At 42.3% G+C, this 72,089-nt stretch overlaps 1 protein-coding gene and 1 pseudogene across 1 annotated transcript; one reads left to right on the top strand and one right to left on the bottom strand.

Annotated features, from left to right (window-relative positions):
* Positions 1–1,891: 1,891 nt before the first annotated feature.
* On the top strand, positions 1,892–42,890 carry KL (klotho). The gene is made up of 5 exons (XM_032880031.1): positions 1,892–2,720; positions 33,964–34,474; positions 35,434–35,702; positions 40,857–41,958; positions 42,499–42,890. Exons 1-5 carry the CDS (start codon positions 1,899–1,901, stop codon positions 42,834–42,836), a joined length of 3,042 nt encoding a protein of 1,013 aa, XP_032735922.1. The 5' UTR covers positions 1,892–1,898; the 3' UTR covers positions 42,837–42,890.
* A 21,708-nt stretch (positions 42,891–64,598) lies between these two features.
* LOC116880674 lies at positions 64,599–67,037 on the bottom strand (annotated as a pseudogene).
* Between the last annotated feature and the right edge of the window lie 5,052 nt (positions 67,038–72,089).

Below are 72,089 nucleotides of genomic sequence, written 5' to 3' on the forward strand. Positions count from 1 at the left end.
TTACAACTTTCTTGCTTTTACATTTGTAAGAAACAGCACAAGAATGATCATTTGACAAGAATGGATGTACCTCAGTGAAGATCTTAGTCATTGAGCACAGGTGCAGATGTGCCCAGAGTAAGGACTGGAGAGGGAGGGAAGAATATTAGCAGGATCTTACGTTTGTCTGTGTTTTCCATGACTGAGTCATCTGTGTATACATTTTCACATTTGCATTTCACAGCCCTCTAAGGAGACAGGGCAGATGTGCATTTTGCTTTTACTTTTTATTATATATATATATATATGTATATATATATATACATATATATATATATATATTTTAAGAGAAAGCAAAAGAAGGAACACAAGAAGAGGTAGTGGGAGAGGGAGAAGGAGGCTTCCTGCTAGACAGGGAACCCCATGTTGAGCTCTATCCCAGGACCCTGGGATCATGAACAGAGCCAAAGGCAGACATCTAAGGACTAAGCCACCCAGGCGCCCCAAAACCTGTATTTTACAGATGAGTTTCCTAAGGCTTGGAGAAAAGGCTGTTCCACCCAGGATTACAAAGGTGAGGTCCAGGCTGCCCACGCCCCCTGCCCCCAAATGGACATCAGTTACTCATAGACCGTCTATATACACCTTCAAATGGAGATCGTGCCTCCACAGCTTCTCTCAAAAGGTTCCCTGGCAACTGGAAAAACCTTTCGTTGTAGTGGGTGCGAGTGGCTGCTTGGTTAAACTCCTCCAGCCCTTTCCCTTCCAGGCTCAAGTGGCATTTGTGGGACCCAGGGACGTCCGCCTCCAGCACAGCTGTGGGCACAACTTGCCACAGAGAAGTTGCTTGCTAAGTTCAGAGCTGAAAGCTACCACATGATTATTCATAAAACAGATGCAAAAGGATGAAAAAAAGTGAACAACAGTTATTCAGAGTCGAAACCTTGGTACTTTGTTTTTTGTTTCTTTTTTTTCCCCCCTTTTTAATAAGAACGATCAGAACTGTCATGACACGAACAGGCCACTTTCTCCTTCCTCTGGGCGCCACCTTCCATCCTCTGGGAAGAATTATTCTTCCAAGTAATTCTGCAGGATCTAACTTAATAACAAGTACTGGCTTGAAATGGTTAAAAGGTAACTCTATGAGGGACAGTAAAGCAAAGTGTCAAGGTGACCCAAGCATCTCCTTTGTCTTCCCTGAGGGGTTTCTAGACTGGGGCCTGGGGAGTGACCATCCATCCCTGCGCTACTGGGGCGGCTCTCCAGGAGAGCATCTTACCTAAAAACTCTAAGGGAAAGTCTGCCACGAGTCGTTCTCTCACAGCATTCGAAGTTCCCACCTGGCTTTCCCTACCTTGCCCTCGCCGTAAGATTTCAGCCAATTCCTAATCGGTTCTAGCAATGTGAGTCTGAAACTGTTTTCGGCCTCCCAGCGGGAGCAAGGAGAAAGCAGGTGCTTCTCCGCTGGCGGACTCCGAGAGAGCCCGAAAAGAACCCGCGCAAACTCGGGGAAAGTTGGTGGGCCGCCTTCCCTCCTCGAGGAACACCGGCTCGATGGCTTCTCCCAGGGGTGCGTGCGGAGGGGAACGAGAAGGCGGCGCGGACAGAACGTGGGTCCCCTGACATCCACCGCGCCTCCGGGGAGCAGCGAGGAACAGGTGCCTCTTCTCCGACGTCAGAGAGTGGCGCCCGCTGCACCTTGCGGGCTTGCCGCGCCCCTTCGCCGGCACTCGCTAGCCCTTTGCGCCCCCGCCCACCCCCACTCCAGGGCTGGGGGAGGCGCCGCCTCGCAGGTAATTATTGCCAGCGGGGCCTGAGGGGAAGCGGGGGTGGGCGCGCCGGCGGGGGCGGGCGGCGCGGCGGGGCGCGCGCATAAAGGGGGTGCGGTGCGGCGCCCCAGCGCCCTGCTCCCTCGCAGCATGCCCGCCCGCGCCCCACCGCGCCGCCTGCGGCCGCCGCCGCCACCGTTGCTGCCGCTGCTGCTGCTGCTGTTGGCCCTGGGAGGCTGCCGCCTGTACGCCGACCCGGGCGACGGGGCGCAGACCTGGGCCCGCTTCGCGCAGCCTCCAGCCCCCGAGGCTGCCGGCCTCCTCCACGACACCTTCCCCGACGGCTTCCGCTGGGCCGTGGGCAGCGCCGCCTACCAGACAGAGGGCGGCTGGCGGCAGCACGGCAAGGGCGCATCCATCTGGGACACGTTCACCCACCAGCCCCCGGCCCCCGCGGGAGACCCCCCGGTAGCCGGCCTGCCGTCGGGCGCCCGGCCTCCGTCCCCGCCCGCTACCGGGGACGTGGCCAGCGACGGCTACAACAACGTCTTCCGCGACACCGAGGGGCTGCGTGAGCTCGGGGTCACCCACTACCGATTCTCCATCTCGTGGGCGCGGGTGCTCCCCAATGGCAGCGCGGGCGCCCCCAACCGCGAGGGGCTGCGCTACTATCGGCGCCTGCTAGAGCGGCTGCGGGAGCTGGGCGTGCAGCCTGTGGTCACCCTGTACCACTGGGACCTGCCCCAGCGCCTGCAGGACGCTTACGGCGGCTGGGCCAACCGCGCCCTGGCCGACCACTTCAGGGATTACGCCGAGCTCTGCTTCCGCCACTTCGGCGGCCAGGTCAAGTACTGGATCACCATCGACAACCCCTACGTGGTGGCCTGGCACGGCTATGCCACCGGGCGCCTGGCCCCTGGCGTCCGGGGCAGCCCGCGGCTTGGGTACCTGGTGGCGCACAACCTCCTCCTGGTGAGTTCGAGGGGCCAGCCAGAGGGCTATGCGGGGAGACGGCCTCTGGAGACGCCAGGGGCGAGTGGGCGTCCTGAGCTTCCAGCCTAGAGCCCTTTGAACTCATTGAGGAGGTCTCCTAGGATTCGCATTCCGGGGGTGAGCTGAGTATCTGGGGCTTCCCTGGGAAGCCAAGCAGTTGGGAATGGGGAGAGAGAAAGGGGAGCTCCTTTCTCTGGGGGGCAGAGGAATCCCTAAAGGTAAGGAGGGGACGCTTTCCTCATAGCACCTACCCGGAGAGTGAGGAGGGTGGCTGAAAGAAACAGGCTTGTTAGGGAGCCTTGCAGATAGCATTACTCTCTGCTGCAGTCTGTGGAGATGTCATGAGTTCAGTGTGAATCCAATAAGATCTGTCCCGTGTGTGTGGCCCATGTACACACTGCAGCAAACGGGAAGGTGTCAAAATCACATCTCCTGGTGAGCCAGCCTTCAACTCTTTGGAAGTTCTTTCTGTGGCGGGTAGAACGGCATCCATCAACCATACTAACCATCAGGGGTGTGAAGACCCCTTATACAATCTTAAACAGAGCCAACCATAAAAATACAGAGTCAGCTACAGAATGCTATAGATTGTGTCCTACACCTGTATTTCCATGATCCTTTCTCCGGTTCCAGGGATTCCTTGGGGATGAGATTATTACCCTGACACAATTGATTCTGATACCCTTGTGCAAAGGCTTAATACCTTTTGATAGCTGGATTATTGATATGCCGCAATAAAGGCGTCTCTCAAATCATAATTCCTCCTGTTTCTCCTTCACTTAGTGCTCAAGATTGGGTCCCATGGATTTGAAGTTTCCTTTATAATGATGTCAGTTGTTGGTACATTTTGTACAGAGTTTCATATCATGAGAGAAAGCATTTTTTATGTGCAAACATTTTCATAAAAGTGTTGAAATGTCGAACTTCTGGTTGTGAGCCTACTGAAGACGTAGTTGAAATTGAGAATTAGGCCACATATTTTGAGCAAATTCAAGATGAAAACCACTTCTATACACTTTTAATGGAAGCCATAGATAATCAGGCAGAACAGCACCGGGTTATTGAGGTGACTCAGTGCTTGAGCCGCCCCTAGTGTTGTGATAATGGCTAAATTAGGCTGTATGTCAGCTCCTGTTTGCTACCACAGATCAGAGAAGAATGCTGGCTTTGTTGGGCCAGAAAATGCTGATTTCAGAGGGGTATATATTTTTCATTAAGATACCTTAGAGCCATAGTGGGAATCTTTTTCAGTATGTCATTTTTTTTAAGGGCTCAAAAACCTTAAACATCACCTGTTCATGGTTGGTGATAGAAAAGTTATGGGAAGAACCGGCCCCTCTTCTGAAGAAATCATAAGCAAATTTTAGTGCTTACCAGAAACAAATAAGAGATTTGTGGGCCAGCTGGAGGACCTAATAAAACATTCCTGCAAAATCACTCTTTAAGATTTAAATCACACAAGTTCTGTTTTTAGAGTGTGTGATAAACTCTGTGTGTATATAAAAGTCATTAATTTTTATTATAGTGACTTACATGAGCATTGCATTTATAAGATCAGGAATTGGGACTGTAGGAGCTTTCTGGTACTCTGATATTTGAAATAGTCAACATGCTTTTGACTCTTGTTCCCACTTTTGGCCCTCTGATGAGATTTTCAGTTATATTTTTGTATCTTCACACAAAAAACTTGACAAACACTAACCATCCTTCCCAGAAGCACGGTGGACTTTGCATCCATAAGAAATTAGTAACAGGTGGCCCCTTGGTTTTGCCAATGCTGCAAACAAAATGCTAGTTGCTGTAAAATATTAATTTCGCTGTCAAATTTCTTTGGTTTGGAATTCAATCATTCTTGTATGCTATGAAGAGGGAACTCGTCATCATCAAGGACAGTATCTTAAGTTTTTCATATGAGATATTTTCATTCTGTTTTCAAGGCTCTTTCTTGGTGGATGTGTTAGGGAGAGGGAGGTAGGGAAGTTTTTATCTTATTTGAAAAGATAAAACATATGCTGCAGACTTTGGTAATAGAACATTTCAGCCAGGGCTTAGATATTGCTGTCAAGGCCACTAAGCCCCTTAATATATAATTATATAAAAATATTTATATAAATATGAATTTACATAAATATGAATATGTATATTTGTATTTATTTATTTTTGCATTTGAAGATCTGATGCTGGTGAAGGATGAAGCTAGCCAGCACCTCTTCCCTGCCCTATTCTGTGCCACTAATTTACAGGTGGACTAAGGAGACCCCCTAAGGAGACTGAGAATTTGAACCAAGCTTCCTCCCCCTGTTACATCCCCCCATTCAATAATCAGTGTCTGACGGCCTGGACAGCAGGAGGCAGGCCAAACAAACTGCAGAATGAATAATGGTGGCAGTGGGCTCTGCTCTAATTGGAGGTCTCCCAGTTCTTTTGGGGTCCTGGTTCTGAGGTAAACCTTGAAAAGCAGTCCAAGTGTGTGTGTGTGTGTGTGTGTGTGTGTGTGTGTGTGTGTGTGTGTGTATGTAAAAGAGATAAAGAGGGATAGAGACAGAAGGAGAAACAGAACTAAAAGAAGGGTTTCCCCACAGAGCTCTAGGAGCCCAGGTTGTTTTGCTCATCTGAGCAAAACCCAGAAAAAGGACACAGGTTTCCTCTGTGTCTTGAAGAGAGACTGCTATGCCTTCACAGCTTTGAAGATGGTTCTTGATGTCCCCCAAAATACTCACACTGAGGCCTATAGTTGGGACTCCAGCCCCAGCAGTGCCTCTGAGTTTTTGTTCTGCCCATTGGTTTCTGAGAGGACCAGGACTCAGTTGAAGATACATGTGGCCTCCCAAGCGGGAGTCTAGCAAATGTTTGTACTGAGAACCTGTGGAAAAAGACACCATCTTTCATTTGAGGTGGGATGAGGAGAGAATACTTTGGACACTGATGGTGTCCATTACAGACAAGGTTGGCATTGAGCAGGCTATGCATTAAAATCAAGGCTCCTGGCTTAGCAGATCTGTCTGCAGCATAGGTCTAGACACTATTCTCTTTTCTTGACACACTTCCTCAGCATGGCTCTCTTGCTTCCCCTCTCAGCTCACTGGTGATTCCTGTGTCCTCCATACCTCACCTCTAGATATTGGAGGGCCCAGGGCTCCTTTGGGGGTCCTCTTCTCTAGATTGACTCCAGGTGAACTCTTTGAATACTCTAGATCCTAATGACTCCAAGTTTTGATTCTCCAACCAGAACTTGTGCTCTGAGCTCCAGGCTTGGATGGACAACCACCTTCTCCACTTAGATGCCCAATGGGCACGCCACATTGAACACATCCAGAAGCAAACTCTCTTCTTCCCATCTCCACTATGGCAACTCTGTTCTTTCAGTTGGTTGAGCCCCACATCTTAACTCCTCCCTTTGTCTCACATCTTACTTTCAATCCATCAACAAATCCTACAGCCCTACCTACTTTCCAAATATATCCAGAATCCAACCACTTCTCCCTTTTCCTCCAGCCCACAGATCCACGCCCCTGTCAGATTCTGCCTAGGTAATTGGAATAACTTCCTTGCTGGTGTCCTTGCTTCTGCCCTTGCACCCTGCAGGGTGCCACAATGGACATTCTCAAGGATACCATCATGTGCGAACAAGACAAAGTCCCTTGTTTATTAAAATCCCACCTTTTCTTCAAGAACCATCTCACACATTCCATTTGGCTCCACACCTGAATGCCATCTCTCTCTTCTCTGGAGTCCCTCTGTGCTTCATTTCTGATGCCTCCTTCATATAACCATTAGCTTTCTTCTACTCTTCCACTAGCTGGGTGATTCCTTAAGTAAGGAAACTATGTTCGCTTCATCTATCCTAAAGTGCCATCTTGTCCTAGGTAGGTGGTCAGTACGCACTCAGTATGTGGCTCCTGGCCATTTAACAGTCTGATTTTTTCATTTCCCAAGTAAGAGTGAAGGCAATTTATCTGCCAGATACATGCTCCAATTATATATACCACATGCTTTTGGGAAGCGCTTTACCAACTTTCCCCTCATTAAAATATATTTGATACATAGAAGGAGGAATCCACTGGGTTGAAAGTTAGTTATTTTGTAGAACAGACTGAATTCCTGAGTGTGTTTCATCAGAAATAGAGTATCTTCCAAAGGGCTTGACACTCCTCTTTGAATATCTGATTGAACATAGTGTTTTTTAAAGGTTACAGTTAAGTCCAAGAAACGTTTTAAGAATAGGAAGAGAACTAATTTCAAAATCATAGCAATATTTAACAATGTCAATAGAAAAGAGGTAAAATACAAACTACTCACCATTCAAATAATGTCAATGTGCACTTCTTAAGTACAAAATGAATGAATGCACAACTGTGTATCTGACTACATAGTTAGTCATGCCTTTGGCGTATAGAATACTTCTGAGTTTTTTTTTCAAACAACATGATTGTTCTAAGCCAGAATTTTATTAAAATTAATTTGTACAAAATGTGCCTCTCTTTCAATGAATGTCATCTTTTTAAGGCATGAAGGAAAGTTTGGGTGTAGGAGGAGAATAGAATACATGCCTATCGGGAAGACAAGAAATAAAGAGTGGGTGAGTAAAAATACATGATTACTGTCTTCCAGGATTCACATCTTCTCAGGAAACTGCTAAATTATGCTTGTAATCCATACTTAAACAGATAAATATACTTACAAGAGAAGTAAGATATCTGTTTAGCTTATAAAATACTTAAACAGATAATCTACTTTTTATATATTCTACTTTATGTATTCTGGGTACGAAGTTAATCTGAAGGATCACTATATCTCTTTGCCTCTCTATCTTGGGGTAAACTGTTACTTAGCCTTGAAAGACTCAACCCAAATATTCCCATCATGCAATAACAAGCAGTATGAATCAGTCACTCATTTGTGACTCCTTGAAGTCACAGACTCTAGTATCATATTTATTTTTATATGTTTAGTGCTTCTCTCAGTCCTTGGCACAGAGGAATATAACTGATGTAATTTCTAATGAAGGAATAAATGCAGATGTAAAATAATCTCTATTTCAGCATGTCTTTTTCCCCCCTTTATTTATTAAGTAGGCTCCACACCTGGCATGGAGCCCAATGTGGGGCTTGAGTTCACAACCCTGAGTCTCAGTCAAGAGCTGGAGGCTTAACGGACTGAGGCACTCACGTGTTCCCTTTTTCTCTTTCTTCTAAACTGAATACTTGTACTCTGCTTTCTCACAGTGTCTGGGGGAGGAGTTTAAAGCAGTGAGGAAAAACAGGGAAAACATTCCTACTCAGATAGGTATATGAACTTTGTGCATTTCCAGGGCAAATAATAGACCTTTCATCCAGTGACAGAGAAAGGGGTAAGGAGAAGAACGTGACCTTGTAAGTGCCTAACCTGGAAGCTGCTCCGTCCCTCCCACTTGTGTCCCATTGGCAGGACTCATTCAGGTGGTGTAAGGAACCTGGGAATTCTTGTCCCCTTGTGGAACCGGAAGCTCAGCAAATAATTCTAATTATGTTGAAATTGGGTGGGAACAGATCATTCAGGACAACCAGCGATCTCTGCCAGATAGCTTACCTCCCAGATATATTGTGAGAAGGAAAACAAAATCATGAATGTTAACATGTTTTTTTTTTATTAGCTTTTTTTTTTTTTCCAGCATAACAGTATTCATTGTTTTCGCACCACACCCAGTGCTCCATGCAATCCGTGCCCTCTCTAATACCCACCACCTGGTTCCCCCAACCTCCCACCCCCCGCCACTTCAAACCCCTCAGATTGTTTTTCAGAGTCCATAGTCTCTCACGGTTCACCTCCCCTTCCAATTTCCCTCAACTCCCTTCTCCTCTCTAACTCCCCTTGTCCTCCATGTTATTTGTTATGCTCCACAAATAAGTGAAACCATATGATAATTGACTCTCTCTGCTTGACTTATTTCACTCAGCATAATCGCTTCCAGTCCCGTCCATGTTGTTACAAAAGTTGGGTATTCATCCTTTCTGATGGAGGCATAATACTCCATCATGTATATGGACCACATCTTCCTTATCCATTCATCCGTTGAAGCGCATCTTGGTTCTTTCCACAGTTTGGCGACCGTGGCCATTGCTGCTATAAACATTGGGGTACAGATGGCCCTTCTTTTCACTACATCTGTATCTTTGGGGTAAATACCCAGTAGTGCAATTGCAGGGTCATAGGGAAGCTCTATTTTTAATTTCTTGAGGAATCTCCACACTGTTCTCCAAAGTGGCTGCACCAACTTGCATTCCCACCGACAGTGTAAGAGGGTTCCCCTTTCTCCACGTCCCCTCCAACACATGTTGTTCCTGTCTTGCTAATTTTGGCCATTCTAACTGGTGTAAGGTGGTATCTCAATATGGTTTTAATTTGAATCTCCCTGATGGCTAGTGATGATGAACATTTTTTCATGTGTCTGATAGCCATTTGTATGTCTTCATTGGAGAAGTGTCTGTTCATATCTTCTGCCCATTTTTTTGATATGATTATCTGTTTTGTGTGTGTTGAGTTTGAGGAGTTCTTTATAGATCCTGGATATCAGCCTTTTGTCTGTACTGTCATTTGCAAATATCTTCTCCCATTCTGTGGGTTACCTCTTTGTTTTCTTGACTGTTTCCTTTGCTGTGCAGAAGCTTTTGATTTTGATGAAGTCCCAAAAGTTCATTTTCATTTTTGTTTCCTTTGCCTTTGGAGACATATCTTGAAAGAAGTTGCTGTGGCTGATATCGAAGAGGTTACTGCCTGTGTTCTCCTCTAGGATTCTGATGGATTCCTGTCTCATGTTGAGGTCTTTTATCCATTTTGAGTTCATCTTTGTGTACGGTGTAAGAGAACGGTCGAATTTCATTCTTCTACATATAGCTGTCCAGTTTTCCCAGCACCATTTATTGAAGAGACTGTCTTTTTTCCACTATATATTTTTTTCCTGTTTTGTCGAAGATTATTTGACTGTAGAGTTGAGGGTCCATATCTGGGCTCTTGACTCTGTTCCACTGGTCTATGTGTCTGTTTTTATGGCAGTACCATGCTGTCTTGGTGATCACAGCTTTGTAGTTAAGCTTGAAATCAGGTAACGTGATGCCTCCAGTTTTATCTTTGTTTTTCAACATTTCCTTAGCGATGCGGGGTCTCTTCTGGTTCCATACAAATTTCTGGATTATTTGCTCCGGCTCTTTGAAAAATACCGGTGGAATTTTGATCAGAATGGCATTAAAAGTATAGATTGCTCTAGGCAGTATAGACATTTTAACAATGTTTATTCTTTCGATCCAAGAGCATGGAATGGTCTTCCATCTTTTTGTGTCTTCTTCAATTTCTTTCATGAGTGTTCTGTAGTTCCTTGAGTACAGATCCTTTATGTCTTTGGTTAGGTTTATTCCCAGGTATCTTATGGTTCTTGGTGCTATAGTAAATGGAATCGATTCTCTAATTTCCCTTTCTGTATTTTCATTGTTAGTGTATAAGAAAGCCACTGATTTCTGTACATTGACTTTATGTCCTGCCACGTTACTGAATTGCTGTATGAGTTCTAGTAGTTTGGGGGTGGAGTCTTTTGGGTTTTCCATATAAAGAATCATGTCATCTGCAAAGAGAGAGAGTTTGACTTCTTCATTGCCAACTTGGATACCTTTTATTTCTCTTTGTTGTCTGATTGCTGTTGCTAGGACTTCTAATACTATGTTGAAAAAGAGTGGTGAGAGTGGGCATCCTTGTCGTGTTCCTGATCTCAACGGGAAGGCTGCAAGCTTTTTCCCATTGAGGATGATATTTGCTGTGGAATGTTAACATGTTTTGAAAAATGTGAAGAACTCTGCAAAGGTGAGGTATGAATTTATTTTAAATCCTAATAGTAAAAAGAGTGAAAGTACTTAGGAAATTGTCCTCTTAAGCTATTGAGAAGAAACGAATTAGGCAAATACTTTAGAAATTGTTGCCCCATTTAACTTCTTCATTTGCCACTGGTAGTATCCAATGGAGTGAAATCTTTGCAGTTATTTCAATAACATTTGACCAATTCAAATTATTTTTGAAATAATCTATTTTACATAAAACACATTACCCAGTACCTTTAGTTGGACCCAACTTGGTGTTTAAAAGAAGGATACTAAAGTTTATGACTACTATAATTTGATATATGACTAAACTAAAGATGGATATTTAGTGAACTCTAGTCTCCAAATAGATTTTTTTCTTGTTTTAAGTATGGTCTTCAGAACATCATCCACAAACCATTATCTTTGTAGTTTGATGAAATACTCAAAAGAAACTGAAAACAGGGACATCCATAAAGTTTAAATACAATGGTTAAGTAAATACTATTTCCTTGTCTATAGTGCACCTTTATTTGATAATTAGAATGGATTGGAAATACAAGGGACTGAGGATAATCCCAGATCAAATTTTTCCTCAGAACAAACCACTTACAGTGAACCTACTGGGGTCCTTTAGCTTTTGCTCGACTTTTTGCAGCAAGAGGAACTCAGCTCCTCCCAAGTAACCCACTCGATTTTATCTTTTATATTGAACGGGAAGCCTACCTCTCATTTCAGGGTTTCAGGACAGGACTCCCCCATGGTTGGCTCTTGGCCTTTCCAAATCTCAAAGAGTAAAACTAACTGCTTTTTGACGAGACAGCCTTTCAAATATCTGAAAAGGCCAGTCTGTTCTTCCTTAAGTATTTTCTCTTCATACTAAAGTCTCCCCCAAGAAGAATTAGAGGGAGCTGGACAGGTAACCAGGGCCCATTTCTTGGGAGCCTGCTGTGTGGTAAGCAGGCCTGTTGCCGAATTCTGAGAATACAAATGCGACCCTGGAGAGGTCTCTGTATTTTCTGACACTGGAGGATAAGGTGAAGTGGGACATGGAGAAGTTGATCCACAGAGGGGGCTGGGGGAGGCCTGGGTCATGGTCAACGAGGAGCAGAGCCTTCAGACATGTCTATGTCCCAGGATCATTAACAAGGGGATGGAGATGGGTGTGGACGACTGAGGATAAGGGGCTGAGGTGTCCAGGCTCGGAGTCCTGAAGAGAATAGGGACTCCTGGCTATACTTAGAGGTTCCTTTTGTAAGGGTCCAGGGGATAGCTCCAAAGTCACGGGGGTGGGGGGCGGCTTAGGGAATGTACTTGGCCTCCAGGGCCCTGCCAGCCTTTTGGGGTTGCTTCTCCTCCTTCCTGCATGACGCCCCCATCTCTCTGGATTTCTCAGCACGTGGTCTTCTCCCTCCAGCCCCTTCTCCTATCAGTGACCCTGATTCTCCCCTGTGTTGGCATCTCTTTACTCACTCTCCAGCCTTTCTGCAGGGGCTTGGGAGAGACGGGCAATGGCGTTAGGGTCTTTTGCTCAGGGCTCAGGCACATCCTCCCTGAAATGATCTGAAGTCAGTCAGAAGCCTTAGCATGGATATTTTCAAAGCACTCTTCTTGAGGCTGCCTGAGAGACTCAGCTTCCTCCTATTTGCCTTATGGGGCTGTGAGCCAATCCCCTGGCCCTTTTCACCCTTCCTGGTCAGGGTTCCATTTCAAAGCCTCCCTGCACGTACAGAGGACAAAAGCCTTCTCTCTGAGGCTGGGCTTTGCCCCAGGTATAGAGGAGGATGGGGTTGGTGGGGGAGGCTGGTGATTGGTGGCTTAAGGGTGCTAGGTCTCTCATGGGCGCCAAAAGAAGGATGCCCTTCTATCACTTATAGATTAGTAGGGGAGAGACAGTTGTCAAATAATGTATAAGTATCTTAATATAATAAGTACCAGGAGCAGTGGGGGTGCCAAGAAAGGAGGCATGGCTAAGAGTTTTGGGGGTAAGATCAGGGGCTGGCAAACTTTTCTGTAGAGGGCTAGGTTTTAGGCTTTGTGGGTCATGCAGTGTGGTTCGCAAGTACTAAGTTGTGTCCGTGCCATGAGAGGGTGGCCATAAATGATGAGGGACTGAATGGGCTTGTCTGCATTCCGGAACAACTTCAGTTACAAACATAGGCGTGGGCTCACAGGCTTGGGCTGGAGTGCCGGCACCCCACATAGGAGGGCTTGTGTCGATCTGCGAGAGCTGCGTGCCATCAGACAGACGAGACGAGATGGCCATTCACCCCCAGCGTCAGGACTCAAGATGGCAGAAACATCAGGGGAAAGGGAGGGAAAGAAGCTGGAAAAGGAGGGAAAGAAGCTAGAATTTGCCAAGACCTCTCTTAAAATCTTATGTACAAAAAAAATTTGAGCTGCCACTAGTGTTCAGTGCACATTTCCAGTTCTGGACGCCACTAAATTTCTTAAGTGATGCTGGTGCCCCCTCACTAGCATATTCCTGATGGCCTTGGTGAATGGCGTGTCTCCCTCTGGTGCTTATTTGAGACATAGTACTCTGGTGGATTATTTGGCCTTACGTAATACATTCATTCCAGTAGGCCTACTTCTCTCAGCTTCTTGTATTCATTCCTCCATCAGCTGTCAGGGAAGCTCAAGCATTTCTGCCCACTCAACGTTGGCCATCACTTTTTCAAGGCTTCTCAGAGCATTCTAGCAAAAAGTTTGCCCTGCCTCCTTAAGTCCTTGCCAGAGCATTAACACACATTTTTGGAGAAAGTGCCCCCTAGTCAATGTATTCTATCTTGTCCTGTCTTATATCCCAGTCCATCAGCCAAGGGCCCTCAAAATTCAATCCCAGTGGTACCTTTTGGGTTCTTGCCAGTACATTTTAAATCTTGAAGCTACTTTGGTATATAATGTCTTTCCTCCTCTGTCAGGCCCGGCTGTTTCCAGGTTTTAACCCCAGGATTTAATCCTTATTAGTGGTCTGTCAGCTCCTGAAGGAGGCATTGCTGCCTTTGAAGGGTGAGGCCTCTTCAGCACAGGAAAGTGCTGTGTCTAACTAGGGCAGGGCAGGCCACCTCTGGAGTCTCCAAGCATTCCAAATAGTCTGAAGATCCCAGTCACTACTTCTCATGTTTCAGAGAAACATGACTGGGAAATGTTAGGTTTTCCCAATCAGGGCTCTTTCCCTGGTATAACACACCTACCCTGGTCAAGCATTTCCACATCCCTGGAGCTCTGCATCTCTACCAGGTCTGAGGTCTGAGTCTAAGTTGTGCCTATACTTCGACTGAGGGAGATAAGGGCCCCTCTGTGAACTTCCCGTGAGACCCTCTGCCTCCATATTCAGTCTTTGACTGCTTGTTAAAGGCCTTTGGCTTCTTATGATCTCTCTATGGTGTCTCAGTACAGTACAGCAGGAACCGATCCATTCCCTGGATGCTTGCACCTAGAACGTCATTCCCCTCCACCAGGACATTTCCCCAGGTTCCACTGATGAAATACTTGGCAATCAGGATACCATCTTGTGCCAGGAAGTTATTTACCCCCTAAATATCACTCAGAATGGCATTTTCTTTGCCTTCCAAGAAGTGAAACCTCACTGGTGTTTGTTTAGGTCTTCTGAGATGCAAATGTCAAGACAGGATTAAATGTGCACAGCATTTACTGAAGGAAACAACTGTGAAGGCTAAAGAGGATGGAGCCACAGAACGTGGAGACTTTAGACCATGACACATGTCTAACACCTGTGAAAGACAGTGGGCAAGAAATAGATTTAGCTGGAAAGGGTCTCAGATGACCGTACAGGTCTGAGAAGGATCCAGCCAGTCCAGCGAGGAGCCCTTGAGCCAACATTGCCTATTGAAAGGGTCACCGTCCTGCAGGAATGGGTCTGCATTAGTACCCCTACCATGTTTATTCGTAAGGGAGAGTAGCCTGTGACAAGCATGACCTCAGGGCCAGTGAAGTGGTGGCTACAAAGAGAGGAGCAACACTCCTCATAGCAGAACCGAGCACTGTGTTTTCATGGCTACCACAAACACTAGCAAGGGATGCCATTCAAAGAAGGGAATGAAAAGTATTTCCAACCAAAATTTTTTAAAATATGTATTTCCAACCAGAATTTGATATTTATTTAAATCACCAACCATTTATGAAGGTAAAATAATGAGATTTCAGGATACTCAAGGTCTCAAAAAATAAATCTTCCATGAACCCTTTATGAGCAACATAATGGAGACAGGAAGGAAGAAGACAAAATAGTAGGTCTAACCCAGGAACATGATGATGAATTGTCAACCCAGGAAGCCAACTATACCTCAAAACTAAGAACAACCATTCCAGAAGGGAAGAAGATTCTAGAAGTGTATCTCCAAGAAAAATATTGGAGACTGATGTGTAGAAATTTCTGCTGACAGGCTATTGGAAAGTGTGGGAAGAATTAGCCACGGGCACAGACATACACACACACACAAAAACAAAACAAAACAAAACAAGGAAACAAAAAAGCAATTTCCTTATTAACTTTAAGGAAAACAAAAATAAGAAAGAAAACAGTCTTAATTACCATGTTATAAAGCCCAGCTGTGAGTAATAGTCATGTTGGCAGAATGTCAGTATGGAGGACTGTTGTACCCCAAATCCAAAACCTGATCTAGAGCTGAACTGCCTGGGTCAGAGAGCGAAGCCCTCACCTCCCATAAGTCAGTGAATACTGTCGAGAAAGTATGGAAGTATGGAAATGTGTAAGTTTCAAAAGTCAGAGGAGTCAATGGTGTTTACCTCTGCAAGGGAGACCGAGGAGACTGGGGAGGAGGAATAGGGCAGAGAACTGTGATTATTGTTAGAAGCTGCATAAAAATAAAAAGAAAAAGGAAATATTTTTATCATCACTTTAAAACTTAATTTATTAGCTATAGCACATATTTATAGCATTTCAGTCTGTAGGACTCTTGTTGCAGTGAGCTTTTTTGCAGCATTTCCAAATTTTCAGATTAATGCTTTGTGAATTTTCATCCTTTTGATGATAAAAATGTTGAAAAGAAATAGGGCTGTGAGTCAACTCTGTGGGATATTGTTAGTCACCTTCTTTCGGCGGGACATCTCCTATTAATCAATGTTGCAAACATCTGTCAGTGTTTGACAGTAAGCAACTAGTAAATTTTTGTCCAATCAATGAATACTCTTAAAATATAGCTTTCCAACCTCGATTATTCAAGCAGACAGTACTATGATAGATAGATAGATAGATAGAACTCTTTTCTTTTCTTTTTTTTTTTTTTTTGACCTCAAGAATATCATAAGAATTTCTGGCAGTTGTGAAAATTATTACACAGAGAGATACATCTACTGCATTCCAAGCAATACCATAAAATTTATTTGAGGCTAATTGGGCAGACTTCTGTTATGAAAAGGCATTTCTTCCCCGGTTTCTTCTCTTCCTTAGTGCTGGCTGATGTAATTTTTATTAAGCCATTACATAACTTCAGTCCTGAAGTTATTTCCAAAATCCACACTTTCTTCCATTTTAAAATTAAGAAAATGTTCATTGTTCACGCATTGCATTTTCCATGACCCCTCAAAGTAACTGATGACTGTTTCACAATTGTAACTGCAAATTCTTTTGCTCGGGCCTTCTTGGAGATGATGAATTTGAAATGGCTTACAGACTCCTGATGTGCTTTCCTCTCACAATAGTTAGTAATTCAAGCTCAAGAACACAGCATAGTCTGAGGATAAAAACAATAGAGGGCAAGGAATAAAAGATCCAAAAATGCTGGTGACAGGAAATTCAAGGAGACCCAACAGGTGTAAGGAAGTCAGAGACTTGAAATGATCAGAGTCTATGACCTCAGAATGCAATGTTGATCTTCATATCAACTTTATTATGTTGGGTAATAAACTGATTTTAGAAATATGTCTATTTTATACAAGTAAATTCAATCAAATTTTATGGAGTGCCTGTACCTACAATATAATTAATGTATATGACTATACAATTTGTAATCTTGGATTACCAATTTCATATGGATACAGTTCTTTTTTTTTTTTTTAAAGATTTTATTTATTTGACAGAGAGAGAGAGAGAGAGAAAAGCAGGGGGGTGGGACAGAGGGAGAAGCAAGCTCCCTGCTGAGCAAGGAACCCAGTGATGCGGGGCTCCATCCCAGGACCCTAGGATCATGATCTGAGCTTAACTGACCGAGTCCCCCAGGTGCCCCCTTATAGATTCAGTTCTGCTGAGGCATCTCAGAATGATACATGGGTTGGGATCTTGGTAAATTCATGATCTGCTGGGGAGCTGCAAAGTGTCCAACAGGGGCGAAAATGTTGTTTTAATTGCTTCGAGTGGGCCAGCTGTAGGAGAGCCTGGGGCCTTTGGTGAGCATTTGCTGCAGCCAAATCCCCGTCAGGAGGGATGAGGTATGGTCTTGTCAGATTCTCCGTGATTTCAAAAGAAGCTAGAAATTCAGAATTTTGTGTGAAATTTCCTGATTTTTAAAGCTATCTCAAAAATCTTGTTTAAGTATGACAAAGACCAAACAAATCTTCTCTATGACTTTTAAGTCCACAACCTCTGACCTACAGCATCTGGCTCATCTCCGAGAGGCCTGACTCCAAAGCCTCCAGCTCCCCTGGTCCATCGTTTCATGCCCAGGGTCCTCCACTAGCACTGAGGCTTTCTCCAGGTTTCGCTCCCCACCCCCCACCATAGAACTACTCACAAACAGTGGGATTTCTCCACATGGAGTGATTACAGAGGCTAGAGGAAAGGATTTTTTTTTTTTTAATTTCATTTATTTATTTGAGAGAGAGAGAGAGTGTAAGCATGAGAAAGAGAACATGAGAGAGCAGGAGCACAAGTGGTGGTGTGGGGCGGAGGGCAGAGGGAGAGGGAGAAGCAGGCATCCTGCTGAGCAGGGAGCTCATGTGGGGTCTGATCCCAGGATCATAACCTGAGCTGAAGGCGGATGCTTAATGGACTGAGTCACCCAGGTGATACAGGCAGGTGGATTTTTTGAGCATAAAGCTCCCAAACGTATGGATTGGGTAGTTGCAGGGGTCACATCCTGCAGTATGAAATACATAATGAGTTCATTTAAACAGCTTTTATTCAATGACATAAATAGGTTTTTGTCAAATCATTACTTAATCATAGAGAATGTTCACACCCTGCCCCCGCTCCCAGGCCGGAGACCGAAGGTTTACTTTTGGGAAAATTTGAAAGAGAGGGAGGTGGAAGTTCGGGGCGCTACACAGAGCAAAGGGCAGGGGTGAGACACAGGGATGTACACAGCAGCTCAAGTGGAATTCTATTTACAAACTTCCTGTCACTTCTCTGCGGCCTCGTCACTCTGCAAGCGGGTAACATCTGTCTCCCTGATGGCAAAAGGGAAGGGTTTTTTTGTTTTGTTTTTTTGTTTTTTTTTTTCCCGTCTTTGAAAGTCTCTGAATGGCTCCCAAAGCATGGATCTCACCCACTGACTTTTTGGGTGGGTCCCAGAAGAAAATGACTAGCCTCCCGGCCAATCCGTGGAGGGTATGACTTGCTCTTTATAAAGTGAGCCCATTCATACAGTTTTTTTAAAACCAGTTTTTAAGTACTTTTTTCTTAAATATGAATGGACAGCCAGGCATCAAAAGAATATTTGAAGAAAGTGTTCAACACGGAACAGAGAGAACAAAATAAATAAACAGAAAATCAAATCAGGAAAAACAGATTGTGCAGGAAATTAAATACACACAGTCAAAAAAGAACAGAGAATATTAAAAAATTCTTGGACATCAACAGTGTGATTCTTGTTTAGTAAAAAGTTTGAAGGATAAAGTCAAAGAAATGACCCCAAAGTAGTACAAAATGACAAAGAAATGGAAATATTGAAGACAAGAGTAAAAGATTGAAAAGGTTAAGTACAAAAGTCTAACATCAGACAAAGAGGAGTTCCAAAAAGAAAATACAGAAGTGGAGGGCAGGAAATTTTTCAAGAAATAATATAAGAATGTACCCCAGATGAGAACTGATCATGAACCTTCATCTCTAAAGATCCTACTAAGTTCCTAGAACAATGAATACACAGTTATGTAGGGATTTAGAAAGCTTACCTTCAATATGATCTGTCCTAAGACGCCAGTGGAAGGTATGCACCAGCAAAATTACAGAGCAAATAATAGGAAGAAATTGGATCCAGAAGAGTATGGCTTCAATCCATGAAAAATAGAGAAAAATCCTAGGAGGAGAGCAGGTCTAGACAGCATCTATCCAGATGGAACCAAGAAGGTGGAAAGGTCCAGGAGAGCAGGTGAAGAAGTAAATAGAACAGGTAAAATGGCAATGAATACGATGGAGAGTCATGAAAACATTAAAACGCATGGAGTATTTTGCAAGTTTAATAATGAGGTGGTTATTTGTTCATGGGAAAACAAAAAGCTGTCTGAAAAAGGTGGGGGTGGGGAGGGAATGTTATTAATGTCCTATTTGGCTTTGCAACAAAAAATATTAGTATAAGAACCTTGATGTAAATACTGATTAATGATTTAAATAAGAACAGACATTTAGGAGGATAAGGGAGGAAAATGGGGCAGTATGAAAAAGCTATCCCTTCATGATCACGATGCCTTATTAAATTTTGGAATAAGCATGTTACTTAGGACTATGATGGCAATTACTAGAAAAACCCAGCTAAAAGTTAAATGCGATTATCTGCAGGGAGCAAGAGGGAGTTTGAGAGCGGGGTAGAGAAAACACTTTTTTCATGGCAGGTCTTTGGTACTATTTGATTTTAAACTACATGAATGAATGTATGTGATTAAAATAATTTTTTAAAAACTGTACCTCTGACTAATGCTTATAGATTCTGAAGTGCGTTTGTGTATTTGGTGGGGGTGGGGGGGTGGGCAAGGAAATTGGTAGAGGGGCTCAGAGAGTCTAGCTGGCTTTCCTATGGCTGCCAGGGCCGGGGACTGGGATCTGCTTTCCTGAAGGTCGCCGGTGCGCGCCCCGGCACAGTTTCATCTGGGGCTGGGCTCAAGAGTCAGTTCCCTCGTCCACATATCGGTACTATGAAGTGGAGGTCAATGTGAGCCCTAAATGGTCCCCAGTGGCTTCTCCCTTCATTAACAACTAGAGACTCACCATTACTCATATTTTAAATAAACCACTAGACCATATTTATCTGCTCCACTTGTTACTTGCTAGGTAACACCCCAAGACTTCTCGGCTGCCTCAGGGCGGGCCAGGGTTCCGGAAGTTCTCGCTGCCGGAAGTTCTCGCTGCCGTCACTGAAGCTTCCGCGGGGCTGGGCTCTGGCATGACTGGCAGTTGCACAGTCCGTGAGCCCCAGCAACGCGGGGGTCCCAAGTCAGTCAGACGTCTTACGTGGACGCTAGCTCCTTCCTCTCCCCCGCAAGCACCCCAAGAGAACCAACTAGAAGGAAATGGGGTCCTGCAGCTTTACTTCTATCAGAGCATCACAACCCCCAGGGTCAAGAGGAGGGAACACAGACCAGTGTGTGAGTGTGGGGCGGGCGGGGGTGTGGGGGGGTGGTGAGTCAAGGTCACGTTGTGGGGGATCAGCGGGAGGTGTTGTCTTTGAAAAATGCGAGCTGCCGCAGCCTCACAGGCTTTCCACTCTCCGTGATCTGTCTCAAATGCCTCTTCCCATCTCCCTAGGACCCTCACCTCTTTCAGTATAAGGTTTGGAAATTACCTCCTAGGTGAAGACCTCTCCCCAAGAAGGTGTCTTTCTTTTCTCTGGAGCCCCACTGTGTTTTATTAAACAAATCCTTCTCATGGCCCTTTCATTTTCAGTCTTGTGTCACAGTCGTTCTGCTACCTGGGCTTTGATCCCACCCTGCATGCCCTGCGTAACTTGCCCGTGGCGTAAATATTTGCTCAGTGAAATAATGATCGCATGATACCACAAATAATAGTGGTGAAAAAGCGTGTTCCGCCGATTCAGGGCTCCTATTTATTTTCCTTTGCGAATCTAATTTCCAAAAAAATGGAAGGAAGCAAACACTCTCTCAGGAGGAGTTATAACAGAAACTGCGTGTGGCTGCTTCCTTGTGTTTACTGCTAATCTGTGAGAAACAAGGGAGAGGGTGAGGAAAAACCATGTCATTTACAATTTGATTAAAAAGCTTTTCTTTTCCTTTCATGTTTAATCCCCTTTAAATTTTTCCTTTTGTTATGGTATTGGGGGGGTTAGATCAAGAGCGTATTACTGCCTCAGTTCCTTATTCTGGAAACATCCTTGCAGGTGCGTAACATATTTGGCCTCAACGCTGATCCCTGCCCCTCACTCACTGTCTTCTGGTCCAGCAGAAGGTCTTGCTCTTGTGCCTTGGGAACTTATCTTCTGACTCTCCTGTCTGCCTGGAATGTTCTCCCTACCCCACCTGACCCCAATTCCACAGAATCAGCTTCCCACCTGTTTGGAGCCTATGCTCAGAGCCACTTTCTGGAATGAAGCACAGCCTGATGACCCCATTCCAAACTGCTTTTCCCAGAGACCCCGCCTTTGAGGAAATAAGGAGACCTACTTCCTGGCACAGGAAGTACTTCCTGGGGGCCTAGTGGAGAGAGGAGCTCACTAAATTTATAGGGACTGCAAATGAAATGTGTGAAGAATTTGGGGGTTTTGGTTTTTAGCCTCAGAATGGAAGACCCTATAGGAGAAATTAAAAGACAAAAACAAAACAAGCAAGCAAACAGAATCCCTCTGGCATAAAAGATGGCATAATCTTCCATCTTGGGTTTCTTAGGCCATCCTCAGACGGAAGGGACAGATTTAGTAGCGGCTCAACACTGTAGGGCCAAGGGGCTTCTACCTCTTAATTAACATCCCTTGAAGAACATTTGTAAATGAACCCGCTCAAAGCCCAAAGAGAGCCTCTTGTATCTGGGGGGTGGGGAGGGCAGATAGAGAATAATCTTTGAGGATTATTTAGGATCACAAAGGGAGACGGTAAAAGAAAAAAACAATTCCAAAAAACAGAAATGGGGCAGAAAGATTGGGTGTCTTCCTGAGCTGGTCTACTTGGGTTAATCCCATTCTCTGATTCTGATTTTCTGGGGGGCGGGTGGGGCAGGGGGAGTATGCCTTTGCTTGATTTATTTACTGTGGATTAGGGTATTTTAAGTTCTGTGAGGGTAGATGTTAATGGACATGATTCTTGCCCGGTAAGAACACATCTGGATTTTTCCCTATAGAGCTTTAAAATGAAGACTAACACTGCAGCATGTGTAATGGGAAAACAAAGGAAAGATTCTTGTGAGCACTACCAGGAAAATGCATCTCCTCTCCTTGGCACCCAGGCCATCCTTCCTTTGTTCTGCATTTTCTTTCCTTTTTTTTTTTTTTTTTTAAGATTTTATTTATTTATTTGACAGAGAGAGATCACAAGTAGGCAGAGAGGCAGGCAGAGAGAGAGAAAGAGGAGGAAGCAGGCTCCCTGCTGAGCAGAGAGCCCAATGCGGGGCTCGATCCCAGGACCCTGAGATCATGACCTGAGCTGAAGGCAGAGGCTTAACCCACTGAGCCACCCAGGCACTCCTGTTCTGCATTTTCTAACCACTTATCACCTTCCAACCTTCTTTATAGTGATGTTTATTATGTTTGCTGATTATTGTCTCTTTTGCTTAAATAGAAGCTCCATAAAAAGCATCCCAATTTGTTCCCTGTTGCCTCCCTAAGTGCTAAAACTGTGCCAGGCAGGCAGATCCTCCAGAAATACTTGTGGAAGGAAGTATTAACTTAGTCTTAACTAAGACCAGTGACTTTCCAATAGCTGGAACTTGCCTCACAGTAAGAAAGTTGACGCATTTGCAACCGAAATGAAAGTTTCATGAAGTGGGGCTTACCTACCCTTACTCTACACAGCACACTCTGATAATTTCTAATTAGTTCTAGTCTACCTGGATTTTAAAAATTGCTGTGGCTGCTCATAACTTGATGTCATGACTGGAATCTGCCATGAAGAACTGTAGCTTAAGACTGTGTAGAAACTGCTACCACATAAGGCAAATGGGAAAGAGGGAGAAGAAGGGCGGGTAGTTACTTTCTACTACCAGCTACTCCGGTAATAGAAACATTGTGGAGAGAGAGAATCTTAAGCAGGTTCCACGTCTGGCTCAGAGCTTGTCGCGGTGCTCAATCTCACAACCCTGGATCATGACCTGAGCTGAAATCAAGAGTCAGCCGCTTAACCAACAGAGACACCCAGACTGCCCTCCAAGGGACATAGTTTATATTTCCATACTCTTACCCTGTCAGACGATGCAGAAACCCTCACATGCTTACATGTCACTTTCTCTTTAGATGGAAAGTGTTCTCTACCGCAAGGGGAATTGAGTTATTTTGAAAGCAAACAGCCATAAATGAGCCTTTGAACTGATAAATGATCTCCAAGTCTCAGAAAGAGTCAGTCAGTTAGCATCTGCTGTTGATAATTCCAAGCGGGAGAATTAGGTGACGAGGCAGAGGTAAAACATTTAGAAAAGTAAAGCTGACTATTATGAGAAAAATACTTTTCTCCATTTTGTTGAAATCAGAGAGCAGCTGTTTCATGAGGGTATTATAGAATTACGTTGGTGATTTTAGTAATCGATGTTTACTGAAAAGATTCTAGCTGATGGAGGAACCACAGGATGCTTTTGCTGACCCTGTGGTAAACATCCCTTATCTGAATTCTTTATCTTCTTGTCTCTTTTTCTCATCTAGCCTGCTGTGTCCCTACTTGCTCCTTACTCATTCTCATTTTGTTGCTGTCAGAAAAACAGAGATAGAAAATCCAGGGATTGGAACTCCTCTGTGTCTCCCAGAACATGGTGATTAATGGACTAGGTGGATTCTGGTCACAAGCTGGATATTTTGTTAACAACCTAGCATCCATGACTTGGAAGGATTTTTATAGCAGCATGATTTAGTGTTAAACAGGATGAATTAACTGACGTTGATTAGTTTTGTACAGATAAATGAGGCAAGAAACTTAATCTCTGATTTATTGATGTATTTACTCCAACTGAGTTTGAAATTTTTTTTACTTCATTTGAAGGAAGCTTATGCTTAAAAACAAATGAATAAGGCCTTTTATGTAACCTACTTTGGAAAAATCCAGACAAAATGATTATACAAAACTCCAGAATCATGCCATGATTTAAAAAAAAGGTACCCTGGGGGTGCCTGGGCAGCTCAGTGGGTTAAAGCCTCTGCCTTCAGCTCAGGTCATGATCCCAGGGTCCTGGGATCAAGCCCCGCACCGGGCTCTCTGCTCAGCAGGGAGCCTGCCTCCTCCTCTCTCTCTGCCTGCCTCTCTGCCTACTTGTGATCTCTATCTGTCAAATAAATAAATAAAATCTTAAAAAAAAAAAAAAAAGGACCCTGGCCTTTGTCTTGCCTAGGTGTCTTGCTTATGTTTGTCCCTAAGCATACCTTTACTTCAGTGAGGTCTTATAGAATCTCAAATTTGGTTATATATGTATTTAGGAATTCTATATTGGCTAATGAGCAACCCCAACTATAACTAGATTAAGGAAGAAAAAGGGTCTTTATTCAAAGGATGGGGGGATAACTCACAGAATTGGAGAACAGCGTCAGACACTTTAGGGATTAGACTTGGAGATAATTATTACCATGGCGGGGGGGGGGGGGCAATCTCTCTCTCTCTCTTTCCGTTTTTCTCCCTTCCTTTCTCTCTCTCATGCTCACATGCTTGGGTCTGGTTGGCTTCTTTACACCCCACCACAGAGGGTCTCTTCCCATGCCAACAAGTCCAGATTTACTCCAGAGGGAGGAGAGACTCTTGCCTCTATATAGCCGAAAAATGTCAGTGAGGATCTCTCATTGGTCTGCCTTGGGTCATTCAACTGAAAGTTGAAAATTATTCCTGTCTTATGTCTGTTTATTGTATATATGCACATAAAATCCATAAATTAGGTAATATTGCACACACATTATCTTTAGCTAACTATAGTTTATTAAAATAATTGATGATCCTTTGTAGCTAACAAATAATGTTCCATTTAATCCCTTAGTCCTGGATTATTTCAACTGATCCTTTCTTTTGTCCCTTTAGATTGTTTCACCTAATCTAAGAACTATGTCTGGCACATAGTAGCTACTCAAAAAATATTTGACTAAAAGAATAAATAAATAATCTCACATTGTGAGGTGTTCAGGTTGTTTCGATACAACTCTTGTTGATGAGGAGTATACGGTTTTGGTGAAGAGTCACTAATTTATGAAGGGCTATGAAGAGACATGGAATCTACTCCAAGTTCATGTGTTCAGGATGTGGTGGGAAAGGAATGTCTAAATGCATGCAGGAAGCCAAACAAATCTTCACAGAGGAGTTGAGAATGGAGCCGAATTTGGAAGGAGTAGACATTTACAGTGAATAACTGGGGAAAATAGCACCAAGAGTAAGCAGGGTTAATTATGGACACTTCTTAGAAGAAAAGAATCTAAAACAGAAGGCAGGGAAGGCTCTAGATAATAAAGGAAAATTAGAATAGTCATTTCAGGATTGATGGGTTGTCATCCAAGCGACAGCCCTGCGTGAGGGGTATCAAGAAATCGACTTGCCTGTGGCAAAAGAGTTGGGTTGGGAAGTGATGAGATATGAAACACACATGGGTATGGAACTGTACTAGTTTTAACTCTAGTGAGAGGCAATAAGACTTGGTGCTCAGAGTCAAAATTCTACATATTTAATTTGCTAAGAAGTCCAAAGCAAAGGCATGTAAGGTCAGCTACTGCCTGTTTCCATACAGCTGTCTGACTGTGTGTCAGGGAAGGTGGATGTGAGGCCTCGAGCATAGGTTGGGGCCCAGATGACTGAGGCAGGTCCTGGGCAACGTTTGGGGAAGTGCACACAGAGACTGTTGGTTACAGTATCTTTGTGTATAAAATTATAGGTGGCTCTGTTTTGGAAATTATTTTTGTGTTCTTTTAGATGATGGTTTTGTGAAGGCTGCTTGAAATCCTTTGTGAAGGATTTTTTAAAAAATCCTTTCTGAAGGATTTGCAGTTCATAATCTGCAGAGCTGTGCTGATAGAAGAGGGTTTGGTCTACAAATAATAACATTGGGTAGTTGGCATACTTGGGTAACAACAAAGGGTGGCAGTGCCTTTGAAGAAAGTCCTTGGACATGTAATAGTGACTTAAAATTTGTTTAATCCCTTGACCTTTCTTAAAAGAATATACTTCTAATTTAGAACCAGACAACACTTCAAGGTCTCTTCTTGGGTAGGGAGTAGCCACAGACCAGCTGTTTGAATTATTTTTTGCTTATGGGCTGCATTTCAGTTCTTTAACTGTTGGTCTCAATTTAATTAACATTATTTGTAGGATTAAATTAATCCTTTAAGAATTATTCCATTTCATTTTTTAAAAAAAAAATCTAAGGAATGATAGCCAAAAGTGACCTTTTCAGTATTGCCTCTGAAATGTATCTGAATGATTGTTAATACCATCCACCCATGTCTTCTCCAACTTTTGACTTATCCACCCAGCCACAAGCAGGCATCTTCACTGAGATGTCAGACCCATGACCCAAACAGAACTTGATCACTTTCCTTCCCCAGTCCCTTACTTGTTGCTTTGTCTGTTGTCCTTGATTCTTTCCCTGCCTTGCAAGTCATGTATGATTCATCCCCAAGTTCAGCAATGGCCTAAATCTGGCCACTTTTCATTATCCCCTTTGGTTCAAAACAGCATCATCTCTTGTCTGGTCCATGGCAACAGCTACCTAACTGGTTTCCTTGCTCCTATCTTGCCCTCCCAGAGACTGTACCACGTTGAAGCCAGTGATCTTTTAATAATCCTAAATCACATTACTGCCACACTTGAATAATAAACTGACCCAACCAGTCACAATTATAAGTGTTTTTTATACACTAACTTACTTAATTCCTGTAAGAATAAGAACATAGGGTGCTGTTCTTGTCCTTATTTTACAGTTGGGGAAACAGAGGCAACAAGAGTTAGATGAGGTGTCCAAGGTCACACAGCTAATAAGGGCACAGAATTAGAACAGTCTGACTTAGCCCATGTTCTTAAACATTATGCTTAACTATCTAGTGAATTTTGCCTTATTTGGACTGAAATCCAAACTTTTCATTGAGCTCCACAAGGCTGGGCCAACCTGGTCCCAGCCTGATGCAGGCTCAGCTCCCCAAGAAGCAGATCTTGGGGGAAGAAGTGCTTGAAGAGAAGTCAATGAGGGCATGAGAGCAGAACTAAGGAAGGAGTAAAAGCAAGGGACGCTGCCAATTCAGCTTGATCCCCTGCGGGACCTCTGGACTGTAAGGTATATCCCAGAGTTGCCTTCCAGCTGGACTTCTGAACTCCCACACAGTCATTGGCAATGGCCCCTCTGGGTTCGGAGGTGGGAGTGGGGGCTAAATATCTATGTCTGATTTTTTTAGGAGGTTCCCCGTTTACTTTCTACATGGCTTTCCTCCAAACTGCCACATTCTCCCCAGACCCTCAGATCTTTCTTTACACTTGCCCAGTCCTCTACCCAGAATGCTTTTTCTCTCCAGGTCTTATTTAACATCCTTCATTTATGCTGTTATTGATAGATCCTTCCTCAAACATCCCTGCCCAAAGAAACCTTTTGTATTGTGCCTCTCCATTCCAATCCCTGCCACCGCCTAGTGTCTTCCTCAGCTGTATTTTGAAGATCTCTCTTGCTCCCTGGAATGTAAGCTCCATGAGATCAGAATCTTATTTTGAATCCTATTGATTTCTAGAAACTTAGAATGGTGCCCAGGACAACATTTGTTAGACAAATGAATGAGTGAGGGCTTCGACTTTGTTCTTCCTTTTGCAATTTATTTGCACTGATCCGTGTCCTTTGAATAATCATATACATTTTAGAAACAACTCATCAATGTCTACAAAAAAATGTGTCGGGGTTTTGTATGGGATAGTATGGAATCTAGAGATCAACTGGGGAGGTTGGGTAACTTCCAGTGTTGAATTTTCCAATCCATAAACATGGTATCTCTCCCATCCAACCTCGCACCAGAGGTCTTAGCTTAAACAATAAGGAAATCATACAATGAAAGGCAGAACTAAAAATTAAAAAGTGGTATCTTTCTCCTTTTTCTATTTCTTCTTGAGCTACTTTTAGTAATTATGTATTTCTAGGAATTTGTTCATTTCATCTAGGTTATCTTATTTGTTGGCATACAATTGTTCATTGTATTCCTTTATAATCCTTTTATTATGGAGGTAGATATACAGAAAAGATCAGTAGTAATGTCCCCACTTTTGTTTCTGATTCTAATATTTGAGTCTTCTCTCTTTTTCTTAGTTTAGATAATTTGTCAGATGATTGTCTGGATACTTTACCTTGTTTAAATCCACTCTAATCTTTATTATTTCCTTTTTTCTGCCAACTGTAGGTTTAGTTTGCTCTTCTTTTTCTGTTTCCTTTAGGTGGAAGCTTAAGTTCTTGATTTGAAGATTAAGTTCTTTCTTTAATGTGGTTGCTTACAGGTGTAAAATCTCCTCAGAGCATCACTTTTGCTGCATCCCATGAGTCTTGGCATGTTGTGTTTTGATTTTTATTCTTCTCCAAGTATTTTCTAACGTTCCTTGTGATTCCTTCTTTGACCCATTGATTTCTAAGAATGTGTTCATTAATTTCCACATATTTGTGAATGCTGTTGATTTCTCATTTCCCTTCATGGTGGTTAGAGAAGATATTTTGTATGATCTCAATCTTTTAAAACTTATTAAGAATTGTTCTGTGTCCTCACATATGGTCAATTCTGGGGAATGTCTCATGTGCACTTGAGAAAAATGTGTATCTGATCTTGTTGGGCAGGTTGTTCTATATGTCTGTTAGCTTTGATTGATTTATAATAATGTCCAAGGTCTCTGTTTTCTTGTTGATCTGCTGTCTAGATTTTCTTTCTTTTTTTTTTTTTTTTTAAGATTTTATTTATTTATTTGACAGAGAGAGAGCACAAGCAGAGGGAGCAGCAGGCAGAGGCAGAGGGAGAAGCAGACTCCCAGCTAAGCAGGGAGATGGATGCGGGACTGGATCCCAGGACCCTGGGATCATGACCTGAGCTGAAGGCAGACACTTAACTGACTGAGCCACCCAGGCACCCTGCTGTCTAGATTCTCTGTCCATTATTGAAAGTGGAGTATTAAAGTCTCCAATAATTATTATCAAGTTATGTATTTCTCCCTTCAGTTGTATCAATTTTTGCTTCATTAACTTTGTTCTCTTGTTGATGTACATGTGTTTATAATTGTCATATATTCTTGATAGATTGACCCCCTTATCCATAGGTGATGTTCTTCTTTGTTTCTTGCAACAATTTTTGACCTAAAAGTATATTTGTCTTCTATTAGTATTGCCACCTGGTCTCTTTTTTGGTGTATTTAAATAATATTGTTGTGTTTGATCTCCAATCATTTCAAGGATTTCTGCATATATATTCCAGGGAATATAGATTTTTCAGAATGTAGATTTCAAAATCAACACTGAGGCTGGGAAGGAAGTGAAGAGGATATCACACACCAGTGTCTTATGCCCCACATTGGGTCATTAGTGCATTTTGAGACAATGCTGTATTATTCGCAGAGGCCTACCAAGCCAAATTCCTTCTAATTTATTTTCTTAATGGGGTGTGCCTGAAAGCTCTCTGTCTTTCAAGGTCTCAGGTTATAACCCAGGTTATCTTAGGAGAAAGTTTTCCCATTCTGGATCAGAAAATGTTTGCTTCTGTCCCAAAGTCTTTGATTTGGTTCTTACTGCCAGCCTTCATTCTTCCATATCTGTTCATTATACATATTCTGCCCCAGACACTTTGCTATAATCTGAGAAGAGAGTACTGAAAGACCCAGTCAATGTCTTGGAAACCCCTATAATCTGGACACTTCAATGAATCCAACACAATAGGATGAAGGTCTTTGAGAGAGGTCAGCTGTGGAGACACATGGAGTGGACACTTAAGGGCAGAGAGAAGGAAGATGTCAGGGAAAACTTTCCGGAGGGGTGATGGCTGAGCTGGGTTTTGAAGTGGGGTGAAGCTGGAGGGATCAGGGATTGGAAAACTTGGGAGAGATGCACCTATGAAGGCGTAAAAACCCAGGTGACTTCAGACCTTCGCACAGCATGCATTGTGTCTGGGACTCAGGAGCTGAGGCAGAGACTGTAGGGCAGAACAGAGAACAATTAGGCAAGGGTTATTTAGATCATGGCTTTCAAATAACCATCATGGACATTTCAGCAGGACTGGCCATCCGGCTTCTCTGAGCTATTTTCCTTCCTTAAATTTTAAGGTTTTTTTCATACTTCTAAAGCAATACATGCGCATGGTAGGAAATGTAAAAATACAGATAAGCAAATTGAGAATTATACCACCTGCAATCCTGCTACAAAATCTCATTTGACAATTTATAAATCATTCCAGGTTTTTATGTACTTGTTTTTCTTTGATAAAAAAATATTGTTAAACTCTCCTTACTGTTTTGTAACCTGCTTTTTTGTTCAGTTAGTATTTTGGATACAGTTTTGATATGTTAATGGACGTTCTTCTGTATTATTTATAATGTCTGAATAGTAGTATATCTTTAGTCATACCATAATGTGTTAAAACATGCATATATGGTATGAATATTTTTGAATATTGGACATTTCAATTGTTTTCAATATTTGGCTCTTAGAAATAGTGTGTTAGTGAACATTCTTATGCATACCCTTAATTACTTCCTTGAGTCTTTGTCAAATAGCTTTATTAAATCTCAATCTTGAAATAACAAACTTGTAAGGTGAACGTACATGGAATAATTAGAAAGCAATGCAAAAACAAACACAGCCATGTCCCTCTTAATCATCCCTCGCTGTTGCCACACCTTAAGCAGTGACCTTCCTACACTTTGCCTTACAGTAGTAGATTACTCAAACCTACCATCTGAACATGGATTGGAGGTGAATGAAGCAAGCTTCAGTTCAGTTCAACAGACACTGGGACCTCCACGTGTCAGGGAGGGGATGAAGGAACACCCAGGGAGTCTGGGCAGGAAGGCGTCATCACCTGTGATAGGTGATGCAAGAGAGGTATGCCTAAGACTTGGAGGGCACCCAGAGGAGAGACATGCAGCAGGGTGTGGCAGGTTGGTGGGGGTGGGGGACTTCCTGGAGAAGTTGCCATGCATGATGACCTCCAAGTTGGGCTGCTGTGGAGAGCAGTCAAATAAGAGATGAAGTAGGGTTTGGGGGGTGGGGTGAGTGGTTAAGACAAGTGACATCTAAGATGCTTTCTCTATTAGTTTGCCTTCTCCAGAGAAACTATTCATTTGTCCTTCCCTTTTTGTTCTCTTCAGCTCCTTAGTGCATTGGATGATGCCAGGCCACATTGGTAAGGCTGATCTTATTTGCTCAGCCTCCCAATTCAAATGCTAATCTCATCCAGAAATACCCGCATAGACACACCCAGAAATAATGCTGTAATGGTTTGTTAAATTAACATTTGTTAAGTGGAACACAGGGCTGTATGGTGAGCCTGGGTTCAACAACTGACCACAAGAGAACTTGAAATAGAGAGTTTGTGACTCATAGGTCCTAGAGGAAGTACAGGGCCTTAAGGGGCCCAGTGGGGAGAGCGTAGACAAAGAGAGAGTCAGGACCTAAAGTTATGCCTTTATTAAGGTTCCTAGGCTAAAACCAGACTGGTCAATGCAAACAACAAAAAAAGGATTTTGGTAAGCCCCGGGAGGGGGTGTGTCTATCTAAAGGGTCCCTAAGCCATCCAGGTGCTGGGAGAAAGGGGAGCCTGGTGATCAAAGGGCGGATGGGGAGGTCATGTCACGAACTTACATTTGCTTGTGACCCTGCAAGCTGCTGACTGGGGCACACACTTGCAGGAGAACCTGATGTCACTTAAAGTCCCTGAAGGCCACTTGGCCAAAAAAACCAGATGCTGAGGCAGCAATACCATGGCACAGCTTAGCTAAACCCTTGACAAATGTTTTACCAGCTATCTGGGGGGCAGGGTGTCCCTTAGTCCAGGCAAGTGGACACATAAAATTAATCATCAACTTCCCAATGCTGCAAATTTATACTTCTCTAAAATCATCAACTACTTACTAGAAGGTTTTACTTGCCTCCTATCCTTTCATCCTCATCGTGTCCCTGCAGGAGAACACCCTCTATTCCTATCTATTCAGAGTAACTGAGGCTCACCCTGGTAATGGATGGGGGAGTTGGGATCCAAACCCAAGTCTTTTCTCATCCAAAGCCCAGGTGGTATCACTACGTCACTTGGCTGTTCTTTGACTGAGTTCCTTAGCAGGTGGTGTTCAGACTTTATGGGCTGGACTTATCTTTTTTGGCTGCTCATCCTTTAGGTAGAGAAGGAGTAAGCATTCATGGAGATTTTACCATATGTGAACTCTGCGTTAGGTGTTCTTTATAGATTATTTAATCCTCATAACTACCCTATGAGAGACACAAGGAAGTTAGTTTCACCTGCCCACATTAGGTAACATGGTTAAAGGCACACAAAAAAAGTAATGGAGCAGGAATTGTATCTGACATTAAAGACCATGTGTATACTTCCATGTGGCCCAGGGCATTCATTGCCTCGCCAAACCTCTGTGCTGTGTCAAAGTAGCCAGGTTTAGAGGAGTGGCCCATTAGCGTAGGCTTTTCTGTTTTATGACTCTTCTTTTGGCCACCTGCAAAACTGACCCAGATCAGGAAGTTCTTGGGTTGCTTTCACTCTTACCTGGACCCTTATGCTGTCCACTGCAGTGTTTGTTCTATAAAGGCATGTCTGCTAGATTTAGGACATGAGGGTCTGTGGGCCTCAACTGGGCCAAGTTAGGAAAGTGCCCTGGGGACTAGCCTGAGCTCCTCTCTTTCTTTTCTGATTAACTGTTAAATGACCTGATGAGATTTCCTGACAATGGGGAAGACAGAGGTCAAGTGGCTGAGATGAGGAAGAAAAAGGTGGGAGATGTCACAAAGCCAGCAGCCCAGCACGACTGAGCCTCAGTTTCTTGAACCCCTTGGGCAAAGGCCACTATTCTTCTGATTCGGTTTTTATTCTCCATTTCCTTTGTAGCATATGGGTAGCTGCCTCAGGTCATGAAAAAATATATTCAGTGGAATGAAACATCGTAGATATTTACCAAGAAACTAAAAATGAAAGTTAGACATAAACTGTTTTATTCCATTGAACTATTTGGCTGAACTCATAAGAACAGTGATGAGATCATTCTTGGACACCTGCACCAAAATGAACCACGAGAAGAATATTTAGGAAAGATGAAGAGGATATTTGGCATTCTGAGTGAACGAGCTTCTTCAGGCCCAGGGAGTGGGATGAAATTGGCATGATCATTTTGGAGAATATGAGTCAAACAGAGAACTGGAATGGGTTTTTCAGGGAGGATATATTAGGGGAGTAAAAGGCTGATAAACAGCATTTGCATTTGTAGAAAAATAGGGGGAGTAAATCAAGGAATGCAAAAGTGAAGAGAAACTTAATTCAAGTAAGGGAGGAAAAACCCTGTAATCCTCATTAGTCTTTCTAAATAGAAGGAAAACAAGTGAAAATAAGCTATCAGAAGTCAGTAAGATATTATGGGAGTATGAAGCTAATCTTAAGGAAGCAAAGCCCATTTTGTTGATGTAAGAAACTCCCAGATGAACACTGACTAACAATGGACATCTGATCTCCTTGAAGCTGCATTTGTGTGATTCTTGTTCTTGGCTTGTACCTTGCACTCTAGGTCCTATGGGAAACCAGCACTGTCCCGGAGTTCCAGAGGGTGGGCCAAGGTTAGATGTTGGAGGTGGTCCTTAATTTATTGTGCTGATTCTTCTTAGGGAAGAATAAAGATTGTGGGAACATGTGTTAGAATTTTAGCTGTGAGGCATGAACACAAAATATTAAATTGACTCCAAAAACTTGAGTCAACTTGAAAACTCCCAGTCTCTTAGGATAAAAAAAAAATATAATCCTATTTAGAAATTCCTGGTATGATCATAATGCAGGACTGGTTCTTCTCATGAAGCCTATTAATGGAAAATTACATAATCTAAAGTCAATTAAATAGTAGGGTAGGATATAATAAATTCTTATTTCATTAACGTTTTGAAGGATGAATAATCACTTTGCATTCAAGATAAGAAATTCATATTTTCCATTGGCTACTGAAAAATAATAGAAACAATTCCGTCATGGTAGCAGCTCTCTGCGGGCTGACTCACCTCGACAGTAATTTATTGTTTCCAGGTGACTTTTACATTGTGGGGTTATTCATTAGGTTAGACTTGATGAGAAACAGATACCAACAGAGCTGCAGATTCAAAAATGTTTTGTATTTCTTCTCCCAATCAGAGATAGATTCACCATGGTTTTTTTCTTTTATAGGCTCATGCCAAAATCTGGCATCTCTACAATACTTCTTTCCGTCCAACTCAGGGAGGCCAGGTATCCATTGCACTAAGCTCCCACTGGATCAATCCTCGAAGAATGACCGACCATAGCATCAAAGAATGTCAAAAATCTCTTGACTTTGTCCTAGGCTGGTTTGCCAAACCCATATTCATTGATGGTGACTATCCTGACAGCATGAAGAATAATATTTCATCTCTTTTGCCTGATTTTACTGAATCTGAGAAAAAGTTCATCAAGGGAACAGCTGACTTTTTTGCTCTTTCTTTTGGACCAACCTTGAGTTTTCAATTATTGGACCCACACATGAAGTTCCGCCAATTGGAATCTCCCAGCCTGAGGCAACTCCTTTCTTGGATTGACCTTGAATATAACCACCCTCAAATATTTATTGTGGAAAATGGCTGGTTTGTCTCAGGGACCACCAAGAGAGATGATGCTAAATATATGTATTACCTCAAAAAATTCATAATGGAAACCTTAAAAGGTAGGATTGGGGATAAAATTCTAATTTCCTGCCAAAATCCACAGGAAAAACAATCTTTCAGATGATCTGTAATAAACTGTGTGAATTTATAGTTTTAATAGTAATGCAGAAAATCATTTTGGCAACAGCAGGAAGGCATTTATGTAACACCTTTCTCATTTGGGGCTTTGAGGAACTTAAATTCATTTTTTAAAACTCATTTTGGAAATGAGAAACTGGGTTATAATGTGTGAAATAATTTGGTTTTCAGAGATGCTTCTCTAAATTTTTAGATTATATTAAGGATTAAGTAAATCTCAGGGTATCTAGATCTCTGTACATGTTTTGGGGTTCTTATTATTCGTATTGAATAGAACAATTTTTTAAAAGATTTTATTTATTTATTTGACAGGCAGAGATCACAAGTAGGCAGAGAGGCAGGCAGGGAGAGAGAGGAAGGGAAGCAGGCTCCCCGCTGAGCAGAGAGCCCGATTTGGGGCTCGATCCCAGGACCCTGGGATCATGACCTGAGCCGAAGGCAGAGGCTTTAACTCACTGAGCCACCCAGTACCCCTGAATAGAACAATTTTTAAAGAAAAAAGAATACTAACACTTCCTGAAGAATAAATTGCATTGTTCATGCTTTTAAAGATTTTAATTCATTTATTGCAGCAGCCACAATGCTAGGATAGAAAATGGAACAAAACATCTTCTCAGGCCCAAAGACTGCCTACTGGAAATAAAAATATTCCAAGTAAAAACGTATTGGAGATCATCTTATTTGTGAAGACTTTTATTTGTAGAATTGTCCAGGTGTGATAGCCTTCTATTAGTAAGAAAGGTCATTGGTTTACCAAACAATAAGCATTATATGTAACTTATTTCCCTAAGTAGTAAACCCTTTAAGTATTCTTGAGTCATGAGGCCAGTACCCAGGTAAGGGTTGGTCAAGTTGTTCTCATCCTCTCTTCTCTTTGCAGCCATCAAGCTGGATGGGGTAGACGTCATTGGCTACACAGCGTGGTCCCTTATGGATGGCTTCGAGTGGCACAGAGGCTACAGCATCAGACGTGGGCTCTTCTATGTCGACTTTCTAAGCCAGGATAAGAAACTGTTGCCAAAATCATCAGCCTTGTTCTACCAAAAGCTGATAGAGAAAAATGGCTTCCCTCCTTTACCTGAAAATCAACCCCTAGAAGGGACATTTCCCTGTGACTTTGCTTGGGGAATTGTTGACAACTACATTCAAGTAAGTCAGCTGACAAAACCAATCAGCAGTGTCACCAAGCCCTATCACTAGTAAGTAGTGCTTCCTTATTAGGTTGTCATGGCTCATTGTCCATTCTTCAGGCCAGACGAGGTTCCTGAGTGAGCACGTTAAGGGCATTTTGGAACATGGCACACTTCTCTCCAAAAATCTTCCTAGCTTCATCTTGTACTTTAAATCAGCCCCCAAAGAGGAACAAATTAAAAATATATGAATATTTAAGATCTGAAAAGATAGTTAAAAAGATAAAATACTCCCTTTTAATTTGGTGGTTTTCAATGCTTTTTAAAGCAGTTGAGTTCTTCCATAAACAAGAAGTAACACAGAACTTCAAATTTTCTGAGATCTCAGTAGAGCAGCTGAGCCAGAGGCAGGAACACCAGGCAGAGCTCTCCCGAGGCAGAGCTGCATGCTGTTGCAGAAGTCCCTCCGCAATGAAAACCCTTGCTCCAATGATTCACTGTCCCAAATTTCATTTCTAGAACTAGTCAACAAAATGGTAAGGAAGTTCTTCAAAATGGTCAACCAATATTTATTGAACACCTACAATTTAGGCAATCCTCAATATTATTTTTCACTTTCCAATCTTAAAGGGATTTGTTTTCTAGAGTTTGATGGAATATTTTAGTAGGCACTTATTGGATGCTTAGTGTACAAAGCCCTCTGTTAATCGCTGGGGGTGTTTGGTTGAGGGGAGTACACACTGAGATGAGTAAGGTTGACTCCTGCTTTCAAAGAGGTCTATTGAGGGAAAATGCTGGATACACAAATAATATAACAGAGTACACACAGTCGGGTGCTAAGTGAGCAGGGTGATGGTTGAGTCCTGCTAAACAGTGTGAGAACAAAGATGGGAGTTGAGGGAAATTGGAAGGAGAGGTGAACCATGAGACTATGGACTCTGAAAAACAATCTGAGGGTTTTGAAGGGTCGGTGGGTGGGAGGTTGGGGGAGCCAGGTGGTGGGTATTAAGGAGGGCACCTATTGCATAGAGCACTGGGTGTGGTGCAAAAACAATGAATTCTGTTATGCTGAAAAGAAAAAAAAAGATCAAGACAGAGACAAAGGTTGGTATTCATAGACAAGCAATGGCATTTAGCATGCTGGGTGCTTCCCTCTACCCTTCTGAGTTCTTAGCTGAGATCCCCTATAATTAAAGACAGATTAACAACAGAAAAACAAATAGAAGTTTATTAACATGTATAGCTTCCATATACATGAGAGATACTCAGAGAAAAATGTGTAACTCCTTGAGGTGACTTAGAATTCAGGCTTAAATACCATCTCAATAGAAAAGGCTAGAAGTGAGGGTGGGATATAGGTCTCTTAGGGAAGAACAAACAATTTTTAGGAAAGAAGAATGGGCCCTTAGAAGAATGGGCCCAATTTTTAGGAAAGAAGAATGGGCCCTTAGGAAAGAAGAATGGGCCCTTAGAAGGGAACCACAATAGCTTGCGACAAAGTGTCTGGGTGTGGTGGTGACCTCTGGTCTCCTCTTCTGAGACAAGACTCCATCTTCCCTGGGGGGATGAAACTCCCGGGAGGGAACTGATCACAGCAGAGTTCCTTTTGGAGCAGCTGTCTTTAGACAGGTAAGGGAAGTTCTGAGAAAGCCTTTCCCTGCGTTTGTTATTTTCTGAGTGCTTAAAGCTTAAAATAATCAGTACACCAGCAGAACATACTTTGGGGTAGCAGGCCCTGAACTCCTACAGTCACATTTTGGGGTGGCATATTCTGTGACCCTTCACGTCAAAAGAAGTATTTAGAAGAATGCTTGGATCTGAGGAGAGGTCTTTTGGTTGAAATGGGTTGCTGTTTTCTTTTAAGTATCAAAAGGAAATCCTTTACCTATAAGGAAATAAATCAACACTATCCTTAACATGGTTTTTTTTGCTGGGTTATATTATTCTTAGGTCTTTTGCAGACCTCAGTTGGTTTAAAGGGCAGTGTTAGACTTACGTCCCTTCTTAAATTTAAAAGATAACTTTGGGACACTGTTAGCAAAGTTGTCTGAGCACAGGAGGAAGAGGTCTAGCTCTGCCCTGTTTGTTGGGTTTGGGGGTTTCCTCCCTCCTCTTCTCTCTTCCTCCTCAGCCTCTGTTCCCAGAACCTGCCTTTCCTAATTTCTCTCCTAGAACTGGGATCCACGGTGGGGTTCAAATAGGGTGCTGGTCGGGGGAAGGGGACAAAGGGAGGGAGATGAGTTCCCCATCCCTCTTTACTCCCCTGCTGGGGGTTGGTTGGTCCCTGGTCTTCGTTCTCTCTCCTGACCTGCCAGGTGCCACTCCCAGCTGGGCTCTGTATCCCTTGTCCCTGAGGATTCATGCTCTGTCCTGTTTTCTGACAGCAGCCTGAGCCTGGGCAGGTAATTCGCAGTTCAGTTTTACATGGAGGGAATTTTCTGCCAACATCTCTGTACAGACAGTGGGCGTTGTGGGATATTGTGAGGGGCACCTTCATTCCTGCTTTGTTCCCCATCCCTGGACTGTGTTTGCCTTGGGAACTGGTAAGTAGTGAGAAAGTTTTAAGGGTGCGACCTGTTTCCTTGAGAGAGAGCAGAGAAACTCTGGTCAGAAGCAACAAGTCTGGCAGGGACGAGGAAGGGGAGAGGATTGCTTTTTCTTCTCCTTAGGGGCAGTTGTGTTAGAATTTGATCTGATGCCAGCCATGCATCAGCTCTGGACCCTTCCTCTGAGGTTGCTCTGCCCTTTTATCTCATCAGTTGTGGGGGTTCCTACTTCTTCATGTAGCGAAGCCTCCCCCCTCCCCCTACTCCCCAGTCTCTCCTGCACACAACCAACCACACACAAACTAATTCCCTCTAAAACCCATGGTGGATGAACTTCTCCAGAAGCTCTCTAGTGGGAAAAACTTGCAATTGCTCTTTTGTTCTCTTTGCTTTTCCCCTTGAGCCTTGCTTTATTTTGGCAGTGCCCTTCCTAAGTGAACTTCCTACCTGGCAAAGTAAAAACAAGGTTGTTGTAGGGCGGGCCCAAGGAGGGTGTGCATATGTTTTAATTTACAAGCTTTTCTCTATACTCTTAACACATTATATTAAAGCCCTGAGAAGTAATTTTTCAACCACGGAAATTAATTTCTTCCCTCCTGGCTAGCATCTCAAACTCCTAATACAAATAAATTCCTAATATTAATAAAAAAAAAACTTTAAAAAGAATATCCCAGTAAGGGTACCACCTGTCTGAAGTCTGACCTCCGGCTTGTTCATGTGGACTGTCACTGTCACTGGACCTAATTTCCCAGATGACAGGTTTGTTTTCCCATAACCACTAATGCTCATAGAAAACACAGGTACTTAACTGCTACGCGTTGGGGACATAGAGCTTCTTTAACCTTGGCCACTATCAGGAGAAGATTTCTTCCATAATATACTAAATACATACTTTATGCCCATTTCTTCTGAAAGACCCCACTTGATTTTTCATTTTTTTAATTAAGAAAAGTCAACCAATTAATGACGGCTAGATATTATGCCCAAGTGCTCATTCCTAAGTGTCCTGTATTTTCAAAAAATAAATGCCTCCTGCCCCCAGATATTATACCTTAGTCTCTCATATTTGTTTGCAGATGAGCTGAATAAAAGCTGCTGTTTTGGGAAAATTGTGGTAGAAAAGTTACAAATTTAGTTAACTCAGAGCTCTGTGAGAATAATCCAAAGAATTCCTTCAAGCTATGAACACTTTCACTTCAAAAGAGCATGCAAATATTTTCTCTTGCAAAGCTGAGGAAACAAGATTTGTGGGTGCATCACAGTGGAAAAGTACTTCTCACAGCATTCCCACAGTACTAGGGGAAATGCACGTGTGGGTGATCTACAAGGGACAGTTCTCCAGAGAAAGCAATTTCCCTGTGACATGCTGGTGTTTTATTACTTTCCTTTATAAACACAGCACTGAGCCCTCCAGAGAAGCAGCAAGCAGCTCAGGCCACAACTTGCAAAGAAACTTCTGCTAGAGATTCCAAACCAGAGTTTGACCCCTGCTTGTATTCCGAGGGTCGGGCAAACCCAGGCACCTATTCTAACAGGACTGTTTCAGAGGACAGCACTGGTTTGGTCAGTGGGTCCTTAGAATGAACGTAGAGTGTACCTTTTCCTCCACGGTTAACACGTGGAGGGAGCATTTTGTGGTTCAGTTTTACAATCTATCTGCTTTTCCTAAATACCCATTTTCATTTTGGAGGCTAATTCATCAGATGATTGAAAACCACTGGCCTCATGAGCATCACAGAAAAATAACATTTTAAAATTATGCTCAAATAGCCCAGTATGTGGAAATGACAATATTGTTCTTCATTTCCACATTCTCTAACACTTTTTCCATCAGATCGAATTTAAGTTCTGTTTTTGACACTAACGCCGATAAAAAGCAACAGTTCCACATATCTAGCATGTTCTTTGCCTAAAGCAAACTTCAATTTAGAACGAGACTTTAAGATGCATGATTTAATTTTAAATATCATTGCGTTTTCTGACTCTAACTCGCTCAGATTCTATGCTTCATCTTTTTGTCCATTTTTTAAAAATTTAGGAATCTCATATTATTGGTGATTTCTTATATTAAAATACAAACTTTCAAAAGCACTTTGCTTGCTTAACACAGACCAGAGGTGTGTGAGAATCATTAAGGTTTGTCATATGAAATGGTTTTTTAAAAAAATCAGATTTTTGTGGGTTTTTTTTTTTGGTATTTTTCCTTTTCAAAATTATTTAATTATTTTATTTATTATCATTATTACGTTCAATTAGCCAACATACAGAACATCAGTAGTTTTTGATGTAGTGTTCGAGGACTGATAAGTTGCTTATAATGTGCAGTGTTCCTCACTCCACGTGCCCTCCTTACCCATCACCCCCCAGATTTTAAAAAAAGAAACATTAAAGCAGCAGTGCAAGAGTTAGAACTATAGGTAAAGCAAATATACATTAAAAAGTGGAATTTTTTTTTTTTTTTTTTTTTTTCTTCACGAGCTGAACAATTGAGGAAAAATGGTTTAAACCTCCTGCTGGAAAGGCTCCCTTTCTGCTCCTCCTGCTTGGCTAGCTTCGCGGAAGGGACCGCGCGGAACTCCTCTTCCGGGACGGTCAGGTGAAGCTAACACCTCCTCCTCTCCCGGCAGGTGGACACCACCCTGTCTCAGTTCACCGACCCGAACGTTTACCTGTGGGATGTCCACCACAGTAAGCGGCTGATTAAGGTGGACGGGGTGGTGACCAAGAGGCGGAAGTCCTACTGCGTGGACTTCGCCGCCATCCGGCCGCAGATTGCCTTACTCCAGGAGATGCACGTCTCGCATTTTCACTTTTCGCTGGACTGGGCCCTGATCCAGCCGCTGGGCAACGAGTCGCAGGTGAACCACACGGCGCTGCACTACTACCGCTGCGTGGTCAGCGAGCTGGTGCGCGCCAACATCACCCCGGTGGTGGCGCTCTGGCGGCCCGCCGCCCCGCACCACGGCCTGCCGCCGCCGCTGGCCAGGCACGGCGCCTGGGAGAACCCACGCACCGCCCTCGCATTCGCCGAGTACGCCCGCCTGTGCTTTCGGGATCTCGGCCGCCACGTCAAGTTCTGGATCACGATGGGCGAGCCGTACACGCGCAACATGACCTACAGCGCCGGGCACAACCTGCTGAAGGCGCACGCGTTGGCTTGGCGCGTGTACGATGAGAAGTTCAGGGGCTCTCAGAAGGGGAAAATATCCATAGCCCTGCAGGCCGATTGGATCGAACCCGCCTGCCCTTTCTCCCCGAAGGACAAAGAAGTGGCCGAGAGGGTTTTGGAATTTGACATCGGCTGGCTGGCCGAGCCCATTTTCGGCTCTGGGGACTACCCACGTGTGATGAGAGACTGGCTGGACCGAAGAAACAATTTCCTTCTCCCGTATTTCACGGAGGAAGAAAAAAGGCTAATCCGGGGCTCCTTTGACTTTCTGGCTGTAAGCCATTACACCACCATCCTTGTTGACTGGGAAAAAGAAGACCCAGTGAAATACAACGATTACCTGGAAGTGCAGGAAATGACCGACATCACCTGGCTCAACTCTCCAGGTCAGGTGGCCGTGGTGCCCTGGGGCTTGCGCAAAGTTCTCAACTGGCTGAAGCTGAAGTACGGAGACCTCCCCATGTATATAATAGCCAACGGCATAGACGACGACCCGCTCGCAGCCCAAGACAGGCTGAGGGTGTATTACATGCAGAATTATGTCAACGAAGCTCTGAAAGGTAAGGGGTCCTAGAAACAGCCGCCCCTTGAAGCCAATGGCCCCCCGAGGGTGTGATGCCCGATAGGCGCTCAACCATACACGCCCACTGTCGCTCTCGGAGGAAAAGTACTATCCGTTACCCGCCATGCTGAACAAGTCCAAGATAGACCTATATTCTCCCCCAGGAGTAATGGAGTTTAGCTAAAAGTGGGAGACCCTAGAAAAAGAGTGGAAAATTCCCTAACACCTGTTCTGGGCCTGTAAGAGCATGGAGTCCTTTGTCCCCCATCTCAGATGGGTTTACAACACTCTTGCCTCCTTCGTGTGCATAAAGATTGAACCCAAGTTCATCATAGGAGGTTGAATTATATAAAACCTACTATGCTGACTGTAGCTCAATATTTGTCCTCTCATGAAAGAAGCCTTTTATGGTTAAACCTAATTTAGTTTTATTAAATGGTATTGAAAGTTTCCATGATGCACTCCCTAATGCTGTGTAAGAGTGAAGTGTTGTGTGCAAAAATATTTTAACAACCATTCTGTCCTTTTGTTTTTCTAGCCTACATACTGGATGGTATCAATCTTTGTGGATACTTTGCTTATTCATTTCATGATCGCTCAGCTCCGAAGTTTGGCCTCTATCGTTATGCAGCAAATCAGTTTGAGCCCAAACCATCCGTGAAACATTACAGGAAAATTATTGACAACAATGGCTTCCCGGGTCCCGAGACTCTGGGGAGATTTTGTCCAGAGGAATTCACCCTGTGCTCCGAATGCAGCTTTTTTCATACCCGAAAGTCTTTACTGGCTTTCATCACTTTCCTACTTTTTGCTTTTATTATTTCTCTTTCTCTGATTTTCTACTACTCTAAGAAAGGCAGAAGAAGTTATAAATAGTCCTGGACATTTTCCTATTCTTTTATTTTGAAATAATTATGCACATACATCAGCTTCTCAGTGTTGTAAAACTATAGATTTCATTTATCCTACTTTCAGGAAAATTTTTTATGGCATAGGACAGACGTTTGGAAATGAGCGTAAGTGATTGTAAGATATTGAATAATGTGAATAGTGCCTGGATTTGTTTGTTTGTTTGTTTGTTTTTTTTTGGTTTGGAGGATGATCAGTGAGTGTCAGGGGCCATGATTTCTGCAACATCCTCTAACGAATGTATGTGAAGTGGGAACCATTCTGTAATTTTTTTTTATAGGAATTGAATGACCTTATCAGTTCCCATTCCTTAATGTAGTGTTTATCTTGAAGTAATAATTGCAGACTTTGGAATAAAAGTTAAGTCCCAAGTAACCATATGCAAGTAACCAACTACCATGATACGCTTAATGGTCTCTGTTGAACCAAGTTTCCCTTGAAAAAGAAATGGCAGAATAGAGGTGAGATGACAAAGGCCCTACGCTGCAACATTCCTTTTAAAAGCAGTGTTTCTAGCAAATGCTGCTAATATTAATTTACGTATCTGGTTAATGATATGTTTAGCAGAGCAAATGATAGAACTTTATTTTATGTGACGTTCAAGGCCCACTCCAGGCCCTTTGGTCCATGCGGGCTTTGGGTTACTGGAGCCTTGTCAAGGGCCTGCGCATAGAGGACTTTGAATGTTTGCAGAAAAATAAACATGAATCATGAGATGTTGGGCTCTTCAGGAAGTATAAACCGATCATGAAATGCATTATACTGTATGGCTCTAGGAAGAGGAAAGGAGAAAAAAGCACTTATGAGCAACATTATGATTAATTTGATTATAACCCTTTGATTTTAGAGCACTCCTTGCAATGAATGATGTGACCTTTCCTGAGCAAATAAGAATGAAATAATAACTCATCCTGTGAAGAGTGACTTCGCTTGATGTTCTTTAGAATGTGGCAAGATTTCTTTGAATTGGATTTTTTTTTTTTTTTTTTTGTAGTTCTTCATAGGCTCCAAAGCATTTGGTCTGATAACACTGGAAGATTTGTCTCGGTGATTGCTGAGGTTTATTTAATATTTTGGCTGCAACTTCTGTGGAACTAACTCTGAACTAGTTTTGTTTTGACCTTTCACACTGAGACATGCTACTGATTTCTAGAAAGGGCTAATGAGGTCTTATCCTTTAATGCCCGTTAAACAAGTTTTGCTGATTTTCAGACAAGGGTCTTTCTGTTTCACTAGTGCTATGCATGATCCCAGTGTTTGTTTTATAGATAAGTCAGTATCATATCAGGCAAGGTAAACCACTATCATATCAAGCATAACTAATCTTGCTGACACAGAGCTATGGTGTATAATAAAACGCTGTACTGTGTTATGTATCATCTTCAGAGGTGGTATGATCTTTTTTCCATGAAAGATAAGCTTTTGTTGGTATTCTTTTAAAAATTGGACTTTTTATTACAAATAGAAACTAGAGAATAATAGATTCTTCTATGTATATATATTTTTCTGATTCTAAGAGTAATATATGTTCATTGTAAAAAATTTAAAAGCATAGTAAGTATATGTAAAGAGAAAAAATGACCTGTAGTCTTACCACCAATAATATAGCCTATGTATCTTGTTTTGCATGGAGTTGGATCATATTATAAATAATCATGTATCTTTATTAATTTTTATCATGTGTGTTTCTTTTGTCATTAGTCTTCAAAAACATGATTTCTAGTTGTAAAGTGATCTACTCTATGAATTTATTGCAACTTATTTAACCATTCCTATTGGTTGGATTAATTTATTGTTAATTACTGTAAATGTTTAAAAATTTTCTTGCTACATCATTTTCATTTCCTTGAGTGTGGACAGAAGTAATTCGGTCTTTTGATGAAGTATTGTAATAAATCTGCCTGCAACTTTGCCTCTTTCATAATCATATAACTGGCTTCTAGATACGTTTCTTTAAAAACAATTTTTTTGAGTTGACTTAACTATATAGAATATGAGTGGTGGGTCTGACAGGGAGGCTGGAAAATGGGAGGGATGGAGGGTGCCCCATGCCCATCCCTGTGGTTGAGCTGAGACTTTCAGACACAGAGAAAGCAAAATAGAGGAAGAGCTGAAAAAGACAAAACAGACACCAAAGCCTCAAAGAGAAATGACATCTTAAAACCATCTAACCCAGTTATAGTGCAAGCAGCATGCTAACATGGAGCACTCTTGGACTTTAGGAGGAGGTCGGTGGCTCCCACCGCAGGAAAGGAGGGGTGGCACCCCTTGGGTCTGTCCAGACCCCAGGAAGGAGGAGGGAGGTGGGACAGGAGGTGGGACTTCCTGTCAGAACACCGCCCTCCTTCCATATCAGTCCTTGTAATATTCCCCTCACGAGTCCTGGGTATTTCACCACTTTACTTTTGTCTTTTCTTTTTTTTTTTTTTATATAGAGACTGTTCCCCTAGAACTCCTGCATCTCTTATTAGGTTGTGCGGTCAAGTGTAAAGGGACATTAGATGGTAAACTGTGGTTTCCTGAGGTCTCTTGGCTTAATTTCTGCCACACTTGTATTTGCCCTACCTTCACAGCCCCTGCTTTGGATCCAGGTGTACCCCTTGTGCTTATGCCTTGTTCCTTTTGCCTGGGTTTGGAAGGATGGTTTTTCAGATTCATTAAAGACATTTTTCATTTTATTTTTGGTCTTCCACAGACAGTAATTAGAATCTATTAATGCCTTGGAAGCTTTATCTTTATACTATTTATAACAATGCTGTCCAATAGAAAGGGAGTGCAAGCTGCATATTTTAAATTTTCTGTGGTCCCATTAAAAAATTAAAAAGCGCAGGAGAAATAAAGTTTAATGCTATATATTATTTTCCCAACATAATCAAAATACCATAACTTCAATGTAATCAATATAAAAATGATTAAGATTTTTACATACTTTTTTTTATACTAAGTCTTAGGAGTCTGGTGTGTGTTTTACCTGTGTGGTACATCTGGTGCTCAATTTGGATTAGCCAAGTTGTAAGGGCTCAATAGTCACATGTGGCTTAATGGCCGCTCCATTGGACAGTGCAGGTCTATAAAGAAAGCCTTGCTCTGCTAAGTTAATTAATAGCATAATAAGATACCCAAAATATTTAATAAGTTAGAAAAATGAACTTCTTAAAAGAGCTCTATAGTCCATGGAAATAACTGACAAGGAAATTTATAATTAAACTAAACTATTGCTTAAAACAAATGTTTTAAAACATCTATGTAGGAAAATAAAAATAAATTCAAAATGGGTGAAAATCCTAGAGGAGAACACAGGCAGCAACCTCTTGGACCTTGGCCATATCAATTCCTTGCTAGTTAGACACATCTCCAGAGGCAAGGGAAATAAAAGCAAAAGTGAACTATTGGGACTTCATCAGTATAAAAAGTTTTTGCACAGCAAAGGAAACGATAAAATTAAAAGGCAACCTATGGAATGGGAGAACATATTTGCAATGACAAAACATAAAGGACTAGTATCCAAAATCTATAAAGAACTTCTCAAACTCAGCAACCAAAAAACAAAAAATGCAGTCAAGAAATGGGCAGAAGACACGAGAAGACATTTCTCTAAAGAAGACATACAGATGGCTAATAGACACATGCAAAAATGCTCAACATCACTTATCATAAGGGAAACACAAATCAAAATCATAATGAGATACCACCTCGCACCAGTCAGAATGGCTAAAATTAACAAGTCAGGAAACAACAGATGTTGGCAAGGATGCTCAGAAAGGGGAATCCTCCTACCCTGTTGGTGGAAATGCAAGCTGGTGCAGTCACTCTGTTAAACAGTATGGAGGTTTCTCAAGAAATTAAAAATAGAACTACTGTAGATCCAGCAATTGCACTACTAGGTATTTATGCAAAGGACACAAAAGTAGAGATTCGAAGGCACACATGTACCACAGTGTTTATAGCAGCAATGTCCACAATAGCCAAACTATGGAAAGAGCCCAGATGTCCATTGACAGATGAATGGATAAAGAGGTGATATATATATATATATGTGTGTGTGTGTGTGTGTGTATATATATATATATATATATATATATATATATATGGAATATTACACAGCCATCAAAAGAATGATATCTTGCCATTAGCAATGACATGGATGGAACTAGAGGGAATTATACTAAGTGAAATAAGTAAGCCAGATTATTTCATTGATATATGGAATTTAAGAAACAAGACAGAGAACATAGGGGAAGAGAGGGAAAATAAAATAAGATAAAAACAGAGACTCTTAACTCTAGGGAACAAATGAAGGGTTGCCGGAAGGGAGGTGGGTAGGGAATGGGCTAACTGGGTGATGGGCATTAAGACAGGCACTTGAGGTAATGAGCACTGGATGTTGTATACAACTGATGAATCACAAACTTTACCCCAAAACTAATATACTATATGTTAACTAACTTGAATTTAAATGCAAAAAATAATTCTATGTGGAATGGAGAATTCTGGAACTAGTTTTGAATATCAAATTCAAGTGGTAGAATTAAACTGTTTTTGTTTTTACATAATCTATCCCATTTTTTCTCTCAAAATGCCTTTCTTCTGAGTGAATAGAGTAATTATATTGTCCTATAGCATCTCCATTTAATATTTAATATTGAACAATGTTGCTCAAAATTTCTGTCTGAGAAGGAGAACGTTAATTTAGATGACATGGACCAACCTTGACAGAGAGCCTGGGTTCTAGAAGGAAAGCAGAGGCTATGTCTTTTTGTTTTGTTTTGAATTTCAGTATTTAGCCCACTGTCTTATGCAAAATACTCTTCAACAAATGTTGATGAGTTGAATAAATTATGGCTGAATGACGGAATACATGAATTAACAGAATTAGCTCCCTGACATCACCTCTGTCCAGAGAGCATTTTAATAAAGATTGACTGTCAAGAATCAGATACTGCTGGGTGTTAGATGCTACAATGGCTTGATTCTATGTATTCAGAGGAAGGAACACGAGCTTCCATGTGATCACCTTTGATAACCTGTCTTTCTGAGTAACAATGCAGTAGCACTGCTGTCCTAAATCATCACCCCAGAACAATCACAAAGGGAGAGGACTGTAACTTCTTTCTTCCTATTCACACTGTCCTCAACCAGTCAATATTCATACTATTTGCAAGAATTGTTCTATATCGGGTTAAGTTCTTTCTGTGCAAATAAAAACCAGGGGACTCATCTTCTAGAAGGAATTCCTTTATGTCATCTTAAAATGCTTACAGTTTCTAAGAATATGTAGCTTTTTCTTCTCAGATCCATTTTGCTTTTCCATTTTTTATAACCATTAAATATTGTTAGAGTTTTGTTTGTTCCAGTACATTTCCTGGGACATCTTTGTTTCTTACCTTTGTGGTAAATACCCGTTGTTTGATATCAAGGAGAAAGGGGTCAAGCAAAACAAGGAACCTCGAGTAAAATACCATTATGTCTGTGACAAGACACAAGAAGGTGAAATCTGTACTGTGACATAATTATCACACAACAGAAAAAGCTTAGTAACTGATAGACCAGCCTTTGTTTTAACCCAATAGGTTAGAGAAGAAAACAATTTCAACCTACCTATTCACTGAGTCAGAAAGGCAGAGGAATGGGAGTTGGTGGGCCCACCTTGTAAATGCCACTCACTGGGTCTCAATTTCCTTATCTTTGAAATGGGAGTAATGTCAACCAGAGCACAGTGCTGAACATACTAAGTATCCAGTAAATAAAGCACCTCTCCTAGACCCATTTTTTCCTGGACTCATTCCACTTTCTCTTAATATGTATAGGATTTATTGTTCATCAGACATTCAGAGCTCAGTAACATAAAACCGGGGACTGCGGCAGTCAATACGACTCCTCCAGAAGCACTTGTTATTTTATTTGTGACTTTGAATATACTTCGTCATGGAATGCCCTTGGTGAAACCAAACTAAAAAAAATCGATCCCCACAGTGATTTAGTAATACCGGATTATTTTCTTGAATCCGAATTTTGTGAATGTTGAATGGAGAGCATCCTGAAGATCATTTGGCAGAAGACGTTCCTATAGTGGTATGTTTGCACCATCTGTTCTTTTGAAACAATCTAATGACACAGACAAAACACTGAAATTTGTATATTTGTTGCTGAATTGGTAAATAATTGCAGACCCATTAACTAAATTTTTGTGTGATTCAAAACTCTTGGGTTGAGTTTCTAATTTTGGTAGTAATCTTTCCATATGCTTCTTTTATGGTATAAACGAATTAACTTTTAATGAGCTTGTTTATTTTTTATAAATTATTGGCAACTGAAACCCTGCCCTTAATAAATTGCTAGAATAGGCTGAGTGGTTTTGTGTTTTTTTTTCCTGTTTAAAATCTCAATTGATTAATTTGTAAAATTTGGTTTTCTTTCACTATTATAGCAGTTACTGTCTAATTATGGCCTCAAGCATAAATGTTGCCTAAGACTTTTCAGCCAGTTTCGATCATGTGACTCAAAGCTTTGGCTAATTTAGCTCCAGGTTATCAGACTGTGAGTGTTTCAAGTTTTCAACAGTGTTTCAAGGCCATGCTGTTACAGTTAAGACATGAAGGTTTTATAACTTTTTTTTTTTTTCATCTTAAATTATGGTTATTATGAATCTCCAGTAAGTAGCCCAAAGGCTTCAAAATAAAACATTTCAATCCACAGGGGCAGGAGTGGTAAGCCACAGAGCAGCAAAACAGATAAAATTAGAAAAAGATTGACGGGTCAGGTGAAAATATTCCATTAGTGAAAGATGACAGATGAAAAATGAACATGATTTTATTCCAAACTGGTACCATTCTAAAATGTCCTTATTCTATCTGTACCTGTCATGGCCCTAATTACCCACCAAAACAAACACAGTGGGGGTTGCTCGTCCATCAGCCTGACAATAGCAGAGCTGGAAGATTCCAGCAGTGCTCATCTAGGCAGGAAGGAAGGAGACAAGGGAAGCCAGAATGCTTGAGGGCCTGGGGTGTGGAGAAGGCTTGCAGGATTGGGGAGAGCCCATGAAAGAAATGTCTGCAACAATGACAGAATTTTTCCACATGGAAGACTAGAGTGGACTAGGGTTGGGTACTTCCCTTCTCCCACATCCCTTAGGCTCTGACAAGACCACAGGCTAAGCTCTGGTTAGCTAGTTTCTCCTAAGGGGAGGCCTCATTAAGAACAAAGTGCTCTGGGGTTCTAGCTGGCTCAGTTGGTAGAACATGTGACTCTTGATCTCTGGGTTGTGGGTTCCAGCCCCACACTAAATTTATTTAAAGCAGAGTGTACTGGCATATTCCAAGATGGCCCCTTCTCCTCTGGCCCCATCAGAAACACAAGGAGACTTTTCTCTGATATTACACAATGCAAAATACAATCTCCAACATACTGTGAGAACCTGGTAGAGCTCCTGGAGTAAATCCCACAGACTGTGTCCCCCCTACCCCACCCCACCCCACCTCTGCCATGACTGGATCTCCTTAGAGTTTGTAACTCTTGGAGTTGACAACACTGAGCCTCTGGCAATTCATGAATTACAGTTCAGGTTTTCCTACCCCAGCACTGGCTCCTGAGGTGGTTTCCACTTGCCAATCTCTACTTGGATACCCCACATACTTCCTGTATTTGTCTGTCTCTCCAGTTTGGGGGGCAGGAGTTTGTTGTGTGTCTCCGCTTCTCTGACAGGTCCAAGAAGAGTTGCTGATTTTTCAGTCTCTTTCGATTTTCACTTGCTACTAGGATAGAGTGGTGATTTCCCTCCCATCACCTCTAAAGAGATAGAGGGAAAAAAAGGAAGAGTCAGGGAAGGTCTGCCATATTTACAAAGCAAACTGTGGGTGGGGGGGGCAGGGTGAGGGGAGGTTATTGTTAAACCAATTGTGATGTAATTGGAAAATATAGTCTCTATTGTCTCAGTGGCTCTCCAGCCTTGGCCAGTAAGACACAAACATACAAAGGCACCAAGGATCACTGCTGGTCCTATGATGGACATGGAAAGATTTGAATCTAGTGTTCTCCAACAACAGCCTAAAAGCCTGGATGACTTGGTTATCACCACCATGACTTTGCTGGAGAAAAGTGGAGGCACGTCATGTGTGATGCATGGGAAGATGACTGGCACAGCTATTTTTGAATGCTTTTAAGACTATTTTGCTAACACAGGAATTTGTATTTTTATTCACAATATTTTTGGAAAACAAATGATGAGTGTTTTCTCTCCTGGCTAAGTTGCACAAGGACAATCTCATAAGGAACACAATTTGGCAAACAGTGAGTGTGTTCAGTACAGTCAGGGTGGGTGTCTCCTCTTGGATGTCTCTCTAGCCTTCCACCAGATATATCTAAAGAGGAATGAATACTCATTTTTTTTTCCCCCTTCAAACTAGATCTTCTCTCTGTTTCCTTCATTTACCCCCAGTCATCCCTGGGAGATATTCAGAAGGAAATTCTGTGGATTGTTTTCACTCTGATGTGTGTAGCATCCACCCAGCATTTGGGAGCCTGCTGAGGGTGTCTCCTTTAAACTCCTTGCTTAGATGTTTCCCATGCTCCCTAAATGATTTTGTGGTTGTGTCCGTTCTGAGCAATAAATGCCATTTTGATTCCATTCACTTCTCCCTGCAAGTGTTTACAATACATGTCCTTGCTCCTCACTATCAGCTGATATTTGCTCTAAATCTCTCTCTCGGGACACCCGGTGACTCTGTCAGTTAAGCATCTGCCTTCAGCTCAGGTCGTGATCCCAGGGTCCTGGGGTCGAGCCCCACTTTGGACCCTGCTCAGCGGGTTCCTGCTTCTCCGTCTCCCTCTGCCTCCTGCTCCCCCTGCTTGTGCTCTCTCTCTCTCTGTCAAATAAATAAATAAAATCTTTAAAAATTGATCACTCAATCAATCTCCCTCTGCATGTGCTCTGGACTGGTCATCCTCAAATGGGCTGAACATCAAGATCAGCATTGACTACCTCCTTCCAGGACTTGTGTGACTGTCTAATCTCTGCCATTGGATTATAAAGTTCCTCTGGGGCAGGTACCTTAGCTTATTTGTCTTGTTATTCTCTGGAATGAATATTAATTGCTGGATAAACATTTCTTATATAAATAAATGCTTAATGAAAAGGGGTAGAGGTTGAAACGTATTACATGTGGTTCTTCAAGAGGAGTTAACTGTTTTTTTTCCAGTTACTGAGGCTCAGTTGAGTTCTGTTAGTCAGACTTCCAGTCAACAATATTTATGATGCTAATTGGTGTTCGTAGTGATTACCCCAGGGCTGTACAAAATCTTGAACTGTCTTCTCAGTCATTTAAGAGAAGATGATATTCAGATGGTTGCTTCTAGTTAACAGATTCATTATTTATATCATCGTGAATTATCCATTTTAAAAGAATTAAAATACAATAAAAAATTTGATAACATCACACTCAACATTACTTTTCCTTTGATGATCAGTTCATTCAACGAATAATTAGCACACACTTAATATATGCAAGTTAATAGAGTTACTATGCAGGAATATTCTACTCTTGTCAATTTATGTATATTTGAAATACCTTGTGCATCAATTGTGCCAGTCAACACTTTATTGTAATTGGCATACAGTACGATATTTAATCAATTTTTTCAGTAGACATTAAGCAAAATATGGCTCTTTAAAATAGTGTATTTTGTAGAGCAACTACTAAAAGGTTACCTATGAAGCAAAATTCTATAAATCAAATCCAGTTCTTTGATAGGTCTTCAAAGGTACCTTAGAGCAGGTTGGCTGCCTATCTAACTGGTCACGATTCTGGACTTTGAACCATGCTGTGTCGGTAGCTCCTCTCCCTGTGTCTGCCTTGTCTGGAGTAGATGCAATACTAGGGATGCAGGTTGGGATTGGGTGCTTTAAGCAGTGGTTCTCAGGCCTGGTTGCATGCTGGAACACCTTGGGAGTTTTAAAACCACTGATGCCTGGTCCCAGTTGCAGGGATTTTAGCTTAATTGGTCTGAGCTGTGGCTCTCTGTCTCTTTAATGGCTCCAGGGCCCACTGGACAGGCTTGTCAAGTCTCCCAGGTGACCCTAGCCCTAGACCCCAGGACCACCTCTTCCTTCACAGTGTAGCTCAGGTGAGGTATCATCTTCCTGCTGTTGCTACTCCCTGACTTCCTCTCCATCCATGTTGGCTTCTCAGCTCTTCCATCATGCCTGTAACCAACTCTCTGCATAACATTCTCTCTGTTGTAAAATCTCAAAGTAGTTCTTCTTTTCCTTGTTCTGGTTCTCATTGGAACTTGGCCAAGACAGCTGGCAGTTAAGATAGTGAAAAGCTAATTAAGCATAGACTGGAGCAACCTGGGCCAGCCAACTCTAATCCTGCCTAGGGAGCAGAAGAGGCTCAGGCAAGTGGCGATGGGGGAGTGGGAAGGACAGAAGTTTGGTGACCATTTCCAGAGGTCATTCATTTAGCAGCACAGACACCTTGCACATATTCTATAACACAAATCTCATGGGAGAATTTCATGAAATGTTCTAATTTCATCATTTTTTGTTGATATAGTGTTCTTGTCATGGGTCACACTTTTATTTGTAAAGTCTATAGGGAAGACATGCATTTTTTACGTGGTGCCTATCTATTGGTATGTATGGTTAATTAACTCTACCCTTTAAGTCCATACTAAAGCTGAAGAAACCTAAGTGTGAATTTCTTTTTAAATTTGTGATACACTTTTACAAAACCCTGGGATTGGCTTTTGCTTCAAATTCATGACCAAACATATGGTAGGTTTGGAAAACCTCATCCCAGTTTAAAAAAAAAAAAAAAATCAACCTCAAAAAATGCATGTTCTTTGTTTTATGTAAGTAGGAGGAGATGCTCTGTTCTATCTTACTTAACCATCTTGTCCCATTTGAGCTCTGCTGATGGCGGCCATGGAAACAAGAGGAAGCAATTCCAGTGATCAAATGAAAACCACTTGTGTCTCTTGGTTGTAAATATGAACATTCAAGGCTTACTTTCAAGGAGGTTCAAGGCTGATCATATGCAGACCCAGAGCCTTTTCTTCACACACACACACACACACACACACACACACACACACTTGCACACACTCACACATAACCCCCACACCCCCAGATGATCCTGCAGCAACTCTCACCCAACTGTGATTTCCGAATGGACTTACTGAATTGGACTTTTTTTCTGCTCCTTTATAGATGCCTTGAGAAAGCAGTAAGTAGTGAACGACTACATTTTACATCAAATAATTGTTAGGCAAAACTAGCATTTTTGTTTTCTTAGGGACATCATTGCTATAAGCTATGAGACTGAATCTCACTGACCTAGAAATGAATAGTAACAACAAACATTTGTCAAGGCCCTTCTTTAAATATGTGCTACTATCCCCATTTCACAGATGAGTAAACTGAGGCTTATGGAGGTTAATAACTTGCTAGCGGCTCAGAGCGGGAAGGTAGAGGTTAAGAGTGGGATCAGAGCAGGCAGGGTTGCTCCAGAACTTGCACTCTGAATTTATGTCCATCAGGTTTTAAGTGGTTGGATAAATGCAGAGCTTCTCTATGCCTGAGCTAATCAGTCCTGGGGAAATTAGAGGCTCAGAAAGACCGAGCAACTAATTTAAGTCATTAGTGACTATTTGAAGTTAGGTTCACATTGGTTTCCTCAAAAAGGTAGCCAACTGATTTACAAGGAGAAGAGAGACAATTGTTGGCCAGGGGAGCTGCAGAAAGCCTCTAGAAGGAGAGATTGTAAATGGCAGGTTTATAAGACAAATTACTTAACTAGATTGGCAATAAAAAGTGCATTAAACACCCAGGTCCAAACCACTAGTGGGTGGAAAACCAGAAATTCAGTTGCTATGTGCGCCTGCAGTTACACAGGGCCCAGGTTGAGAAGGACCCCATGCTTGGTTTAACATTCTTCTGTGATCGTCTTGAGTTTCTTTCTTTTTTTTTTTTTTTAAGATTTTATTTATTTATTTGACAGAGAAAGAGAGAGAGAGAGATCTCAAGTAGCCAGAGAGGCAAACAGAGAGAGAGGAGGGAGCAGGCTCCCTGCTGAGCAGAGAGCCTGATGCGGGGCTTAATCCCAGGACCTTGGGATCATGACTGAGCCAAAGGCAGAGGCTTTAACCCACTGAGCCACCCAGGCGCCCCATCACCTTGAGTTTCTTAATCTATGTTTATCTTTGAATCTGCATTTTGTGATGATGCTGATGGGTCAATGTGGTCTGCATGTTGGTTAGAGGAGCCCATGCACCTGGAGGGCTGTGGTCCAGCGCAACCCGGGGACACACAGCAGTTGGCCCAGACCTCCCGTGCCTGCCTCTGGGCACTTGGAGATTCCTGAGGGGGTGGCCAGGACAATACCTGGGTCCAGATGTTGTGATAGTAACAGTGGCAGGGGAAGTGACAAGTGCAATTCCTCAAGTTCAAGGAAATATCAGAGGAAGCATTGAAATAGCATTGCATACATTTGCTTGTGAAGTTAACTTCAGACTTACATGAAAGCGGTTTGTGCAAAGAACGAACTCTTTCTTTCTTTCTCTTTTTCTTTCTTTTTTTAATTAAAGATTTTATTTCTTTATTTGTCAGAGAGAGAGAGAGCACAAGCAGGGGAAAGCCGCAGTCAGAGGGAGAAGCAGGCTTCCCACTGAGCAGGGAGACCAATGTAGGACCAGTTCCCAGGACTCTGGGATCATGACCTGAGCCAAAAGCAGACGATTAACTGACTGAGCCACCCAGGCATCCCAAGAGCTAAATCTTTTAGGAAAAAATTATTCTGTGACAATTATCAGCTCCAGATGTAATGAAATTTATATTTTGATATCACTTATTAGAAATTTATGCCAATATAATATTCCCAAATAATCCCAACAATGTTGTCACAGCCTGTAAAATACTCTCAAAAGATCTAATAATAGATGCATATGCAGAAAGAGCCTTCTCAAAATTAAATATGATCAAGAATATTTTGTAACCTTGCAAGAGCGACCAATATTGCTTTAAATCAATAGCTATTAAAAATAAAGTTGCTAGAATTATAGATTTTGATGATACAATAAATATGCAGAAAAGCCAGAAAAAATCATAGGGTCAATCAAGGTATCACACTAATAAAGTACAATCATTATCATGTTATATAAAATGATGACACCAAAACAAATTTCGCAAATTATGCAAGTTTATGTTGTTCTTCTATTGCCATTATTTCTTTTGCTCTTTCATAAGTAACAAAAAGTTTTCAGGGGAAAAATGTTTATATTTTAGCCCCCCCCTTTTTTTAAAGATTTTTATTTATTTAATTGCCAGACCACAAGTAGGCAGAGAGGCAGGGAGAGAGAGAAGAGGAAGCAGGCTCCCCACTGAGCAGAGAGCCCTATTCGGGGCTTGATCCCAGCACCCTGGGATCATGACCTGAGCAGAAGGCAGAGGCTTTAACACACTGAGCCACCCAGGTGCCCCTATTTTAGCACTTTTCTCTACTCTTTCAACAGGGGCTTTCATTTTCATTTGGCATTGGGTCCTTTAAGTTAGGTATCCAGCCCTGCTCCCAGAAGAAGGAAATGATACTATAGAAGAAACAAGGAGGATAAGGCACTTTAACCAAGAGTTCAAGTTTCATTTTTATCCTGATGAAAAATATAGCCCTGTTGCAGAGGGAGTGGTTGGTTCAGGGTTGGGGTTGAGTGAGTGTTGACTCAGCTCCCTACCCCCAACCCCCGCCACCTTAGGAGCCCTCAGGCTTCTGGTTGCCAAAGCTGCACGTTAGGTGTTGGACAGCATTACAGACAAAGACAACCAGAAGAGAATGAATTGTTTTCTTTCCTTAGTCACTACTCTTGTTAAAAGCACTGTATGTTTTATATCTATTTTTATTCTCATCTTAATTTTCCTCTCCCCACAATCTGAGCTGGTTCCAAGGAGAGAGAGAGATTGCAGAGCAGTCTGGTGTCCATGATGCTGGGCCAGAGAGCTGGATGCGGGCCCAGCTTTGCCTTTTGTTGCAGTGAGACCTTTAGAAACGATTCAAGTCTTTAATTCTTCATTTTCTTGTACACGGTGGTGAAGGATACAATGACAACTGATGCATTTTGGTGATACTGTTTTGATTCATTGCTTTAGTGTCATGAGAGCAAATGTCAACATAGGGAAAAGGGCAAATAATATGGTAGGATTATTACAAAAATGTTTTGATCATGTAGATGCCCTGAACGAGTCTTGGGGACCTGCAGAGGTCTGCAGACCACACTTTGAGAACCACTGTTCTGTGGAGTCATTTGAAAACACCAGTAGTTGGGCCCAAGCTCCTGTGTTCAGAGAGGACCCAGGAGCCCAAGAGAGGAAAAACAAGAAAAACACACAGGACAAGTCCTAAAATGAAAGACTAAGCCTTGAACCAAAATATAGAAATAAGTCAGAATAGTCAATTATGCTTCGTAAAGACTTTTGAACTAAAAATGCTAGCAAATGAATTGGAGGAGAGTAGTGGTCACTGTTGAGACCCTTACTGACCTGGAAATTCAACTGGAAGTAATATCTTAAAAGACAGAGCAAAAGAACAGGGACAAGATAATCACAAGAGGAAAAAAAAAATAGATTTTTGGCGGATGTATCTGGAAGAACTAACATGTGAGTAAAAGAAGATTTAGAAAGGAGAAAAGGAACAGATGGAGAAGAGGCAATAATTAAACTAATGAAAGAAGAAAATGTCCTCAAGATTAAGAGAGACCTGAATGTGCAGACTGAAATTATTCAGAGTTCCAAGCAGAAGGGATGAGGGGAAAAAAAAAAAAAAAGTCACCAAAGCTAGTCTGGAAAATTCTTAAACTCCAAGAATGGAGAGAAACCATTATAAACTTCCAGACGGAAATAACTGGTTGCTTAAAGAATCAATGCCATTCGATATTTCATCAGCAACACCTTAACTAGAAAATAGTGGGCCGTCTCTGACCAGCGAGAGAGAGAACTGCCACGTTCCTCACTGAGCATGTCAGTCACCTTTTAGGATGGAGGCACAGGCAGGTGTCTTGTGATCCAGAAAGTGTATCACTTGTGTACTTGGGACTCTAGAAGACACCACTAGGGAAGGACATAGCAGGCAAACCTCCACCCACTACCCTTGCCACCCCTGCAGGTACAAGAACATGAGGGGGAAGAGAAGCCACCATCAGCAATGCACACATAATGTTCATAATGTGATCCAAATGGACAACAAGAGACCAGGGCTGTATACTAGCAACCCCAGATAAGAAGTCTTAAAATAGAAAGGAACTATGTAAGGGTAATTCTAAGAATAATCTGGAACTAAAAGTGCTGAACTATTTCAGGGAAATCTAGGAGGTAGGGGTGAAAGAAGAGAAAAGCAATGAGGCAGAGCATTAGGAAGATTTTATCTTGGTCTGCATGAGGGCAGAGTTGAGATCTAGTGATCATGTTTGAGAAGACTAATCCTATTCAATAGACTATCTTGGTGAAAGGATAAATTATAGCTTGTGTTTTTTTTTTAATAAAGAAAATGACAGAAATGTGTTTTGTTATGAGCTCCTAGAGAGGGGAAGCAAACACTTATGAAATAAAAAGTTACAGAAGGACAACAATTTAACAACAAAATGAAAAAGACAATGAGAAGAAACTTACGCAAACCAGCAAAAAAAAAAAAAAAAAAAAAGCAAAAGGAAAAAGACACAACAAAGTAAACCAAATGGAATACAGAGAAAACATAAAATGGAAGGAATAAAAGAACCACAAAAAGCACCTCGAGGTCATACAAAACAAGAGAAACACTCACAGCAGGAGAAGCCTGAGGGACAGGACAACTACATGAAACATGATATCCTGAACAGAAAAGAGACATTCTGTAAAAACCAAGAAAATCTCCTTTTTTAGCATCAGGAAAAAGAGGAATTCCAGGCCACCGCACATCTGGCAAAGCCACAGACTGGGATTGCAGTTGGGCATCTGACTGTAACTTTACACACAGACTCATTGGCTCTTGGGAGCCAGGACACTTCTTTTTCCGTCAGTCTTTCAACTCAGCTGTTTGTCTTGCGTTCTGCTTCATCATCCTTTGACGCGGCAGCCTGGGTTTCCAACCATGTAATGGAAGTGCCTGTGACATTCCAGAATTCATACCTCCTCTGAGGGATAGATCGTTCATTCATTCATTCATTCATTCATTCATCTAAGAAATACTGCCTGCCTACTCTGTGCCCAGTGCTCTAGCATGTTCAACTATGCTTTGAGGATCAGATAAAGCAGATGTTATTTCATCCTCATGGAGCTTGATAGTAGGAGAGAAAGACGTTATTCTATTATTTATACAAATCAACCTATACTTACAGATGAGGCAAGTACAAAGGAGAAAAAGTTCTGTGTATTGTTGACTGTTTCCCCAACTTAGTTTAAGGTATGAAGGAGGGCTTCCTGGGTGAAGTGACATGAGGCTGAGACCTAAGTGTAGATAAGAGTTCCCTAGCCACTGGGGACAGGTGTGGTGAAAACCACTACAGAAATATCTGGAGATGTCCATGCAATATTTACAAACATAGTTGATCATGTACTTGACCACAGAGAAAACCTTAATCTCAGGAAGTGAATTCGGAAACCTAAAAACCACTGATGATACCCTAGGAAAATGTAAATTATTAAAATTGAATGAAGAAGTAGAAACCTGGACTAGACTGAGCAACATAGAAGAGATGATAAAAGTGATTAAAAACGTATTATTGAAAAAGCTAACAGAATTTGATGATTTCATAGCTGAACACTAACTGTAAAGGGCAAGTACTTCTGATGTATATTAAGACTATAGCTGAGAACAAATCGTCATTGTCTTTATGAAAGAAATCCTGTTACTGTAACCTGATAAACATACTGCAAAAAGATTGATGTCATATTGGACTCAAAACATTTTAAATGTGATGGTAGTTACAATAATCCAACAATGTGTCAACAGACTAAGAAACTATGGCCAAGTAGAGTGTATTACAAGAATACAAAGTTGTGTAGGTATCAGGAGATCAAGCAATGTAATTCATGACATCAACGTATTAAAGTTGAGAAAAAAGTGAACATGCTAATAGATGCTGAAAAGCCATTTTGATAAACATTCAGCAGCTATCCTTAATAGTAAGTTTAAGAATATATGTACGTGAGGAAACTTTTTAAGTATGATAGAGACTACAAAACATTAGTAAACATTATCCTAACTAGCAAAACACTAAGAGCACTTTAGTTATGATCAGGGACTACATAAGACTGCTTGCTTTTATTATTATTATTTAACATTGTCTTAGAGGTTCTAACAAATGTAGTAAGAAACGACAGTAAAATAATTTGCATCAATGTTAGAAAAGAAAGGATAAAACTTTCTCTTCTTGTCAATAATATTATATTCTTGGAAAACCCAAGAGACTTAAGAAAAAAGCACTTGGATTGGTAAGATACAGAGATAGGAAAATACATATAACAATGAATATCACAGATCACCTAAATGTGAAAATGGGAAAATTTAATTTGTGGTTACAATAAAATGCCAAGCAATACTATGTGAAGAAAAGTATAAAATCCTAAAAACAAGACTCAGACAAATGGAAAATCATACTAAGTTCCTACATATATACTGAGTTCTTAGATGTATAAACTGAAGGTAATTAAAATGTTAGCTCTCCCCAAATTCACTATATACATGTATATATAATATTTATACATACATCAACAATGATACATGTTACAATTCCAATTAGAATTATAACACTTAAAAATAATACAAAATGTTCCTAAAGCTTATTTGCGGGGGAAAAAAAAAAGCCCAAGAATAAAATGTATAAAACAAAAACTAGTGAGTTCGGATCTTAAAACATAATACGTAGCCACTATAATTAAATAAATAGGACATTGTTTTTTAAAATAAATAAATAAATAAATAAATAAATAAATAAATATGGTAGAGGAATTGAATGGAAATCTAGACTCTAAAATACATGCTATTTTAATCTAAATCATGAAGTTGACATTTCAATTCAGTGCGAGAAGGAAGGTACAGGCTCAATTGGCTATCTGTCTAGAAGAAAATAGAAATGTACATTTTCTTTCAGCATTTATATAAATAAATTTCAGATAACTGAAGACTCCAAACTAAAGAATTAGTTATAAAGATAATCAATGAGTAGATAAATGAATTATCTATATAATATGAGAAAATCTAAGAGCCTTTACATACAATTTAGGATTTGCCAAGACCGTTCTCACCCAAGACAAGAAACCAACAGCAACGGAAGATTTAAACAGGGTCACTGAGGAATTACAGAGGTAAAAATACATTTGCATCACAGACAATAGATACACAGTCAGTATCTTTAAAATACCAAGAGTCCTCACTAATGGGCAAGAGAAAACAAAAATAGGTATGAAATGGATAATTTACCCCAATAATTTACCCCATGATAATTTACCCCAATTGGCATTTACCCCAATATGGCATAATGGCCATAAAATATAGATATTTAAAGTCATCTGTAAACAAAGAAATGCAAATTCAAATAACAATGCAATAGCCCTTTATAACCATGTAATTAACAAAAACAATAGAATGACAACACCCTTATTCTCTTTAGAGGAAAAGGTTCTATTCTACTTTGCAAATGAAATATGAATTGTCACAGTCCTTTTTAACTGCAGTATGGCACTATCTTCTAAAAACAAAAATTCACATATACTTTGATCCACCAGTCTCATTCCTGGGAAACTATTCTAAAGAAATAAAAATACATTACTACAATAATATGATTTTATAAGAATAGATGTATCATGTTTATTATAGCATTATTCATACAGTTAATATTCTGAAACAACGTGCATCCCCATAAGCAGAGGAATGGCTGAATAAATCTTTAAAATAAAAAGATTTTAAATGTCGTAAAACATTATGCAGCCATTAAAAAGAATGCATTGTAGCAAAATCAGCTGACTTGGTTAAGATTTCTATGAAGAATTATCGTGTGAGAAAATCTAGCTGCAGAAATGTATAACACTGCATTTCTGTAAATAATACTAATAAGCAATGACCAGAGTATGTCATTTCTAAGTATATGTTAGTGAATGGTGTATTTGTTTGCAATGCTAGCTTGTTAACACATAACAGTTAGTGTGGTTTAGGGAGGAAGGAGGGAGGAGAGAGGGAGGCAGGGAGGGAGGGAGAAAGGGAAGGAGGGACCTGAACTATTTAAAAAGCCAGCATGATCCCTATTTATGTTCACTTTGTGGAATAAAAACAAATAAAAGACTGCTGGGCTACCAATAGGGAAGCTTTCAGTCACTTTTTCACAAGACCTGACTTTTCTACCTTATTGTTCCTGTGGCTACTATTCTGTTAGCAATTATGCTGCACTTGGCACACTGGGGAGAGTTCTTTTCATCTTTCCAGCCTATTAAATAAACAGGCACTCTGTTTCTTTATCACTCCATTTGTCAGTTGGTGTTTGTGCCCATAAAAAGACAGAACATTGCGCAACCATTTAGCCACACTTGACAGTTTCACGTAGCTGCCAATTGGTGTACCAGCTCCATATTTTAAATATTTTAATTAAACAAAAAATAGAAATCTATACAAGTGAATTTCTGAATAGCTACATTTCTCTCAAATCTTGGAGTTAGTGCGCCTTAGGAAGAGAAGCAGGAATCCATGCCCGTAAAAGGCTTTGCATAATAATTCTTGACTCTGGAAAAGCCTGCAAACCATGAGAGCCAATCTTCAAGGCCAGCTTCTCATTTGGGAAATAAGGAGCAGCTTCGGGCGGAATAACTGACTTGCCTAGTCTTCCTCAACTGCAGTCTCGCACTCTTTCCCCTGATTTTCTCCTTCTCGTTGGCTAATTCCTTCTTTTCCAGGGCCATCATTGGCCTGGTTTCCTTCACTTTTGACTTAGGATCCCTTTGAAGACCTACCAGTTCTCCTTATCCATGGATCACATAGTCAGTTTAAACCCACTGTTAACTAACCTTTATAGCCAGTGTCCCTTTTCAATGACCCTTGATACAGATCTGAACGGAAACATGGTGCTCTCAAGGCTCAGTAGGTAGGAAAGATCCAGCCCAAAAGACTCATTCTTTTCTCTTCCTCAGGAGTGCTGTGCTCTCATCTCCTACAAATGCTCTCCTGTCAAACTCCTCTCAAAGCCCCCACTTGCCTGACTCTAGTGTTGCTATTGAGCCTCCTGAGAGAATTTTTTGTTGTTGTTTTTCTGTTTGGTTTGGTTCGGGTTTTTTTTTTTTTTTTTTGTATTAGAAGGAGAAAACAATTCATGGCATCACTTTAGTACTCATGCTTAGGTAGAGGTTTAAATTGAAATATCTGAGAACAAACCTTTCATAGCTTGTCCTCCAAAAAACAAAACAGGCTTTAGGAAATTCCAGGTTTCTCAGAAACTGCACTTAACATGCCACTAAGAACTGTTCTGTTCCTGTAGAGATGGACAGTTATGGGAAAGCCATTTTTGGGAGAACGGCCATGTTAAATGGTAAGGACAAGAGACGTCCTGGTGAGTTTTGCTACTTTGCATGTCACTGTACTTGATCGAAATTTCAGGGAGGTCCAAATAGTAGTAAGAGGAATGGCTACCACAATTTCAATTTGCCTAGCAGGGCCCTGAGCACCAGTTCTTTGAAAACAGCTGGATTTCGAGGCTATGGCTATGAAGGGGACTCGATAAGTCCTTTGCAGCCCCCATATGGCCACTCTTGAGGGCTCTATCTGAAGTGATGGTCTCTTGTTTTTGAGAATGTCTGACCATGCAAATGTCTCTCATGACTGGAAATAGTAATTCTTTTTTTTTTTTAAAGATGTTATTTATTTATTTGAGAGAGAGAGAAAGAGAGACAGAGAGAGCGAGCACAAGCAGGGGAAGTGGCAGGCACAGGGAGAGGGAGAAGCAGACTCCCCACTGAGCAGAGTTCAGTGCTGGACTCAATCCCAGGACCCCAAGACCATGTCCTGAGCAAGATGCTCCACCCACAGAGCCACCAGGGTGTCCCTGGCAATGTACTTCTTTAAAACTCTTATCACTCACTAAGGCATTGCCTGGTGACATGGAGGGTGTTTGCTTGATGGCTCAAGGAGGCCCCAGGTGTTGAGAAGCAGGGACAGCACTCCCTTCTCCATGACTGGGAAGCCCCTGTGAGGCTTTTTCCATTCATCATTTTTCACAATCCCTCCTCCCTGCGTCTACATGTGCTGCTCTCCTCTGAGGACTAAAACCAGCTTCCAACCCCCACAGGCACATTATCTCGCTAAGCGCCTCCCTGGTGTGGGAGCAAACTCCTCCTCAGAGGCAGGCCAGTGAACACAGAATAGAACTGAGGGAAACAGGGCAATGGGACACTCATGGCCTCCGTCTTCCCAGGGAGAGAAACACACTGGAAGTCCACTGCCCAGATTCTCTGTTTCCAGGCAGACCTCGATGGGCCTCCCCAGTGTTCACCTCAGAGACTTTCTTTCTTGTAGTTCCACCACTGACAACTGCACACCTGGGCAGAACATTCCTTCTGGTTTCATGGAATCAGCTTCTGGTCGCTTGGAACTGGGAGCTGTTTTTGTCATTTTAAGGTGATTATCCTTTTCTGCTTGATTCCCCCCAACCCACACCCGCAGTTATGCCTTGCAAAGGTTTACCCCCTTTCATGCCCAAGTTTGAGGGTTTCCCCAGTAGAGACCATCCCCATCTTCCCAGTACGCCAGTACAGACCCTCTCCATTGCCCCAGTAGTGGCCAGTGTCTCCAGCTAGGAAAGAATGCATTTGACTTTCTTTTCTCCTGTTCTCTTCCTAGGGACCATGAGGGCCCTTGAAGATGTGTTCATTGTACACATTTCTATTCCTCACTCACAGGCTGGAATCTGAAAAAGAAAAGAGCACAAGTAAAGCAGGAGGCACAGCTCAAGAGCATTGCAGATGGGGGTCTAGGGAGAAAGTATAGAAATACGCTCTCTGTCTCACCTTCTTCAAGAGCAAGAGCGAGTTAGAACTTGAAATTTTTCTACCTCGTTTTGGGCATTATCCCTGGGATTATTTAAACTGTGGATTTGAAATAATCAACAGCAGCAGAGTGATTACAAAAATCAAACCAGAACTTGGGTTAATTGGATTCTATCATTTCTTCTGATCACTTGGCAATTCTATTTTTGCTTAAAGTTGAAAACAGTGAACGACACTTAAAGCCAAGTGACATTATACCCATGAAGCAGGCTCTTATCCAAAAGATGGACAATCAGAATTGTTGATGAGCTTGAGGAGAAACTGGCAGCCTCACACTTTGTTGTGGGCAGGGTAAAACAGCATGGCCGCTTTGGAAAATAGTTGGCATTTCCCTTAAAAGTTAGATAAATAATATACCATATGGCATAGAAATTCCACGTCGAGGTGTCTGTCCAAGAGAAATAAAAACCTATCCTTGCACTTCTTCTGTTATTTCTGCCACTGTCCATTTGTGAGAAGCATGTCTCTAAATACAGACCATGTGCCAGGAGAGGAGAATTAAGCTCTACGTCTTGAAGGGAAGAGCATCAAATAATTTGCGGACAAATTTTAAAACCACTGTTATCACCAAATTTTGTTCTACATTTTTTAAGAGGGAGATGTTTATGGTTGGAAAGATGAGGACGCTCTAAGGAAGGAATCGATTTGCTTTCCTTTGTCTTCTATTGACATTACACCACTCATATCAAGTAGAGACCAAGCCCTTCCTTTTCTCTCTTGCACAACATCTGCCTTTTGAAAGTCTTTATTTTATTATTATTTTTTCTTTTTTTACTGCCCTCTACACATTTTGAAAATCTCAGTACATTCTGGGTTTCAGACTCCCTGCCATGAGTCTTGGGATTATGCCTATACGTTGAATCTGCTCTTGGTTATTTTGCCGTTTGCCTAGGAAATAGATATTATTACTGCGAGGACCCCAGGAACACTGAAATCCCCATCATCTCTTACCGATCCCTCCCACCAGGCTCTGGAGGCTCTGTGTGCCGAGGAATAATGGCAGAAGGGACTCCAAAGCCATCTTTATTAGTGGCTCTGAGAATGTTCAAGATCGGTAGTAAAGGACAAGGACTCTCCTTTGTCTCGGAATCTGAATCTTTACTTGGCATGTCCAGGCATGTCCATCTGTGTGTTGGGCTGAGCCTCCCTGCCTGGCTGGATATTCAGAAGAGAGGGTAGACGGGATGAGACCTGCCTGACAATGCTGGGACCATGCACATCCAAACAAAGTGGCCGACCTCGAGGAATTGCAGCAGAATCTGCCCCCCACCACCAGGACCACAAAAGGCAGGACCCTGGGCAGACGCTGACTGGCTGGAGAAGGAAGGGACTCTGTCCCCCCTGCCCACCCTAGTATGTGCCCTTGCCTTGTTAAAACCTGGCTTCTCTGGAGGGTTGGGTGTACAGCCTTGCCGTCTTTCCGTCTTTCCGTCTTCTTCGTTATGGAGATTATTTGCACTTATATTCAAAGCACTGTTCCTCAGAAGATCTGTTTGGCCTGCTCCCGCCCCGGCCAGCTGTCGCGAGTGTGCTATGAAGGCGCACGTGCAGGGCTGTGTCTTTCCACAATGTCAGCTTTACTCAGTCATAAAGCAAGGTGAACATAATGATAAAGTAGGTTCGGGATTCTAAACTCAGCCACATTTCACTGTGTGTCTAACTTGGCTTCTTCCAAGTCACACGACAAGACAGAGAAAGGAGTGGGTAGTTAAGGGAACAAATGCAAAGTCAGCCCGAACCCCGTTGAGGTAAGACCCCGTCTGGTCCGGGTCAGCTCTCCGCACTGCCTGCTTCTGACATTCAGGCTGTGAAGGATCTCGGTTCTGTTCTGAGATCCATTGGGCAGACCTTTCGGTGGCAGCTGCCTTTTGGAAGCAGTCAGGCTTTGATGGGTCAGTGACTGAGGAGTCAACAGTCTGCTGCAAAAAAAAAAAAAAATCCTCCCGTTTTAAAGGGGTTTACTCAGTCTGGGGCCTTTGCAGACCTCGTGTTTCTGCTGGTTGTCAGTTTGAATGCATCTTCGGCCGGTGCTGGTCTTAGCTCACTGCCCTTGCTTGACACAGGCTGCTGCTTGCCGTGAGTGACTCCATCTCTACACCAGCGGAGCTTCCGGACTTCATCATCCCCGTTGCAGAGGGACCCTCCTTCTCATTAAGGCACGCAGTCAGGCAAAGATCACATGGCCTGGATTCGAAATCCAGTCCTCATTCTGGGATGTCAGGAAAGTCACTTGGCCTTTCTGTGCCTCAACTTGATCTTTTTAAGAAGTAGGAATATCGTATCTGTTTCGTGGCATTGTTGTGAGGATCCATCTGAAATTCCACGTCCCTCTGTACATACATGTGAGTGTGTATGATGTTTCCTTGGCATACAGCAAGACCTCAGGGCGCACAGTTGTCGCGGGCCTCTCACATCTCCCTGGGCCCGGGGGGTTTGAGGCCATGCGTGGGTGGTGATGCTCAGAGGCAGGGAGAGAAAGACCACACAGCGTTCTGGGGATCTGAAAGTTCCCCCGCTGTTTATACTTTGAGGTCTGAGGTTCCAGTTTGCGGTTAACGCCCCACTGTTAGGCTTCACAATTCCACTTGGAGAATGTTCTCGCGAACTGCCGTGCCTACTTGCCGCTCGGTGGGGTTTTCTTTTAGTCGAGTAGGGCAACGAGTACTCTCCAGCCTCAGATCCCTCTTCTGGCCTTAGCACTGGCCTGGGACTTAACTGCTGCTGGGAGGCTTTCTTCCAGATCAGTACCCCTCACAAGGTCACCTTGAACGCCCCGTCTCCAATCTCTGCATAACATCTTGACACTGGAATGTGGGAACAAGAGGAGCGGTTTGTTCTTGAACTCCCAAATCCTTGAACAGAACTCACAAAATATTCGTCTGTCTTCTCAGGGAAAAACTGCCCTTCTCATCCTTCTTCAGCTCCCTGAGGCGACAGTTGTTGCCGTGCATACAATAGTTTAAAATCCCTTCATTTAATGTGAAAGAGTCCCCTTCGCAATAATCACAATAATCGCAATAATTGAACCCTGAGGGTCATCTACTCAGCAGGACTGTCGGGGAGTGGGGCTTTGTTAAATATGCCTGTGGGGCTTTCTGGGGAAGATATGGACAGACACACGGGCTCCTGCCAAGTGAGCCATGCAGGCAGATCACTGTCGGGTTTGCTTGAAATGCTGTGTCTCTGGTTTGATGTTTCCGTTGAGCCCGCTGATAGTGTTGCTGCTTTGTACAAATACTGTTGGTTTTATATTGGACCCTTTGCTGGCTGATGGACAGCTAAGAAGAAATTTGCTATCCTTTGCCCCTTGCAAGTTGCTTTTGAATTGAACATTCTTGTTTCATGCAGTTTCTAGAATAGAGGCACTGCTCTGGAATGTGTTCCTTTTGCTTGGTGTGCAGAGCGCGGTTCCAGCAGATCCTAGGGATGGATTGTGTCATCCCTAGTGGCCGCCCTTCAGAGAGCATGTTTAGTTTCAGATGACTGGATAGTTTGATTTTTCCAAATTCTTTGAACCGCCCATCTCCATGGAAGGCAGCACATTCTATCTGGGGCTCAAGTAGAGTTGACAGTCATACCTGTTTCCTTTTTATTTTCCCCTTAAGAGGAAGAGCAACAGAGAAACTGAAGGATCATGAGGAAAACCAAGGAATACTCCCCTATCCAGCTGTCTGACTTTTTTTTTTTTTTTTTGCAGTGCTCTCCACTTGGGCACGTCATTACTTGATGTCATTAATTCTTATAGTGTGCAGCATGTCCAACCTCCTGTTGTCCCACCAGCCCTGGGAAGGGCTCTTCCCCTTGGCTGACCATCTAACATGAGATGTCGCCATTCCCTTGGGTCCCCCTTGGGCACAAAGTTCCTGAGCAAGCTGTGCATTGGATTTTAGACAACCTGGACACCCTGGACCATCCTTTGAGAGTTCTTCAGAAAATGCCCGAGGGGGTTAGAAACCAAAGGCACTGGGGATTTTCAGAGAATAAGGATCAGGTTTAGACAGCTTTTAAGTGGTGGAAGGGGAGAGGGATAAGGTGGTTGGGAAAGGTCAGGTGGGAGGAGGCTGCCAAGAAGAGCCCTTCTGAATTCAAGGCAAGCCCCAGACCACCAACCCCCCAAGGTCCAAGAAAGGTGCAGTGCCTCAGCTTCCCAGGGAAGTAGAGACCATGCAGGAGAGCAACGCTCCTTCCCATCCCGGTCAACAACACTCCTGCCCATCGCTTGGACAACAAGACCAGGCGGACTTTCAGGCTTAGGCTTCATTTTATATGGCAGTGTAGTTTCAGGCTCTTCCAGAGTTCAAAAATAGCTCACACCAACCTGCTGATGTCTGAAATCTATGTGCCCTCTGATTTCCAATAAAGATGTAAAAGGTTTAATTATGCAAATCTATGGTGGAGTAGCTCTGTCTGGAAACTCATTCATATTAAAATGTCATCAATCAGCTTTGCAGCAGGGAGGATGACAGATGCAAAGGGGGTGCTGAAGGCCAGCTGCAGCAAGGTGGCACTAGAGCCTGGAAGTGAGGGTGGGCACAGGAAAGGGAAGGCCTTGAAGCCCCATCACAGGGCTGGCTGGCTCTTCCGCCATGCCCATCGGAGTCAACATGGTGGTGTTTCTTCTCAGATAACCCAGATTGAGGACAGTGAATCGGTGGAGTTCTAATGTGTGATTATTGTCTGGAGCCCAGAGAGTTGAGTCCTGCCCTATGAGGAATAGATGGAACTGGATCTTCGGTGAGGCAAACTGGTACTCAAGTGCTTTTGCCAGTCAGTACTAGCTCACCATGTTACGAAGACTTGGGGGGCAAGGGTCTTAGAAAGAGGTGGGCTTGGGCTCAGGCAAGCCCTTCCTCGCTGGTGAATATGTTCACCTGTGCCAGAGCAGAGGCTCAGCCGGCGAGGGTGAAGCCCAGCAGGCTGGGGAGTTGTGGTCTCTAAGGTCAGGCTTGGGTCAGTAGGCTAGAAGATGAACCACTTTCAGGTGCAGCTTTAATTATCCCATGTTTTGAACTTCTCCCTAATATATTGGTTGAGTCTTACTGCAGGTGACATCCTGGTGTCATCCAGGTGTGCTGTGAGGATTTACGGAGGACTCGGGGGCAGCTCCCTACAGAGGTATCAAGGGGAGAACTGGGTCTTCCCCCAACCTATGAGGATCCGCATTGGTCAATGTGACAAGAGCAGAAAGGGAATGTGTGGAGCCCAACAGTGAGCTGATGAGGTCATTGTCAGCAGGGATGGCTAGTGTGTGGGATGTGATGAGGCCGTCGAAACGGAAGAACACACTGGAGACCTGGTCTCTGGAACTCCCTGAAGTACCAGGGCACCTTTGAGACATGCTAATATCTGGAAGCCAGAACAGCAGGGCACTTGATCATTTAGGCATAAGAAGAGAACGTTACCATCAGGGACATGCGAATTGCTGAGGTCCGGGTGTCCCTGCTCGCCCTGCTTTCTGACTGGCTTGGAAGACGCAGTCATTATGGATGAGCAAGTGTCATTCTCAGGGGATTCATTTCTCTGGTGTTGCTGTACTTCTTTATCATCACAGGAAATAGTTCTCTGCAAATTGATTAATTAATTGATCATTCCCATCACTGTACTTAAGAAACTCTAGTGGAACTGGAGAGAAAAATGGCCAGGGTATCAGCTGGAGCAGCTGGTCACCCAGCCCTCCATCAGTAGGGTTTTTCCCGACTACCTAATCTATCTTCTACCTCTGTTTTAATTTTTCTTTGTAGAGCTTACCTGGCCAATTATTTATCTTGTTTCTTGGCTATTTTTCCCACTGGATGGTAAACACCACAAGGACAGGGATTTTTGTCTTTTTTGTTCACTGATTTTACTCACTGTTTCATTTACTTAAGCCTAGACAGTATCTGGCACATAATGAGTGCTCTGTACCTGTTTATTGAATGAATGAACTAATCAAACTTTTATTTGCTATAAGCAGGTGGTTAGCATTTGCTAATTTCAAAACAACTACATTTAACTTCTTGGGGAACCAGTGAATTCTCTAATCTTTCTTCTCTTAGAGAGGTGAAGTAGTCAAAGCACAAAATGTAAGTTATTTCATCAGCTTTGGAAAACTTTACACACTCTCCCTGGGTTATGATTTCCAAGTCCGTGGCTTCTGCCATCTTGATGTCGAGGTTTTATATGCCCACTTCATTCTAACAATATTTGTGACATGATGTAGCAGAAAGTCTAAGATCTGGAGTTTCAAAGGGAGGCAAGACATGGTCCTTGCCCTCAAGAGTTTATCACCTAGTGGTAGAGTTAGATTTATTGCTAAATAATGAACTGCAATGTGATTTATGCAATAAGAGAAATATGGAAAGAAGCAGGTGGATTTGAGAGGGATGGTGAGGAAAGTCCATGCCTGAATAGGGCTTTGAGGAATAAATAGGCTATCACATGACCAACAAGATGGAGAGAAGGTCAATGCAAAGTCATAGAGATGTGAAACAGTGATCCATATCACTGGGCCATGAAGGCAGGAATGACAAAACAGAAGAGACCTGAGGAACACAACTTTAGCTTGAGATTCAGACCTTGTATGTCTAGCTGGCTGCTGGGGACCTCCACCTCGATGGTTCCCAGCCATTGCAAGCACTACATGATCAGAGCCCAGCTGACCGCCCTTTCCAGCATGGTTCCCTTCTGGCCCTGCTCCCATCTGAAACCAGCTCCTCCTCTTCTTTCTCCCTGTATCAGTTAAAGGACTCGCCATGCACAGTAAGCTCCTTATACCAGTTCTCGACATCTTCAGATCATACAGCACCTAGGCGGATCTGGAGCTCCCTGTGTCTGGGCATTCTGGTTTGAAAGTGTCTTCTCTGAGGTTGTCAGATGAAAACTAAATTTACATAGATAACCACACATGTAATAGGAAATAGGGGGAAGCCACATGTCCCAGAATGAAAGGAAAGGCAAGTTATGACGGAGTAGTATCAGCTCAGGAAGGCCGGTGGTATCCATCACTTTATTTATTTCTATCTCTGTAGAAACCAAAGGGGAGAGGAAAAGGCAAAGATGCGGATGTCACCATACCCTTGCTTCTGCATATAGGGATACGCCAATTCTTTTAACCCATTCTGAGTCTTTGCCATCAAAACAAAGGTGAATTCACTTCTCTACTTTTTGGCTCAATAGATAATGTCCCAAACCCTTGC

Source organism: Lontra canadensis, unplaced genomic scaffold (assembly GCF_010015895.1).
Source record: "Lontra canadensis isolate GAN:19392208 unplaced genomic scaffold, GSC_riverotter_1.0 scaffold67, whole genome shotgun sequence".
Lineage (NCBI taxonomy): Eukaryota > Metazoa > Chordata > Mammalia > Carnivora > Mustelidae > Lontra > Lontra canadensis.

Bases quoted from the DNA above. Each gene is read 5' to 3' on its own strand.
- KL (XM_032880031.1), top strand. From the start codon at position 1,899: ATGCCCGCCCGCGCCCCACCGCGCCGCCTGCGGCCGCCGCCGCCACCG. The intron at 35,703-40,856 runs GTAAGTCAGCTG...CTCTCCCGGCAG, and splicing joins TTGTTGACAACTACATTCAA to GTGGACACCACCCTGTCTCA. The intron at 41,959-42,498 runs GTAAGGGGTCCT...TTGTTTTTCTAG, and splicing joins TGTCAACGAAGCTCTGAAAG to CCTACATACTGGATGGTATC.